This window comes from Vigna unguiculata, chromosome 10 (assembly GCF_037176805.1).
Source record: "Vigna unguiculata cultivar grain cowpea cultivar isolate G323 ecotype 2 chromosome 10, ASM3717680v1, whole genome shotgun sequence".
NCBI lineage: Eukaryota > Viridiplantae > Streptophyta > Magnoliopsida > Fabales > Fabaceae > Vigna > Vigna unguiculata.
The window spans coordinates 48,895,984-48,968,072 of NC_140801.1; the positions used below are offsets into that span (position 1 = coordinate 48,895,984).

At 31.6% G+C, this 72,089-nt stretch overlaps 4 protein-coding genes and 1 long non-coding RNA gene across 12 annotated transcripts in view; 1 reads left to right on the forward strand and 4 right to left on the reverse strand.

Moving 5' to 3' along the window:
* The window catches only part of LOC146883395 (uncharacterized), a 1,739-nt gene extending 269 nt beyond the window's left edge, over positions 1–1,470 (reverse strand). Inside the window, exons 1-3 of the mRNA XM_085667537.1 lie at positions 1,173–1,470; positions 786–1,103; positions 1–375 (exon numbers count right to left, since the gene is read on the reverse strand). The exon at positions 1–375 is cut by the window's left edge and continues 269 nt beyond it. Coding sequence (XP_085523663.1) covers positions 1–375; positions 786–1,103; positions 1,173–1,470 — 991 coding nt within the window. The remainder of the gene's footprint in view (positions 376–785; positions 1,104–1,172) is intronic.
* A 28,324-nt stretch (positions 1,471–29,794) lies between these two features.
* LOC114167155 (uncharacterized) lies at positions 29,795–37,796 on the forward strand. 4 transcript variants are annotated; one of them, XM_028052141.2, is made up of 10 exons: positions 29,795–30,872; positions 31,294–31,482; positions 32,160–32,252; positions 32,357–32,539; positions 32,618–32,720; positions 32,821–33,006; positions 33,753–36,017; positions 36,129–36,178; positions 36,322–36,902; positions 37,207–37,796. In XM_028052141.2, exons 1-10 carry the CDS (start codon positions 30,639–30,641, stop codon positions 37,214–37,216), a joined length of 3,894 nt encoding a protein of 1,297 aa, XP_027907942.2. In that variant the 5' UTR covers positions 29,795–30,638; the 3' UTR covers positions 37,217–37,796. The 4 variants fall into 4 exon arrangements, with proteins under 4 accessions (XP_027907942.2, XP_027907941.2, XP_027907940.2 ...); XM_028052140.2 differs by having other exon boundaries at positions 29,796–30,872; positions 36,319–36,902; XM_028052139.2 differs by having other exon boundaries at positions 29,796–30,872; positions 33,753–36,178.
* A 2,077-nt stretch (positions 37,797–39,873) lies between these two features.
* Positions 39,874–46,080, reverse strand: LOC114167243 (DEAD-box ATP-dependent RNA helicase 31-like). The gene is made up of 10 exons (XM_028052265.2): positions 45,307–46,080; positions 44,234–44,340; positions 43,837–43,892; positions 43,106–43,330; positions 42,352–42,558; positions 42,171–42,257; positions 41,953–42,048; positions 41,532–41,747; positions 41,014–41,199; positions 39,874–40,242 (listed from the first exon to the last, which is right to left on the reverse strand). The coding sequence occupies exons 1-10, from the start codon at positions 45,972–45,974 to the stop codon at positions 40,015–40,017; spliced, it is 2,076 nt and encodes a 691-aa protein (XP_027908066.1). The 5' UTR covers positions 45,975–46,080; the 3' UTR covers positions 39,874–40,014.
* A 2,537-nt stretch (positions 46,081–48,617) lies between these two features.
* On the reverse strand, positions 48,618–55,446 carry LOC114167285 (putative trehalose-phosphate phosphatase 3). Of its 5 annotated transcripts, none has more exons than XM_028052328.2 (10): positions 55,315–55,446; positions 51,217–51,364; positions 50,836–50,976; positions 50,627–50,698; positions 50,372–50,497; positions 50,162–50,218; positions 49,603–49,707; positions 49,431–49,508; positions 49,217–49,357; positions 48,618–48,964 (listed from the first exon to the last, which is right to left on the reverse strand). In XM_028052328.2, the coding sequence occupies exons 2-10, from the start codon at positions 51,316–51,318 to the stop codon at positions 48,809–48,811; spliced, it is 978 nt and encodes a 325-aa protein (XP_027908129.2). In that variant the 5' UTR covers positions 51,319–51,364; positions 55,315–55,446; the 3' UTR covers positions 48,618–48,808. The 5 variants fall into 5 exon arrangements, with proteins under 5 accessions (XP_027908129.2, XP_027908128.2, XP_027908130.2 ...); XM_028052327.2 differs by lacking the exon at positions 55,315–55,446 and adding an exon at positions 51,692–51,889; XM_028052329.2 differs by lacking the exon at positions 55,315–55,446 and adding an exon at positions 51,621–51,889.
* A 14,556-nt stretch (positions 55,447–70,002) lies between these two features.
* Positions 70,003–72,089, reverse strand: part of LOC146883396 (uncharacterized) — a 4,535-nt gene continuing 2,448 nt past the window's right edge. Inside the window, exon 3 of the long non-coding RNA XR_014985089.1 lies at positions 70,003–70,410. This is a non-coding gene — a long non-coding RNA (uncharacterized LOC146883396). The remainder of the gene's footprint in view (positions 70,411–72,089) is intronic.

The following is a 72,089-nucleotide window of genomic DNA, read 5'->3' on the forward strand; positions in this document are numbered from 1 at the left end:
ACGCGTCTCCATCAGTAAACGTAGTGCGAAGGTCAACATATCCCTTAACTTCTACGGGATCACTGGAGAATCCGACTAAGACTCCATCAAAAGGTCGTAGTTGATCAAAAGGTATGCCTAATCCTGTGAAAGTTGACCAGAACATGACGTCAGTTGAGCTTCCTTGGTCAACTAGGACGCGATGTACCCTTCTCCCCATTGCGATCATGGATATTAAAACTGGGTCATCTTCATGGGGGAAGACATCCAATCGATCATCGTCGGAGAACATTATCTCTGGAGTGGAGGGCCAGGATAAGACCAAACCCGCTATCATTACGCTTCTGCAGTATCGCTTTTGGCTGGATGATGTTGTCCCCCCTCCGGAAAAACCTCCTGCAATTGTTAACAGGTCACCCAGAACTGGGATCTTTTGTGGTTTTTGGGTTTCCAAAGTCACTCTGCCTTTTTATGTATCTCGAGTGTGTTTGGAGAGGTATCCCTTATCTTTCAATCGAAGCAATTGTTCCGTGAGTGTGAAACATCATTTTGTGTCATGGGGCCATGCTAAGTGGAATTCACACCATGCCTTTTGATCACGACCCAGCAATCTTGAGGTCGGCTAGGGGAAATGGAGGTGAGGATGAATGTCATCATCTTTCAAGATTTCCAATTTGGAAGATTTAAGCTGTAAAGGAGTAGGACGAGCTTTACCAACTCGTCCAATACGATCGACGATGGAGGTTTGAGCCACATAAGGCGTGTATCTTCTGTCAGATTGTCTGGTTACTCCGGTCTCATCATACCTTTGTCTAGGATTTCTCGCCTTCGTGTCTGGCTCCGATTTGCGCTCGATATGTTTCTCATTATGTCATCGACCTCGACATGAATGGAGGCCCTAGCTCTAATCTCGGCCAAGGAAACAGCGGGATTCCTAACTAGTGAATCATTGAAGGAGTTGGCGCGTAGCCCCTTGAGGAAGGCATCCACCAGGATCTCCTCATCCGGGTTTGAAATGTTGGTGCTTGCATCACAAAAGCGGTTGATGTATTCCCGGAGTGACTCGTTTGGTCCTTGTTTGACGTCAAAAAGGTCGGCGATTCGTGGAGGTTTCGCTCTATTGACTATGAATCGTTCCAGGAATAATCAGGCGAACACCGGGAAAGACGTGATGGTGGCTTTAGGGATCCCACCAAACCACTTGAAGGCTCTGCTGGCCAGTGTGCCCACAAAAACCTTGCATCTTATCGCATCGCTTCCACCAGAAATTAACATTTGAGCATTGAAGGCCTTCACGTGGGCCTCTGGGTCCGAGTTACCCGTGTAAGGAGGCAACTTGGGTATGATGAATTGATGTGGAACTTGTTCGGCCATGATGGTAGAGGAAAAAGGATGACTCTCATCATCAGTTAATTCTGCTAGATGGCGACCTCTTATCCTATCTTCTCGGACTTGAAGACGATGTAGGAGATCTCCATTGGATCGTTGCATAGTGTCCTGCTCTCGAAGAGTATCTTCTATTTGTCGTCTAACGTCCTTCGCGGCCTGGCAGGATGTGGCGTGCTCTTCTCGAACATCGCCAGCGCGATTATGGGCTTCCTTGGCTCATAAACGGATTCTCTCGTTCTCGCGTCTAAGTTCGTTTATATGTTGCAAAAGCTCCGCGATGGTTGGGGTTGGTGTGTCATTAGATGGACAACGATTTGAAAGATCAGTCTCGTTGGCATTTGAACTTCTATCCATGACTAAGATGGGAAAGATAAGGCCTGAGAGTTAGTTTTACCAGGGCCCCACGGTGGGCGCCAAACTGTTCTCGATCAAAGATGATGACCTCCCTCAGTGCCGAAAAGCTTAGTTATCTTATCTTCTCCCGAGAACAAATCCCTTTTTCCTTTCCCCCCTCTTTCCTTTTATTCCCCATTCCTCCAGTTGAGGTGCGGGTTTCAAGGGGGTGGTACTCTGATGTGTCGACCAATCCGGGATAACAACGACCTCTTTGCCAAAATATCTAGGCCTCAGTCACTTACTCGTCTCCATAACCGACTATGATGGGCCTACGATCAAATGGTCTATTATTCTAAACTAAGATCGGTGACAAGGGTCGGGCATAACCCGAATCCGCCAGGGGTACAATATATATATAATTTTTTTTCTGACCTCAACTCTTTAATCAAGGCCAAGAAAAAAAATCTTTTTCTTTCTTCGCTTAATCAGAAAACATGAGAAAGTGAAGTGTTTCTCATCACCCAGAAAAAAGAGATCCCCTCTCCATGTATATATAGCACAGTCTACGTGATTCTGGTTTTTCCAGATTTCAAGTAACTGCCCCTATTCTTTTGCACCCCATCCTCCTTATATCTCAGAGTATATCTAAGAGCCTCTCCTTTGACCTGTCCTTCCTTGGGCTTTATTCGATTTTGACTCCTTGATGGGCCGCCTCTCGCTATGGGCCGCATCCTAATGTATTTGAACTTCATTAACGCTAGTTACCAATTCTGATCTAGTGGAGTTATCCAAGGTCGATCCACAAATATTAGGTCGGATTCCAACCTCTATCGCTGGACGGTACACAACCCTCCAACCCTTTGTTATGCTAGCACAACTAAGGGTTGTCACCTCTGACTTACAAACTCAGCTATGTTGTCATGCCTTTTGCTTTTTTGATACATGTCACGTGTCTGTTGGATGATTTGACACACCTAACAACATTTATTAGGTCGCGCCTAACCCCTCTACGCGTCATCCATCAAGTATCTAAACTTTGATCATCAACGACTGTTATTTGAAATCTGGGTAAGCGTTCCTCTTCCTCTTGGAAGATACCAGGCTGGTTTATCAAAAAACTCCTCATTTTCTTACAAGAACATTGCGCTACTATTGGCTTGCTCTTTTCTCGCATTGCTTCGACTTCTCATTTTCTCCTCGATCATGAGTCTGTTGTGGTCCATTTTCCTTCGTTCTTTCGTTCTTTTACTTGTGCCTTTGCTCTTGTCTTTGTTTATCTTGCCCTTGATGCTTTTTTTCATTATACAACTTTATTTGCTTCCTCCCGTTTGTATCATGTTTCACTTGACTGCTGGTTTCTGGCATTGATTCACTTGTGGGTGTGGGGGTTTTTGAAGACCTTTTGAATGTGACGCAAGTTTGGTTATGATATTGCTTGATTGATTTCTCATTGAGGATTTTGGCAGAAATGTTTGAATAAGGTTTTAACGTTCTTTGGAGAATCAAAGAGTTTTATTGAGTGATTCTTGACCTTGTTTTCCTTGGATTGGATGTGAATGTGGTTTTGTGAACTAGTGTTTTTCAAAAGTTGAAGTGTTTCTTCCTTGGGTTTCCTTTTTCTTATTTCTGATGTACTAACATTCCTTTCCTGCGTTGAGTGCTAGAACTTCTTGGCTAGTAAACTGACTAGGAATCTGCTATTTTCTGATCTCTTCCTCTTTACTGACTGACCAGTCCGATTGAGATGACCTCTTACGACCCTTAGTATCCTTGGGCTCCCTTAAACCTGAAAAGGGAGACCACCAGTTTGTGTACCGAGAAAAGAATAAAAGTTTTTAGGGGTAGGCAAGCCTGGTGTAAAAATGATGAAAAGAATGTGGAAGTCGGGACGTGTGAGCTGGATGAGCTTGTGTGTAAGGATGATACTCTCTCTCCTTTGCAAACGTTCACCTTTATATATGCCACTTTATTGGAGCAACTTGGTTTTCGACTTCCGTTTAATGCGTTCGAGAAAGGATTACTGATTTTGTTAAACGGTCCCGACCTAACTTCACCCTAATAGTTTGACCTTTATTCGTGCCTTTCATATTTTGTGTTGTGGTCTGGGAATCTAACCTACTCGTGCTATGTTTCTCTATTTTTTTGAACTAAAAAGTAGCTTGTCTCGGCAACTTTGGGACTCCTTGAGTGGTGTTAGTGGTCGGGGTTTCTTTACCTTGTTCCAATCCTCTTAGAAAGGCTTAAAGGTGCTTTTGTGAAAATCCTAGCACTCGCCCATAATCCAACTTTGCTAGAGGGTTTTCCCTTGTATTGGACGAGACACACAACCCGCAGAGTGCTCGACTAATAGAAGATTTAAATATTCTCGAGCAGAAAAGCTATCATGTTCTGGAAGATTTAGAGGCCATTTTCGACATCCATAAGATCTTAGAGCTCGAGTATTGGGAAGTAGACTTAAAGTTGTTCATTGGTATACACATAACTAACCTTACTTGTTTTTTACATACTAATTTTATATGATGCATTGATCATTTAATTTCCTGATGGCAGAGAGTCAGATGGCCCTATCCTAGAAGGAGTTGCTTCGTGGGATCAAGCAATAGGGCGTGAAGGTCAGGATGAGTTCTCGAACTCGTAGCTCGTCCTCGAAGATGATCTTAGAGAGTGTCATGAGACCACACAAAGCGATCCGAAGTTGAAAAAGTGGAAAGTGGGACACAAAGGAGGTCATCAGGTTGCCTTAGAAGCCTCATATTCTAACGACCAACCTCCTTCTACTGAAGTCATTAGGGTGGAAGATTCTGCTACTTTGTAAAGGAGTTTTTGGGATGAGGGATTTGCATATCTGGTGCACGGGCGAGCTAACAATTACTCGGTTGCGGATGATCAGGCTCTTTCGAATCGTAGCCTGGTTTCAGTGCATGAAGGGCTTATGCGTTGTTTGCACCACGTAGAGGGCTCATCGCTTTTCCTTGTTAGTCGTTTAGAGTCGTTAGAGGAAAAAGAGTTAAAAGCCATGAGAGAATTAGAAAAGGCTAACAAAGAAATTACTCAGCTCTGATCCCAATTGACTGATTTTGCTAAGGCACAACAAGCTTTAAAAGACAAGGAGATAGAATTAATAGCTCTTAAAGTCAAAGTGGAGGAAATAGCCCCTAAGGTTCAAACTTACGAGGTCCAGGTGAGCGATCTGTCAACCCGATGTCACGCCTTGGAGGGCGAGAAGGAGGAGCTAACAGACCATGGGCTAGCCTTGACCCACTCTTCATAAAGCACCTTTTAGGGGGCCAAAAAAAAGCCCCAGCCCCCAAAGCCCCCTCTCTAGTGGGTTAGGGATAGGGCTAAGGTGGGTTAGCCCCCTAGATAATACTACATTAAGCCAGAGTCAAAGATCAAGTCGAGCGACCCGGACGGGCCCGACGACCCGGACAAGCCCGACAGGCCCGACGACCCGGACGGGCACAACGAATCAAACGGGCTCGACGACCCGGACGGGCCCGATGACCCGAACGAGTGTGACAACCTGAACGGGCCCAAAGGCTAGGATGAGCACGACGGGCCCGACAATCCCAACGACCGCGACGGGCTCGACGACCTGGACGGGTCCGATAACCAAGTCGTGCTCGATGATAAGGATGGGCCCGTCGACCAGAGCGTCCTTGACGACACGGATGGGTCTGATGAAACGCACTGGCTCGACGACCCGCATGGGCCTGAAGACACTAACGAGCCCGAAGACCTAGACGTGCACGACTACCCAGACTAACCCAACGACCCAGATGGGCCCGAAGACAAGGACAAACCTGACGACCTAGACGGGCCCGACGACCCGAATGGGCCCACAAAACAGACAAGCCCGACAACATGGACGGGCAAGACGACCGAGATGGACCCAACGACTAGGACGGGCTCGATGACCTGGATGGACCCGACTGTGTTGTAGGGCCCGTCCGGCTCGCCGAGCCCGTCCGAGTGGTCAAGACCGTCACAATCGTCAGGCACTTCCGGGTTGTCAAGCGTCTTCAAGTCGTTGGGCCTGTCCGGGTCATCGGCCCTGTCTGGGTTGTCAAGCCTGTCAGGGTAGTCGGGCCCGTCCGGGTCGTCGGGCCCGTTCGGGTTGTCAGGCCCGTTCGAGTCGTCAGGCCCGTCTGGGTCGTTGGGCTTGTCTGGATCATCGGGTTCGTCCGGGTCTTCGGCCGTTTGTGTCGTAGCGACAGTCCGGTTCATCGAGCCCGTTCGGGTCTTTGGGCCTGTCCAAGTTGTCGAGTTAGTTAGGGTCGTCGGGCCCGTCCGAGTTATAAAGCCCGTCCGAGTCTTTGGGCCTGTCCAAGATATCAAGCCCGTCCGGGTCGTCGGGCCTGCCCAGGTCGTCGAGCCCGTCTGAGTCGTTGGGCATGTCCATGTCGTCGGGTCGTCCGTGTTGTCGAGCTCATTTGGGTCGTCGTGCCCGTTTGAGCCGTCGAGGTTGTCAGGTAGGTCCGGGTCGTTCATCCTATTCAAGTTGTCGTGCTTGTCCAGTTCGTTAGGTCTGTCCCACAGATAGTAATATATTTTAAAAAATAATATATTTTTCATTGAAAGATGAAAGCCCATGGGTTGGCCCTGGCCCACAAGTCTTTTGTAGGGTTTTTGGCCCTGTGGGCTTCTTTGATTGGGGCTTTTTTTCAATGTGGGCTTTTTTGGCCCTAGCCACATGGGTCAGGGCCTAGCCCTGTGGGCTGGGCTAAATTGACACCTCTAATGATATTTAATAGTATCTTAAATATGAAAAATAGAAAATATGTCATTATATATGTGGATGTAAAGGTGTCAATTTGGCCCCTAGCCCATAGGCCAACCTTGGTCCACTCTTCATTAAGCCTCCTTTTAGGGGGTCCACAAATGAAGGGGCCAAACAAAGCCCTAGGCCCTAAAGCTCCCTCTCCAGTGGGTTAGGGCTAGGGCTAAGGTGAGTTAGACCCCCATAAAATTACTACCTTAAGCCAAAGTCAAAGATCAAGTTGAACGACCCGAAAGGACTTGAAGACCCAGACAGGCTCGATGAGCAAGACGGGCTAGATAACTTGGATAGGTTCGAAGCACTAGACGGTTTGGATGACACAAATAGGCCCGAAAACCTGCACGACGACCCATATAAGTTAAACTACACGGACGGGTCTAACAATCGACCGGCCTGACAGGCCCAAAGCCCCCGACAGGCCCAAAGCCCCCGACAGGCACGACAATGAAGACGAACCTGAAGACTCGGACATGCCCGATGGGACTAACGACACGGACCTCCAATACTATCCAAGGATCCAGAGGGGCCAAACCACTTGAACGGACCCGACGACCCGAACAATCTTGACGATCAGAACGAGCCCGACAACAAGAACTAGTTCGCAGTCGTTGGGCCCGTCCAAGTCATCAAGCTCGTTAGGATCGTTTGGCATGTTGGGCCCATCCAGGTCATCGGGTCTGTCCGGATCGTCGTGCCCGTTCGGATTGTCGGGACCGTTTGGGTCGTCAGGTCTGTCAAGTCGTGGGGTCCGACTTGGTCGTTGGGACTGTTCGAGTCGTCGGGATCGTCTGGCTCGTAAGACCTGTTCGGGTCGTCGGGCCTGTCTCTATCGTCAGGATCGTCCGAGTCATCAATCCTGTCCGGGTCGCCAAAATCGTCTGGGTCATCTGGGTCATCGGAATTGTTTGGGTCGTGAAGAACGTTTAGGTCGTCAGGCTCTTCTGAATCGTCGGGCCCATCTTGGTCGTCAAGCTCGTCCTGATCGTTGGGCCTGTCCTGGTTGTTGGGCTTGTCTTGGTCGTTGTGCCCGTTCGGATTATCGAGCCCGTCTGAGTTGTCTGGCTAGTCTGGGTTGTTAGGTCGTTCGGTTCGTCAAGCCCGTTTGGGTTGTCGTGCTCGTCTAGGACATCGGGCCCGCCCGACCCTTTCAGGTTGTTGGATTCGCTCGACCAATTCGGGTCATCGGGCATGTCTAGGTCATCAGAAAGTTTAATAATTTATTTTAAAAAATGATATATTTTTCAGTTTTAAGAAGAAAGCCCATGGGCTGGCCCTGACCCATAGGACTTTGTGACATTTTTTGTCTTGTTGGCTTCTTTGATGCGGCCTTTTTTTAAATGGGCACTTTTTTGGTCCTAGCCCACATGGGTCAAGGCCAACCTTTGTGGACTTGGCCAAATTAACACCTCCATGTGGATGACATGTTATGCAATGAGATAGTTTCTAGAATTAATAATCTAACTATCAAACATAAGTTGGTTATATGTGGAGCCAATGTGAATTTGGAAGATAGAATCATAAGGAAGGGTAATAGTATTACTATCCAAAAGCATTCTTGAGAAACTTCTTAGGATGTTTAAAAATTATAAACGAGTGAATATCCCTTATACTAATTCTGAATTAAAGAAAAATAGAGGAGAATTATTTTTCTCAAACTTATCTTAATATTCTAATTAGGAATATTGAGACTTATGAGATGCTTAAGAAATTCAATGGAATATGCCATTGAGTGTAGTGGATTTCCCACTATACTAGAAGTGTAAAATGATGCTAAAATCCATTAGTGGTAATAAATTCACACTTAGGGGTAGTGTGATTTCATGTAGATCTGTCAGGCAAACAATTATTGTTAGATCAACAATGAAATATAAGTATGTTGTTCTTGAAATGGCTGATAGTAAAGTTGAGTAGTTGACGAACTCCTTAGCTAACATTCCACTAGGAATGAAAAGACATTGTGATTGTCAATCCGTAATAACTATAGCTAAAGAGTGGAACACTTTCCATTGATTGGATGAAGTTAGAATGAAATTTTGCAAATCCTCTGACAAAACCCTAGGAAGAAATATGATTATAGAAAAATCGAGGGGAGAGAGACTTAAGCCACTTGAAACAAACAAGTGATGGTAACCCAACTTTGTGATTGGAGATCCCATGAATAAGGTTCATATGGGTAAGAACAAGTCACTTGTTAGTTCTGATAACACTAAATTGATATTAATCAATTATATTCATTCATATGATGTGTGTGAAAGTGCTAGAGACTGCATTATTGAGAGGTTAAAGTTTGTAAATTAAAATTCTACGCGGTGTAAGAATTTTAGTTCAAACAAAGCTTTTAATGATTTTTATATCCCTTACGGGTGGTGTATGATTTGCAGCATACACTTGATGAAATCACCTATATGAGTGTCAAGTGGAGCCACTTGTATGAGATTTTGGCATGATCTCTAGAACACTCATGAATATCGGGCACACGCATGGCTTATTAAGCGCAACATAACAATAACAACAAGGATTGTGGGGTGGGGATGTTTTGTGATTGATAAATCGCTAACACACATCAAGTGTTTTTGGTTCATATAGCTTGCTATACCAACTACATTATGTAAGTTTCTTAATCTAAGATTGGTTTATATAGCTTGCTATACCAGCTTTGATGCATTACATCTTATACGAGACCCATGATTTTCCTTTTCTTCTATTTCTCATATTTTGCAATATGTGGGGAATTGTTGTAAAATTGGTGGTTTAATATATTGCAAAATATATGACCATTGCATTGCTCATTACTTTTCTGTTTTTGACCATTATTGGTGCAACTGTTTTGATTTGGTATTTATATCAACATCAATATTTTTTACCTTTGTTGTCTTCTCAACCCTTCTCTCCACCTATAAATAAGTCTTTTATGCTTCTTCCTAAGACACACCTTCAGACTTTTATTTCTTCTCCTCTCTTCTTTCCTTCTCTCTTTTATTATTTTATGTTCTCTTCATTTGAGATCCTGGGGTTTATAGAGTTTATCTTGCTAGATCCTGAGATCTTCCAAAAATTTGAGATGTTCCTATTGTACCATGGAGGATTTGCACATATACAACAGATAAATCCTTAAGGATAGTGATTTTAAACGCCTCAGGAAACCCTTCTAATTTATGTTTCATGCTGATTATCCAACAGATAAGTCAAAATTGAGTTCCTTCATTAAAGAACCGAGCCAGGCTGCTTGACATGCAACTTTAGAGGTTCCTACATATTCTGCTTCACATGATGAAAACGCTAAAACTGGTTTTTTTGTTGAGCTCCACGAGATTGGTGCTCTTTCATAGAAAAATATGTACCCTGTAGTGTTTTTTTTGTCATCTTTGTCACCATACCAATCTGAATCAGAGTATCCAGTCATTCCAACCACATCTCTAGATTTTCTCATGGGAAACAAAGTACCAAACATTGTTGTGCTTTGTAGGTACCTTAATATCCTTTTTGCAACACTCATGTGAGATTGTCTTTTGCGTAAATTTGCTAATGAGACTAACACCAAAATTCAAGTTTGGTTTTGTGCTACATGAGTATCTCAAGCTTCCCACAATCTTACGATAGAGGGTAGGATCAACAGGCTCTTCATTTGTCTTTTTCAGCAATCTCAAACCCACTTTAACTGGTGTGGCAACATTATTGTTGTGATGCATTTCAAATCGGGACAATAGATCGTGTGCATATTTTGTTTGATGCATTATGGTGCCATGTTCTGTACGAGTGAATTCAATGCCTAAGAAGTAATTGAGTTCTTCAAGATCACTCATTTCAAACTCACTTAACATTTGATATTTGAATTGAGTTATCAACTCTGCATTGCTTCCTGTGACAAGCAGCAGATCATCTACGAATAAACGCACAATTAACTTCTCTAGCCTCATGTTGTAAACATACTTAACATATACACCATGTTCATTCACACACCTTTCAAAGCCTATTTGACTTAGAAAACCAATCCTTTGATTCTAAGCTCTTGGAGCTTGCTTAAGGCCATACAAAGCCTTTTTTAACTTGTACACCTTGTGTTCTTGACCTTTGTTCACAAAATTGTGGCTACTTCACATACACATCCTCCTTTAGAGGACCATTCAAGAAAGTCGATTTTACATCCAATTAGTGCATAAACAAATTTTTGCATGTTGCAAGTGACACCTAATGCGAACTGTTTGCTACTGGAGCATAAATTTCACTGTAATCAATTCCAGCTTTCTGTAGATATTCCTTTGCCACAAGTTTGGATTTGTGCCTCACAATTTCTCCTCTTGGATTCACTTTTACTTGGTAAATCCACTTCAATGTTATAGGTTTCTTGTTCAAGGGAAGATCTACCAATTCCCAAGTGTGATTCCTTTTTATTGAATCAATTTCTTCACACATTGCCTTCAACCATTTTTCATCTATGATTGCATCATTGAACTCTATGGGTTCAGCCTCGGCCATTATTGCAAAATGCACTAAGTTTCCCTTAGAAGTAACTGCAGAATCACCAAACATATCATAATCACACAAATGAGAAGATCACTGGAAGCTTTGCTCAATCTCCTAACAGTCTGATTTGTAAAATTACTTGGCACACTTTCTGAGTCTATATTTTCCGCTATAGGCTTCACTTCCAGCACCATGCTGGGCTGTGAGAACACTTTAGACTTTTTTCAGTTCCGACAGGTTGTCTAATCAACTACAACATCTATGTTGTTTAAGACTTTGCAGTTTACAGGATCAAACAACTTATAACCACCTGTTGAGTGATATCCAATGAGGATTAATGGAATCTCTATATCATCCAACTTCTTCCTCAGCTGATCTGGAACATGCTAGAAACAATGAGAGCCAACTATTCTCATGTGTGTGACATCTGGTTTGGTCTCGATTCAAGCTTCCTCAGAGGTTATCCTTTCAAGCCTCTTTGTTGGATGCCTATTAACAATATATGTTGTTGTTGAGACAACTTCTCCCTACAAGAAATTTGGAAGACTTTTACTTTTTCACATGTAGTGTAGCATGTTTAGGAGAGTTTTTATTTCTCCTTTCAGCAGTACCGTTATGTTATGGCATGTATAAGGGTGTTACCTCATGTATTAATATCCCTTTATCTGCACAGAGACTTTGGAAATCTATACTGATGTGTATTCTCCTTCTCCATCAGTTCTCAACACTTGAACATTGTGTCCACTTTGTTTCTTAGCAAGCCATTTAAACCTTTTAAGCACATCCAAAGAGTCACACTTTCTTTTTAGCATATAAGCCCTCATTTTCCTAGTCACATCATCAATGAATGTGATGAAATATCTATTTCCACCAGGGGTTTCAACCTATATTAGCCCATAAATATCTGAATGGATGACTTTCAACTTTTCAATTGCCTTTTAGGGTAAAAATTTACAAAATTTTCCCTTTGTCTGTTTGCACTGAATACACTCCTTACACAATTCATCTAGAAGCAGTACAATAGGCAATCAAAACACTATATTTCGTTGGTTGAGCTGATGTAAATCTCTGAAGTTCAAATTTCTAGATTTAAGATGCAAAAGCCATTCATTTCTATTCACTGCACTGGCAAAACACTGATATTTCAAAATGCTCATTCTGACCCGAAATGTCATGTTTTGAGACAAGTTAGCATGTATCACTAACTTTTTGTTCGTATCAAAGACACTCAAAAAGTTACCCTTCATAATCATCATTAACCCTTTTCTGCAATAGTTGACCCAGGCTATCATAATCTTCATAATGAGCTTCATAATCTTCATAATGCAATGTCATTAACCCTTCATAATCATCAAAGAGATTTGTGTTCAAACCCGGTACATGCAACACATCTTCAATAATGATATCTCTGTTATCATAATCTTTTAACACCATTTGTCCATTACCCTTAGCAATCAAGTTGTTATCATCTGCAAAGTGAATCCTTCCATGAGCTACCTCATTTATATGAACAAACTAGTCTTTTCTACTAGTCATATGTGTTGAACATCCTGAGTCCAAATACAAGGATGATTCATCCACAACATCAATGCCAGTTTGAGCCATCAACTTTATCGCTTCCAAATCAGAATTATCATCTTGTGCTAGATTTGCTTCGTTTTTCGGTTTATTCTTTGTTCGTATAAATGAGGCAGCTCATGGAAGAATTCACTTTGCAGATGATAACAACTTGATTGCTACGGGTAATGGACATATGGTGTTAAAAGATTATGATGGCAGAGATGTCATTTCGAAGATGTGTTGTATGTACCAGGTTTGAACACAAATCTCTTAAACTTGGGTCAACTATTGCAGAAAGGGTTAAGGATGACTATGAAAGGTAACTCTTTGAGTGTCTTTGAAAAAAAAATTCTTTACTCCCTATCCATCTTAGAAAAGTCGAGCAAAATGGCCAAAGTTTTAGCAATTATAACACAACCTTTTTATCAAACTTCCACTCCTTCCTTCCGCTGGAAGAAGCATTCACCTTCTAATCTTTAGCCTTTGTAGAGTCACCAGAATCATTAGACTTGTGATCAAGTTTTTTTTTATGCCTTTTCTTTCGCCCTTTATTCTTCCCTTTATAACCAGACCTTGCTTGGAGAGCTTGTCCTTTGATGTGTCTTCTTTCATTTATCCTGTAATCATGCGCTTCAAGCAAATGTTGCAACTCTTCGATCTCCATGGTCTATAGATCTTTTGTTTCTTCAATTGCAACAACTACATGATCAAATCTTGGAGGTAAAGTTCTCATAATCTTGTCCATAACATGCTGATCTGAGATGCTGATATGAGATGTTATCTCAACAAGATCCCAAGATCGCCAAAGAACACATTCTTGAATTTTATCAAAATAATCTGATGTGGTTTCACTGTCTTCCATAGTCAGAAATTCAAACAATCGTAGTAGAATTTGGAGTCTTACCTTCTTGATTTTATTACCATCATCATAGGTCTTGACCAAAATTCCCCATTCGTCTTTGGCGATGGTTGCTTTTAAGATTTTGTTAAAGATTTGGGACTCACATTGATATATGAGGAACTGTTCCTTGCTATCAAGCTTCTGCTGAACCTTGTAATTTTTCTTTTCTTCATCAGTGATCTTCGACCCCAGTTCTGACAGCTCATCGGCAACCACTTCTGCAGAATCTTGGAAGCCAAAGATGGCTAGCATCTTAATCCTCCAATCATCAAATATCTTTTTTCTATATCATTCCACCCATTCCAGCCATTTCTTTTTTATCATACTTAGAGGTTCTTGTATCTTCTTGTTTCACTCAAGAAATCACACCACAATATGAAAAATCATTCTCGGCTGACTCGCAATTTTGCAACACTCAATATAAGATTAGAAAGATTGGTATATATATATTTTATTCTCAGAGTCTTGAAATAACCCCTGATACCATATGATATAGGAACAGAAAATCAAGAGAGAAAAATATATAAACAACTTGTCATTAAACAACATGACTGTTATACTTGATTATATATATATATATATATATATATATATATATATATATATATATATATAAATAAAAGTAAAAAAGTATAATGGGAGATAATCCAAAATTCACCTTTATAAATGATAAAATAATCATTTTAAAACTCATAAAAAACAGTTAAAAGTTATGAGGTACACAAAAGAAAGTTTCTTTTTTCTAGAATTTGGGCCTTGATTCCTAATCTGTGAAGCGTACGGGGCAGCATGTTCTCTCGGCCTTTTGCAATTTTAATTGATTTATTGTATACAGATGCTACCCAACAAGATGATGTCATTTTCATTTCTTAACCAATTTTTTTCATTTTGTATAATATTCAAATAATAACTTATAAAACATCGTATATCTAAATTATAAAAATATTTATAATTTATTAAATAAATATCTAGTAATAGCTATGTCAGGTGCATTTCAATATGATGGTTGTTACAAGTATATACAAAATTAATTTAAATAACTTCAATCTTTGTTAGTCATACAAAAATTAATTAAAGCTGCTTTGAAATTTAATTATTTAAGTATTTTCGATAGATGTATTTTCAATTTAGCTATCGTAAAATTAATTAAATTAAAATATAAAATAAATATAAGTTTTAGGATGTGATAGACTTTTCGATATGAAATTTGGATCCGAAATAATTTTTTCTTTAATTTTTAAAATAAATATTAATAGTATCTTTATTATTTGGTACAAATATACATTTGGTACCCAAACTTTTTCAGAAAGTTCAATGTGGTACCCGAACTTTAGGAATGTTTAATTTAGTACCCAAATTTTCTAAAGAGGTTCAATTTGGTCCTCTCCGTTAAGTTGGAGTTAACACCGTGTCCGTACAGGACACGTGTCAAGCCATGAAATTTTTATTTTTTTTTAATTTTTTTTCAAAAAATTAATTTTTTTTTTCAAAAAATTTAAAAAACTGCCACGTGTCAGTTTATCATCGTGCCACATGGCAGCTTACAAGCATGACACGTGGCAGTGTAATAGTTATTTTCAATTTAGTACCCCAATTTAAATTTTTGGTTCAATTTAGTACCCCAATTTTTTAAAATCATTCAATTTCGTCATCTTCCATTTGAGACCAAATTAGTAAATAAGCTTAATTACAACCTATATATACATGTTACAATAACTTTTTATAATATATATACATCAAATCATTTCACCTAAATACTTAAATTATTTTATTTTTTTCATTTTAACCTTTGTAATTTTTTATACATGAAATTTTTTACACTTGTAAAAAATAAAATAATTTGAATATTTAGGTGTAGTGATTTGATGTATAAATTCAAAACAATTATTTTAACATGTTTATATAAATTATAATTAAGCTTATTTACTAATTTAGTCTCAAATAGGAAAGGACGAAATTAGATCATTTTAAAAAATTTGGGTACTAAATTGAACCAAAAATTTAAATTGGGTACTAAATTGAAAACAACTATTATACTGCCACGTGTCATGCTTGTAAGCTGCCACGTGGCTCGATGATAAACTCACGTGACAGTTTTTTAAATTTTTTGAAAAAAAAAATTAATTTTTTGAAAAAAAATTAAAAAAAAAAATTCATGGCTTGACACGTGTCCTGTACGGACACGGTGTTAACTCCAACTTAACGGAGAAGACCAAATTGAACCTCTTTAGAAAATTGGGGTACCAAATTGAACATTCCTAAAGTTCGGGTACCACATTGAACTTTCCGAAAAAATTTGGGTACCAAATGTGTATTTATACCTTATTATTTTTTTAATTAATTTCTTTGTCCTAATCCAACTCAATTAGACTAATATATTTGTTTTGGTTCAACCTCAAATTTGTATAAACACTCCATCTAAATAATCTGATAAACATTTTTTTTGATGAATAATAACACTTAAAATTCTATTTATACTAAGTTTATGATGATTATTTATGCTTTCGAGCATGTTTAGAGGGAGGGTTTTTCAAAAAATTTGATTAAAGAGTGATTCTTCTGTAGTCTGTCATAATTTTTTGGATCAACGAGTGATTTTTTAGAGTCTTAGAGGAAGATGACATTCGTCCTTGTCTTTTCTTAAGCATATGCACTTAAAAGTTTTTCGTATTTTTTGTAAAGAAAATCATTATATTGATAAATTAACTAATTTACTTTTAATTCATAGATAATAATATAAGTTATTTAATATTTTATCTCCATCTACTTTTTTATATATTTTTTATAATAGATATAGTTTGTCTTTGTTTCCTAAAGTGTAATTTTTATTATGAGTTTAGTGTGATTCCTTGTGCATATGTATTTTTTGTTTTATTTTTTAGTAAATTTTTATGTGATGACAAATAATTAAAGTACTTTAGAGTATAGATATGATGTCAAAGTTATATTGATAGTCTATCTTATTGGAATAATAACACTCGTATGATAATTCTTTCATTCATGTTAATATTGTAAAAATTAAATTTGTAATTCCAAATTGTACATCTAAGAAATAGGAGACAACTTATATATATATATATATATATATATATATATATATATATATATATATATATATATATATATATATATAATATTGGTTGATTTTTGTAACTTATAATCAAATTTAGGGTATATTAGAAGTATATCGATTTGGATGATAAATAAAAGATTGATTAGTAAATTTTAAAATTTGGTACAAAGGGTAATACACAACATTTGTTTCCCTTATTTTCCTATGTGGTTTGACCTATTTTTTTCGTCAAGCCAGCCACCTAGAGCAATCAATAAAAGTTGATTTCTTTAAGCTATCATAGTATTTTGGGGTATATAAGAAGTATACCCATTTGGATTATAAGAAAAAAATTGATTAGTAAATTTTAATATTTTGTACGAAAAGTAATACGCAACTTATGTCTTATTTGTTTATTATGTCCCACTTATTTGCCTATCTGATTTGACCCGTTTTTGTTTTTTTTTCTTCAAGACAGCCACCTAGAGAGATTAATAAGGGTTGATTTGTGTAACTTATAATCAAATTTAGGGTATATTAGAAGTGTATCGATTTGGATGATAAATAAAAGATTGATTAGTAAATTTTAAAATTTGGTACGAAGAGTAATATGCCGCTTCCCACCTATTTCTTAAATTTTTCACTTATTTTCCTATGTGGTTTGGCATATTTTTTTCTTCAAGCCAGAGCCACCTAGAGCAATCAATAATGGTTGATTTTTTTAAGCTATCATAATATGTTGGGGTTTATAAGACGTATACCCATTTGGATGATAAGAAAAAGATTTGATTAGTAAATTTTAATATTTTGTACCAAAAGTCTTACGCAGCTTCCCACTTCTTTTTTATTTGTTTATTATGCCCCACTTATTTGCCTATCTGGTTTGACGTATTTTGTTTTTCAAGGCAGTCACCTAGTGTAATTAATAAGGGTTGATTTTTGTAACTTATAATCAAGTTTAGGGTATATAAGAAGTATATCGATTTGGATGATAACAAAAAAATTGATTAGTCAATTTGAAAATTTGGTACGAAGAGTAAATCCAACTTCTCACTTATTTCTTATTTGTTCCACTTATTTTCCTAATTAGGCCTTTTTTTTTTCTTCACGCCAGCCACCTAGAGAACTTAATAAGGGTTGATAAGCTATCATAATATTTTGGTATTTAAGAACCCATTTGGATCATAAGAAAGAGATTGATTAGTAAATTTTAATATTTTGTACGAAAAGTAATACGCAGCTTCCTACTTATTTCTTATTTATTTATTATATTCCACTTATTTACCGATTTGGTTTGTCCAATTTTTGTTTATTTTTCTTCAAGGCAGCTACCTAGGGAGATTAATAGGGGTTGATTTTGGTAACTTATAATCAAATTTAGGGTATATTTAGGGATGGCAACGGAGCGAGGCGGGCACGGGTTTCGTTATCCATACCCATCCCCGTAACAAAAATTCATCCCCATCCCCATACTCAAACCCAACGGGTATTAAACTTTTGACCTATCCCCATCCCTACTGGGTAACGGGTATAATCTCGTACCCATACCCATACCCATTCTCTTACTACTTCAATATTAATTTTAATTAATTTTTATAAAATAATAAAAAATATGATAAAGGAAACATAATATTATCAAGTATTAAATATTAGAATGATGGTTGTTTCTTCGATATCAAATCTTTTAAAATAAATTATAATTGTTTAGATTTTATATTATAATACTAAATAAAACTTTATGAGAACTAAAACAATTATTAAATTTGCAAATATTAATAAAACATAATTGATAAAATTTAAAAATATTTTTTTAAAAATATAAAAGAAAAACAAATATTCAAATTAAAATATATTTTAAATATTTGTTTACTTCAATCTTTTAAATTCTAATAAATCTCTTTTTTATACACTAATAAAAGTTATAATATATCATTTGATCAAAATGATACAAAGAACATAATTGATATTTAAAATGTTTGTTTACTTCAATCTTTTAAGTTCTAATAAATCTCTTTTTTATACACTAATAAAAGTTATAATACATCATTTGGTCAAAATGATACAAAGAACATAATCAATTTTAGGGTATATAAGAAGTATATCGATTTGGATGATAAATAAAAGATTGATTAGTAAATTTTAAAATTTGGTACGAAGAGTAATGTAATACGCAGCTTCCCACTTATTTCTTATTTGTTCCATTTATTTTCTTATGTGGTTTGGCCTATTTTTTTCTTCAAGCCAGCCACCTAAAGCAATCAATAAAGGTTTATTTTTTTAAGGTATCATAATATTTTGGGTATATAAGAAGTATAACCATTTGGATGATAAGAAAAAGAATTGATTAGTAAATTTTAGGCTTAAATACCTTTTTCGTCCTTATTTTCGTATTGTTTTTTGCGAATGGTCCTCATTTTGATAAAATGTTTAAAATGGTCCTCATTTTTATCGAATGTTTAAAATGGTCATCATTTTCGCAATTCGTGTTTTATTTGGTCCTTTTATGTGACGCTGTTTAAATTAGTAACAGAGCACTATATAGGTGGCATTGTTTGTATTACATTGTATTTGGGTGTGTTACGTGTACTGTACAGATGGCTAATTAACGTTAACTTTTCAATTTTGGGGAAATTGTGCAATTAGGGCTTGAGTTGGATTGCAGTCACGCCCTTCATCGTTGGAGGTGATTTCTTCATTTTCGTCTTTCTTGAGCTCGAATTTATAGAGGAAGCAACTAATACTTGTCATTTCATTTCATCGTTGGATTGCAGTCGCTATCTTCATTTCAACTTTCCAGTTAATCATCATCAACGAAGTAAGTGAGTTTAGGGTTTTCTACGTTGTGTTTGTTTGTGGATTAGGGTTTTCTTAATTGTATTTTGGGGTTTGTTTGTGCTTGGATTATTGTGATGTTCTGCATTATTTCTAAATTATCACACCTGTACAGTACACGTAACACACCTCAATGCAATGTAATACAACCAGCGTCACCTTTACAATGCTCTGTTACTGACTTAAACGGTGTCACAGAAAAGGACCAAATAAAACACGAATTGCAAAATTGATTAGTAAACTTGAATATTTTGTATGAAAAGTAATACGCAGCTTCCCTCTTATTTCTTTTTTTTTATTATGCTCCACTTATTTGCGTATCTGGTTTGGCTTATTTTCTTCTTCAAGGCAGCCCCACTTAGTGCTATTAATAAGGGTTGTTTTTTGTAACTTATAATCAAATTTAGGGTATATAAGAAGTATATCGATTTGGATGATAAAAAAAAGATTGATTAGTAAATTTTAAAATTTGATACGAAGAGAAAATCGCAGCTTCCTACATATTTCTTATTTGTTCCACTTATTTTCCTATCTGGTTTGGCCTATTTTTTTCTTCAAGCTAGCCACCTAGAACAATCAATAAGGGTTGATTTTTGTAACCTATCATAATATTTTGGGGTATATAAGAAGTATATCGATTTGGATGATAATAAAAGATTGATTAGTAAATTTTAAAATTTGGTACGAAGAGTAATACGCAGCTTCCCACTTATTTCTTATTTGTTCCACTTATTTTCTTATGTGGTTTGGCCTATTTTTTTTTCTTCAAGCCAGCCACCTAGAACAATCAATACGGGTTGATTTTTTTAACCTATTATAATATTTTGGGGTATATAAGAAGTATACCCTTTTGGTACCAAGTTTGATTATGAGTTACAGAAATCAACCCTTATTGCTTGCACTAGGTGGCTGGCTTGAAGAAAAATAGGCCAAACCTGAAAGCCAAATAAGTGGGGCATAATAAAAATAAACGGAGAGCTGCATATTAATTTTTGTACAATTTATTAAAATTTACTAATCATCTTTTCTTTATCATCCAAAGGGATGAATTTCCTATGTACCACAAGTTTGATTATAAGTTACAAAAATCAACCCTTATTACTTGCACTAAGTGGCTGACTTGAAGAAAAAAATAGGTCAAACCAAATAGGAAAAATAGAGGGGCAGAATAAACAAATTAAGTGAAAAGTTGTGTATTATTTGACGTACAATTATTTAAAATTCACTAATTAATTTCTTTTTATCATCCAAAGGGATGCATTTCCTATGTACCACAAGTTTGATTGTGAGTTACAAAAAACAACATTTATTACTTGCACTAGGTGGCTGACATAGGCAAAACCAGAAAGTCAAATAAGTGGGGCATAATAACAATAAAAGGAGAGTTGCATATTACTTTTTGTACAAGTTTTTTAAAATTTACTAATCAATCTTTTTTTTTATCATATAAAGTGATGGATTTCCCATGTAGCACAAGTTTGTTTATAACATACAAAAATCAACCCTTATTATTTGCACTAAGTGGCTGGCTTGAAGAAAAAAAATAGGTCAAACCAAATTGGCAAATTAGAGGAGCATAATAAACAAATAAGTAGGACACTGTGTATTACGTTTCATACAATTATTTAAAATTCACTAATCAATCTTTTGTATTATTATTCAAAGGGATACATTTCCTATGGACTACAAGTTTGATTATAAGTTAGAAAAATCAACCCTTATTACTTGCATTAGGTGGCGGGCTTGAAGAAAAAAATAGGTCAAACCAGAAAGACAAATTAGTGGGGCAAAATAAACAAATAAGTAGGGAGTTGTGTATTACTTTTCGTACAATTTTTTAATATTTTATAGTCAATCTTTTCTTTTTATCATCCAATTGGATGTACTTCTTATGTACCCCCGAATTTGATCATAAGTTACAATAAACAAACATTATTACTTGCACTAGGTGGCTGGCTTGAATAAAAAAATAGGCCAAACAAGATAGGCAAATAAGTGGGGCATAATAAATAAATAAATATGTAGGGAGCTGCGTATTACTTTTCGTACAATATTTTAAAATTTACTAATCAATCTTTTTTTATCATCCAAAGGGATGGATTTCCTATGTACCACAAGTTTGATTATGAGTTACAAAAATTAACCCTTATTACTTGCACTAGGTGGCTGACTTGAAGAAAAAAATAGGCCAAACCAGATTGAAAAATTAGAGGGGCATAATAAACAAATAAGTGGAAAGCTGCGTATTATTTGACGTACAGTTATTTAAAATTCACTAATCAATTTCTTTTTATCATCCAAAGGGATGCATTTCCTATGTACCACAAGTTTGATTATGAGTTACAAAAATAAACCCTTATTACTTGTACTAGGTGGCTGGCTTGAAGAAAAATAGGTCAAACCAGAAAGCCAAATAAGTGGGGCATAATAAAATTAAAAGGAGACTTGTGTATTAATTTTTGTATAATTTATTGAAATTTACTAATCATCTTTTCTTTATCATCCAAAGGGATGAATTTCCTATGTACCACAAGTTTGATTATAAGTTACAAAAATCAACCCATATTACTTGCACTAGGTGACTGGCTTGAAGAAAAAATAGGTCAAACCAGATAGAAAAAATTAAAGGGGCATAATAAACAAATAAGTGGAAAGTTGTATATTATTTGACGTACAATTATTTAAAATTCACTAATCAATTTCTTTTTATCATCCAAAGGATGCATTTTTTATGTACCACAAGTTTGATTATGAGTTACAAAAATCAACCCTTATTACTTGCACTATGTGGCTGGCTTGAAGAAAAAATAGGTCAAAATAAATAGGAAGATTAGAGGGGCATAATAAACAAATAAGTGGAAAGCTGCCTATTATTTGACGTACAATTATTTAAAATTCACTAACCAATTTCTTTTTATCATCCAAAGGGATGCATTTCCTATGTACCACAAGTATGATTATGAGTTACAAAAATAAATCCTTATTACTTGCACGAGGTGGCTGACTTGAAGAAAAATAAGCCAAACCAGATAGGCAAATAAGTGGAGGCATAATAAGAATAAAAGGAGAGCTGCGTATTACTTTTTGCACAATTTATTAAAATTTACTAATCATCTTTTTTTTGTATCATCCAAAGGGATGAATTTCCTATTTTGATTATAAGTTACAAAAATCAACACTTATTACATGCACTAGGTGGCTAACTTGAAGAAAAAAATAAGCCAAACTGGATTAAAAAATAAGAGGGGCATAATAAACAAATAAGTAAAAAACTGCGTATTATTTGACGTACAATGATTTAAAATTCACTAATCAATTTTATTTTGTCATCCAAAGGGATGCATTTCCCATGTAACCCCAAATTTGATCATAAGTTTCAAAAAATAACCCTTATTACTTACACTAGGTGACTGGCTTGAAGAAAAAAATAGGTCAAACCAAATAAATAAATGGAGCATAATAAACAAATAAGTAGGGAGTTGCATATTACTTTTCGTATAATATTTTAAAATTTACTAATCAATCTTTTTTTATCATCAAAGGATGCATTTCCTATGTACTACAAGTTTGATTATGAGTTACAAAAATTAACCCTTATTACTTGGACTAGGTGGCTCTGGCTTGAAGAAAAAAATAGACCAAACCAAATAGAAAAATTAGAGGGGTATAATAAACAAATAAGTGGAAAGTTGCGTATTATTTGATGTACAATTATTTAAAATTCACTAATCAATTTCTTTTTATCATCCAAAGGGATACATTTCCTATGTACCACAAGTTTGATTATGAGTTACAAGAATTAACCCTTATTACTTGCATTAGGTGGCGGTCTTGAAGAAAAAATAGGTCAAATCAGATAGGCAAATTAGTGGAGCATAAGAAACAAATAAGTAGGGAGCTGCGTATTACTTTTCGTACAATTTTTTAAAATTTTCTAGTCAATCTTTTCTTTTTATCATCCGAATGGATGTACTTCTTATGTACCCCCGAATTTGATCATAAGTTTCAAAAACAAACCCTTATTACTTGCACTAGGTGGTTGGCTTGAAGAAAAAAATATGTCAAACCAGATAGGCAAATAAGTGGGGCATAATAAATAAATAATTAGGGAGATGCATATTACTTTTCATACAATATTTTAAAATTTACTAGTCAATCTTTTTTTTTATCATCCAAAGGGATGCATTTCCTATGTACCACAAGTTTGATTATGAGTTACAAAAATCAACCCTTATTGCTTGCACTAGGTGACTGGCTTGAAAAAAAATAGGCCAAACTAGATAGACAAATAAGTGGGGCATAATAACAATAAAAGGAGAGTTGCGTATTACTTTCGTACAATTTATTAAAATTTACTAATCATCTTTTTTTTATCATCCAAGGGATGCATTTCCTATGTACCACAAGTTTGATTATAAGTTACAAAAATCAACCCTTATTACTTGCACTAGGTGGCTGGCTTGAAGAAAAAAATAGGCCAAATTGGTTAAGAAAATTAGAGGGGCATCATAAACAAATAAATGGAAAGCTGCGTATTACTTTACGTACAATTATTTAAAATTCACTAATCAAATTTTTTTATCATCCAAAAGGATACATTTCCTATGTATCACAAGTTTGATTATTGTTACAAAAATCAACCTTATTACTTGCAGTAGTTGACTCGCTTAAAGAAAATATAAATAAGCCAAACCAGATAGGCAAATAAATGGGGCACAAAGAACTAATATGTGGGGAGTTGTGTATTGTTTTTCGTACAATTTTTAAAATTTACTAATCAATCCTTTTTTTTATTATCCAATGGGATGGGATGTACCTCTTATGTACCCCGAATTTGATTATAAGTTACAAAAATCAATCCATATTGCTTGCATTAGGTGGTTGAAAAAAAATAGGTCAAACTAGATAGACAAATAAGTCGAGCATAATAACAATAGAAGGAGAGTTGCGTATTACTTTTCGTACAATTTAATATTTATTAAAATTTACTAATCATCTATTTTTTTTATCATCCAAAGGTATGTCTTTCCTATGTAGCACAAGTTTGATTATAAGTCACAAAAATCAACCCTTATTATTTGCACTAGGTGACTGGCTTGAAAAAAAAAAATAGGTCAAATCAGATAGGCAAGTTAGTGGGACATAATAAACAAATAAGTGGGAAGCTGCGTATTACTTTTCGTCCAATTATTTAAAATTCACTAATCAATTTTTTTTATCATCCAAAAGGATGCATTTCCTATGTTCCACGAGTTTGATTATAAATTACAAAAATCAACCCTTATTACTTATATTAGGTGATTGACGCGTGGCATGTACTGTTCACAAAAGTTAACTATTTAAATAAAGTTAATAAAAAATAAAAAGGATTAGATTGACCAAAATTTGTCAAAAATGAGAATCTAATCAAACACAAAAATGATGACAAAATTAAATAAAAGAACCAAATATATACTTAAGCATTCAGTTTACTATTCTGAAAATGAAAGGAAATAAATGAAAATTTAAATTCCAAATGAGAATGGTTGTAAAGGTGTTCAGGGTTTATGTGTTTCCTCCTTATCAAACTTTACATACTTAAGACATTTGTATCATTTCACGTGTTAATGCTTATTAATGTTTTTCACATAATATATATATATATATATATATATATATATGGTGAAATGCAAACTAGTTTCACATTGACAAGCTTAATTTCAACTTACAATTTAAAAAATAGTTGAACTAATTTATTTTGGCATATCACAAAATATATTTTACCAGTGTGTGATGTTAGTGATATGCACAAAAGAAGACATAAATAAGAGAGGAAGTAGGAAGTGATCTTAGCTACTGATAGGCCAAAGAGACCGAAGAGACGCATCTGAATTAATTGAGAAATTAGAAGTGATATTATTATTGGTTTTTTTTTAATAACGTTACGTAATTCTAAAATTAACATTGGAACGATTAATGTCGCACGTGAAAGTACCTTTGGAAAAAGAAATTATATTTGTGCATCCAATATTACTTTGTAATATATGATGATATGTTAATATATATATATATATATATATATATATATATATATATATATATATATATATATATATATATACTAGAAATATATGATTCTTAGCATTATGACTATACAAATAAATAAAGTAACAAGTAATGTTTACAAATAATGCTTATAAAACGTTATGGATTTTAAGTTAGTTTCAAGTAAAAATTTTTTCTCTATTTTCATCATTATTTAAATTACTATTTTTAGTTCCTAATATTTATTTTAAGATGGATTAACAATATTTCTTTGGAGTTGGATGAATACTTTATTTATTTAATGAACTTTAATTTTTCATTAACACAAAAATGACATTCATTAGTGATTTCTTATTATTGTTATAATTGATTTATTATATTATACATCACCATAATATCAGCATAAGCATAGACATCAACTCGTACGTGTGTAAATTTTAAGAGTTTTAATTAAAAGGATAAAGATGAAAAGTATAATTAAAAATATAACTATAGATAAAATAAAATTTAGTATATATATATATATATATATATATATATATATATATAATGTAACAGAATATAAATAATAAAATACTTATAACATCTCAATCTTGATTTTCTAATTCTGAAAATGAAATATTGTTTTTAAAACATAAATATTTCCTAAAAACTAATTTAAATAAAAAAGATAAAGTAAATATTATCAACAATTAGTCATATAATAAACTCTACAAGATATCAAACAAATCATGAATGAGATCGCCTTAAGTTTAGTATCGAATCCGATGCTATAGAATTTGAAACTTGTCTGAACGAAGTTGAAGTTGACCAACGTGTGATGTTATCTTCAAATCATTATAAAGTGATATCTATCAATATGAGCTAGTTGAAAAATTCCTCTTATTTATTATATGATCAGTTAAATTGATCTCAAGGTGAGTTCTTCACCCTTTGTTGCATTTTACAAAATCGTCAATCGACTTATAGTGAACGAATCGAAAATAATCGTCAAATGACTTTTCATGATTTTGTCTAAAAATAAAGTTACAAAATCATTTATCTGAGAATTTTCCCTTTTGAAATGATTGTGAACTTTAGCGAATGTCTACTATAGGTGATAATACTATAATATCACTAAGTTAATTTACAAAGTAAATATATATTTATTAAAGATAAAGTAGAATAAATGAAGAAAATAAGATAAAATAACTATTAATGAATATAAGAAAAAAAAAATTGTTAGAGTAATTTTATAAAAGACATGTTAAAGTAAGTCTTTAAAAACATTATGTTGTAAAGGGTAAAGTAGGATTAAATAATTATGAACATGAATGAGAGAATCTCATTATAGATAGTTGCAAATATAATATAATAATATTATTATATACTAGTATATACACCAAAAGAAAAAATCTTCTTTATATAATAATGCACAAGGATAGATATAATACTTTAGATAACATATAAGTATATAAAATGGATGATAACAAAAAAAATATATATATATATATGTTTTTGACTTTTAACTCTCATTAAAGAAGAGATGTGTTGTGTAAATAATTTAAATATTATCATGTAATGCGAACTTGAGACGTCAAATAAACTTAAAACTTAACAAACTTTGATCAAAAGAATTAAATTCACATATATTTCTTAAGCTTAGACACTAAAATTTTTAAGCTAGATTCATTTTCATTTTTATTGTAAGTTAATAGGTTAAAAACATATTTAACCCTAACAAAAATTATTAAAATTAAATTTTATAAAATCAATTCAATAGTTATTAAGAATTCAGAATTTCTATCGTATCTTTTTCATTAAAACATTAAAATTATCTCAAAGCCTATTTTTTTAATAATAAAAAACCTTAATATAAAACTCTAATCCCCATGTGTTTTTAGTGCAAGATTCGCAATATAATAATGATGATTAAGACAACAAATACTATGTACAAGATGAAATTCTTCATTATTCAACATTAGGTCTATAGTTCTCAAAACTTCTTCCAATGACATGAAACTTTGAAGAAGCATAAATGACTAAATCATACAAACATGAAGTATAGAGGTGGGAGAAAAAGCATGAACATAAAGTCAACATTCATAACATGACATGATAATTAAAAGTATTTTAAAGTCTTATCTCATTGAAACTATCAACTTTCCAATAAAATTCAAAATTTTGAATTATCTTCTTCAAGTGTCATTCATTAATTAGAATTCTCAGGAGTGACTTGTCTCTTCTGAAGTCTCTCAATTTCAATTTCTCTAAAAACAATGAAAAATAAATAGATAATAACCTATTTTAGTATATGATTTGACTTCCAAAATATAATAAAATTTACAAAAGTTAGAAAAAACAATTTCTTGCATAACTATAGATAAAAAGAAATACAAAAATATGATAATCACTCTCAACTTACTTATACATCTAATATATGAAGAATAAAAAAAAAAGAGAATTTCCTTTTAAATACTTATAAAAGGTAATCTATCAAACTCTAGTGCTAAATTGAAGTTATTCTAATAGAGATATTTTTAGATAGAGTATCTTAAAATTCACTTTTGAACACATCTCAGATTCCATTATGCAGCAATAATAAAACAACACAAGTCTATATAAGCTAAATAAATGATGGGAACACATGTTAAATCCCAATCAAGTCACTTATCAAAGCAAATATACTGACAAAATATCAAAACAAATATTTTAAACTTATAAAAAGGGGGAACAAGTGGTCAAGTATGAAAAAAAGAGTGAAGATAAATGGTACTTGAAAAAGGCTTTTCCTAAATTGGAAAAACATTACTACCATTGGACAAATTTTCCATGTATGTAAAAATGTCTGTCTTAAATACAGTTAGATGTTGGTGCCCAAATGGTTTAATCTCCATATCATCATCACAAAGAAATTCTCCCAAAATCAATTTCAACTAAGGTGAAAGTTGGGTGGCCATTGCTAGAAAGTTCCATTCACCATTAATACACACATCATTCACAGTAAGATGAATGTCATAATAATAAACATAGAATACCATTGAATTGAAGTTCACAAACACATCGATTACAGATAAGACGATTTTATATATAATATATAAGTAAGTGTAAACATTATCTTATAAGTGAATTTTATAGTAAATTTTATAAAACTGTTATAAGTGAATTTTATAGTAAATTTTATAAAACTGAATTATACTTTAAATCCACTTGTTAACATAAGTTATAAATCGACTTGTTCAGAATCTATTATGCACAGATATGTACGGAGATTGGATACGATACATATCCGACACGCCGATATGTTTATTTTAAAAATAATAGGATATGATACGTGATATATGCATATTGAAAAATGTAGAATAAATTTTAAATACATGATAAAATATATTATTGTTATCATGTGCATCCAAATTAAAATCATAAATATTAAAGTTGTCTACATAAAAAGTTATAAATTAATGTCATTATAAAATTATTGTTCACTTATAAATCAAATACTTCATTAATAAATATCAGTAAAATATCTTAAAGTATCATATACAAAACGTGTTGAACACGAATAGATAACCTAAATCGAAGTATCAGTGCTATCTTCTCTCTTCAACAAATTCTTCTTTCAACAAACCAATTATGTTTAAACTTTATCACGAATAAATTCAAAATCTAATTTTCTCGCACACCCAGTAAAAATTAGACACCTAAGATACTTTTTAAACATTCTGGTAATCTTAAAACCTAAATATTTTGGATGTAGTAGTTTGAAGCTAAAAGAAACTAGACAATTTAGTTTCAAAGGTAAAAATATCCAGAAAACTACACATTTTCTACCAAATGTCTCTTGTGTTCTATTCTTATACTCTAAAAAAAGCTTTCCTTCCTTACTTTCCCAATTTGCTCCAGTTGTTTCTTATTTGCAGAAATCAGTAATTATTTTCCTTTTCAAATAATTCCATAATCAAATGAATAATTAGTAGTAATGATAAAATAAAAAGGCATTAGTTTCTGTAGATTAAACTTTTTTGCCAGTTTAAATTTAAATTTTTCAAAAACCAAATTGCCATAAACTATCTAATAATAGCAATGTGTTTATTCCTTGTTTTGGATGCGGTTTTCTGAAATTGATGTTTATAATTTACAACATTCACATCACAAACCTAATTCCTTTTCCTCAATGAGTTTGTTTACACTGTGTGAATTAAGAATGATGAACTTAGAGTAGTGAATGCTGATAACTTTGAAGTTAGAGTAGTGCAGCCCAAAGCACGAAACAGAAACCCACAACGGGCTAGGCTTTGGGTAACGGGTCTGGTGACCTTATAAAGAACATTGTTTTCAGGTGACAAAAACAATTCCCATTTAGATAAAAAGGAATAATATGGTGCAAATTATTGAAAATAGGGGAATGAATGAATAACTGAATATTTTTACTTATTTCTTTCCTTTTTTTTTTCCTTTTCTCTGTGCTGCTTTTTTCATTGTCTATCTCACAAGATTCTATTATCACCCTCACAGACTCAGTTTGCCAATAAATTTTTTGTAAACCAAAAAACGAAAACAAAAACCCCTTAAATGCACAACATTCACAACACCAACACTCTCCTCTCTCAACGCGGAACCCCTTTTGTAGCCTACTTCTTCAATCCCTAATATTCATCATTCATATTTCACAGACAACAACCACCCCTCGTTTTGCACCCTTTTCTCTATCTGCACCAAGGCCCGTTTTTGATCGCACTCCAACTTTTCTTCCACCTAATATTTTGATGCCCACCATCTCCTCTACGCATTTCTGGGTTTGAACACTACGCTATTGTTTCGCCCCTACACTTCCACTGTGTTGGGATTCAACCTTTTCCGTTAGGGTTTTAACCATCTAAACTCTTCTCTTGTTGCAGCCAAGCAACTCTCTTATTGTTTGATTCATTTGGGTGTTTTGCAAAATCTGATTTTGGTAACTTTTGGGGATTCGTTTGGTGCTTGGTGGGGTTCTCTGAGATTGTGCCATTCCATCTGTCTGTGTTATTTTTGGGTAATACCCAGAATTGGTTTGTTGAATTTCACAGTTTTTTTTTTCCTTATTTTTACTGTTTAATGCGTTTTGACTACTGAGGGAATTAAGTTCCGTCTTGGTCTGTTTGTTGTGCAAGGGGAAAATATTTATTTCCCCTTCCGAAGTCTGCGGGAGAACCCTGAGATAATAACTATCGCTGCAAGCTTTATTGGGTTTTTGTGACTTTGAATATTGGTTGTTTTGGGGTTATCTAGAAGGAACTGTGGTGGTGGTGGCGTGTTGGTTTGGGTTGGTAGGTTTTGTTGGGAGTGTTGAAACATAGGCTTGCATGGGAGAACATGAAGGGTGGGCACAGCCACCAAGTGGGCTATTGCCAAATGGTTTGTTGCCCAATGAAGCTGCCTCCGTGATACAGGTGCTTGACTCGGAGCGGTGGTTGAAAGCCGAGCAAAGGACTGCAGAGCTTATTGCCTGCATTCAGCCTAATCCACCCTCTGAGGAGCGCCGAAATGCGGTTGCTGACTATGTCCAACGGCTGATCATGAAGTGCTTCCCTTGCCAGGTTGGTTTATTGTGGTTTATCTGTTGCATCTTATGATTAGTAGTAAGTCATCCACTGTTTTGGCTATGACTATCCTATGATATTTAAATTGTGAAAGGATGCTGTGATCAATCTTGATATCATTATTGCATGATGAAAGTACTTAATAGCAGTATCCTGCTGTTGCAAGTCTTAAATGGAGCGGTGCTAGGTCAGAAATTCCAATTTGTGGTTAGAAATCTTTGTTCTGGTAGTGCAAGTGTATTCTCCCACTTAGGGAATAACTCTGCATCGTGCCTTTTCAAAATTTAATTTGGTGATTGAGGAGTATTTTGTATCATGGTTTTCTTTGTTTCATCCAGTGGAAGACCAGTAGTATTATTGATGCTAACTTGAAGTTGTACTTACACATTATTATCTAAATGATTGTTTACAATTACAGGTGTTCACTTTTGGGTCGGTTCCCCTCAAAACTTATTTGCCTGATGGAGATATTGACTTAACAGCATTCAGTAAGAATCAAAATCTGAAGGAGACATGGGCACATCAAGTTCGTGACATGCTGGAGAATGAGGAGAAGAATGAGAATGCAGAGTTTCATGTCAAGGAAGTTCAGTACATCCAGGCCGAAGTAGGTTCTCTAATACAGAAAATCTTCAGAATTGTTGAACTTTCATGTCACTCTGTGCTTTGATTAATCATATGGTTTGTTAATATAGTTGCTTTCTCAATCTGGTTGAGAAATTTGTGACGTGTATAAGTTTGGATTTTTGTTGGATTTATTTTCAATTTAAAGTCTTGTTCTACTCTGCATTCACATTCACCAAGGATAAAACCTTTGTGGTCATTTGCATATATTTGAAGTGGTGTGGGATGTTGCAGAAGCTTAAGGTCCTTGGACACTAGGCCTGGTTATGGTACTATAATAACGATAAATACAAGGTTTAAGACATATTGTAAAATGAGTCATCTCATATTATCAGAGTAAGGGGAGTCCATGTTATCCATTACCAAGTCGGAGACTTTCTTTATGTGAGATTTTATCAAAAGCTCATGATCATAGATGATTGAGTATGTATAATAAGGGATAGATTGCTAGCTTGAGAAACACTTATTTTATACTATTAATTCCTGAATTAATTTTTCACACTTTACATTTACTGTTAAGTATGATTAGGCATTTTTAAATACTTTTAATTGAAAATGACAAGTTACTAGTTATTTGTGTCTAACTGTTATTAATTTTGCTAATTGTCTGGCTTGCTTTAGATTTTGAAGATTTTTTTTTGTTGTGCCCTTTATTTGCAGGTAAAAATTATAAAGTGTCTTGTTGAGAATATTGTAGTAGACATTTCATTTAACCAGCTTGGAGGTTTGTGTACCCTGTGTTTTCTTGAGGAGGTAATTTGGTGCATCTCATAGGCTTAACAATGTATCATTTGAAAATGTGACATCAGCAGTATTATATTTTTCTTGGATTTACAAGAATGAGTTTGTTGTTGTAGGTTGATAATCTGATTAATCAAAATCATTTATTCAAGCGTAGTATTATCCTGATAAAGGCTTGGTGTTACTACGAGAGTCGAATACTTGGTGCCCACCATGGACTTATCTCAACTTATGCTTTAGAGACCTTGGTTCTTTACATTTTTCATGTTTACAACAATTCTTTTGCTGGACCACTTGAGGTAACAGAAATTACATGGCTTTATTTTATTTGTGTTTTTGATGATTAATTTGACATGGTATCGTTTTTTCTTACATAGGTGTTGTATCGATTTTTGGAATTCTTTAGTAAGTTTGACTGGGATAATTTCTGTGTAAGTCTATGGGGCCCAGTACCTATTGGTTCACTCCCAGATGTGACAGGTAGTTGCATTCCCATTAAAGACCCTTTTGTCCATATATTGATTTAGGTTTGTTTCACGTATTGATTGTTTTCTTATTCCTTCACTAACATCATCCATAGCTGAACCTCCTCGAAAAGATGGTGGAGATTTACTACTCAGCAAGTTATTTCTCGATGCCTGTAGCTCAGTTTATGCTGTTTTCCCTGGTGGCCAAGAAAATCAGGGGCAACCATTTGTCTCCAAGCATTTCAATGTTATTGATCCTTTGCGTGTCAACAATAACCTTGGTCGTAGTGTCAGCAAAGGTGTGTTGGTTTCTAGAAATTTGGGTTTGGCTCATTTCATACATTTATATCTGTTTATCTGATTATAGTTTTGGCCAAGTTCATTTCTTATTGATATGTCCCTGCTGCTAGTTATTAATGCAACAATATATTCAATATGAACTTTGTGAATTTGGAAGAGTTAAGACATATGGAAGGATGGAGTGTGGTTACTGTCTATGGATGAACATGAATGTCTCTTCTGATGTAGTGTAGTATCCTTACCTTTTTGTTGTTGTCTTTCCTGATATCTTGGAGATCCTTACCTTTTTCTTGTTTTTCTATGTATATTTTATGCAATATATGTGTAATGCAAAGTGCATAAAACTCAAGCAGATATATGTATACATGTCTTATCATTTTCTCAATGACTAGCATTTTTCCCTACATGTCCATGGCGATTTAATTCTATATTCATTGGGAGTCATTCTTATGGCTTCTTTCCCATATATGGTAAATAGAAATCTGGGCATACTATAGACAATTGGTGCTGTATTTGCTTGTAGCTTCCAATACTTTTGGCACACATTTGGATTTTAGAATTGGAAAAAATAAACCTTTGTTGTGTTTATCTAATTGTAACCAACAATGAGAGTATGGCAACTTTATGCATCCTGGTCCTGCTGTAGTTAAATGTGCATTTCATTTGTTTGCTCTTAGTTCCCCTTAACTATTTCTTATCTGTTTGTCTTCTTGCTAATTTTGCATGCATGGTACAAATGAACCAGGTAATTTCTTTAGGATACGCAGTGCCTTTGCATTTGGGGCAAAAAGGCTAGCTAGATTACTTGATTGCCCCGAGGAGGAATTATTTTCTGAGGTGAATCAGTTCTTTTTGAACACTTGGGACAGACATGGAAGTGGGGAAAGGCCTGATGTTCCAACCGTTGACTTACAGCGTTTGAGTTTATCCAGTCATGACCAATTACAGAGGTCTGACAATCTCCGGAACAATAACCATAAAATTGATAATGCCTCTAATCATGAATCTACTGAAGGCGAACATGTTTCACAAAGTGTTCTATCTCAGTATAGTAATTTATTATCTGGAAAGACATCTGGAAGTGTTGTTTCTGCAGTGTCACATACTCAGAATGAAAAGAGTTATGGAAGCCAAAATAATTCAAGGACCTTTGATCAGGTTAGGCGGGAAACTAATTCTAATCAAGGTACTCATTTTGATAAAGGTCAGAGAAATGTTAAAGCTGATAACCTAGTGGGTGATGTTCAGGGAAGGTTCCTGTTTGCCAGGACACGTTCTAGCCCTGAGCTAACAGACTCATATGGTGATGTTCCTATCCAAGGAAGACATACAAAAGCAACAGAAAGTAATAAAGGCCAGAGTTCCTTTGTGAAGTTGGAAAATAGTCGAAGGAAGAATGTTGAACCTGATGCAGCTGTTAGAATGGATGAGTCATCTGTAAGGCACATCTCATCTCATCGAGTTCTTGAAAATGCCGCTGATTCAAACAGTAATCATGATGAGTCAAGCTCAGGTGTAATGGGAGAAGAGTTTGCACCTATTTCTGGTGCAGGTGGAATGCAGATGATGCAACAAGAGGAGCAGGACTTTTTGAATATGATGGCATCTCCCACAGCTCAGGGTTTCAGCGGTCAGAATCATGTGCCTATGAATATTGCACCTGGTCACCTACCATTTCACTTTCCACCTTCCATTCTTGCGTCGATGGGATATACTCAGAGAAACACGGGTAACATTCCCTTTATCGAGGCTCCTTGGGGTGCAAATATGCAATTTCCTCAAGGTTTCATCCCCCCTTTGACTCCTTATTTTCCCGGCATAGGAATGGCCTCAAATCCTCAAGATTTACTTGAAACTAACCATGAAAATTTCAATTCAGTTGAGGCGAATGTAACAGAAGCTGATGATTATTGGCATGAACAGGAAAGGAGTTCTGCAAGTGAGGTTGAAGTTGATAATGGAAATCTTGAAATGCCCCAAGAAGATAGGCAACAGTCTACTTCAGGTAGTTACAACTCTGCCCTGCCATCTCGGGTAGGCAGCTCCAACAGTAACAGTTCTGCTGGAGTTCAGCAGAAGTTTACTAAAGAAAACCGAGGGTCAACCAGAGAAGAGCATATTGACAATTTTCATTTCCAAGATGGCCGAAGAAATGAGGTTTATTTTGATGATAGAACAGCAATTTCGGAGTTATCCAGTGCACCTCCTTCGAGCTCCTTCAGGAGTAGGACCCCTTCTGAAAGCTCCTGGGATGGATCATCAGTCAAATCCTCAAAATCAACGAGGGAGAGAAGGGGGAGGAAAAACGCTCCCTCAGTGCCATCTCAAAATCCTGTTTATGGGAAGGGTAAGAATGTTTCGGAAAATTCATCTAACCGAGTGGATGATGAAAGCAGAGAGTGGACTCCTTTGTCAACGGTGGCATCTGACATGCCAGAAAGAGGCACTTGGCCCACATCTGGTACTTCCATACAAGTTCCAAGGAATCAAATATCTAGTTTTGAAACTGCTCAGACTAGTGGACCAGATTCTCCATTACCTATAGCTCCAGTGGTTATAGGTCCTGGTTCTCGCCAAAGAGCAGTTGATAATTCTGGGGTTCTTCCGTTTACATTCTATCCTACTGGGCCACCTGTTCCCTTTGTCACCATGCTTCCTTTATATAATTTTCCAACCGAGTCTTCTGACACTTCAACAAGCAACTTCAATGTTGAAGAAGGGGCAGATAACAGTGATTCAAGTCAGAATTTTGATTCATCTGAAGGATATGAACACCCTGAGGTGTCAAGCCCTTCCAATTCTATGGCAAGGGTGGCTATGGAGTCATCAGAGCACAAACCTGACATTCTTAATAGTGACTTTGTTAGTCACTGGCAAAATTTGCAATATGGCCGATTTTGTCAAAACACGCGTCATCCGCCTTCAATGATCTATCCTTCACCTGTTATGGTGCCTCCTGTTTATTTGCAGGGTCGATATCCTTGGGATGGTCCTGGAAGACCTATTTCTGGTAACATGAATATTTTTAGTCAGCTTATGAGCTATGGGCCACGTTTGGTTCCTGTTGCTCCTCTCCAGTCAGTTTCTAATAGACCTACCAATATTTACCAACGTTATGTAGATGATATGCCACGTTATAGAAGTGGTACTGGAACCTACCTACCAAATCCGGTATGATAAATTCTAAGAAGCTTGGTACTTTTCCTGCAGTTGTGTTTCTTCCCTACATGCATGCATATACCAAATGAAAGTTTTCATTTCAAAATCTATTTTCTTTATACTATTATACCTTCCCTTTCAATTTATTTCAGAAGGTGTCTCCTCGGGATCGACATTCAACAACTAACAGAAGGGGAAATTACAATTATGATAGAAGTGACCATCATGGTGATAGAGAAGGGAATTGGAATACTAACTCAAAATTGCGAGGAACTGGACGTGGCCATAATCGCAACCAAATGGAAAAGTCCAACTCAAAGCCAGAGCGGTTGTCTACAAATGAGAGCCGCGCGGAGAGACCATGGAGTTCACATAGGCATGACACCTTCATTCCTCACCAGAATGGTCCAGTCCGCTCAAATTCCTCACAGAGTAATTCTTCCAATGCAACTTATGGAATGTATCCTATACCGGCCATGAACCCAAGTGGTGTCTCATCAAATGGTCCAATGCAATCTGTTGTAATGTTTTATCCTTTTGATCATAATGCTGGCTTCGTACCAGCAGAGCAGCTTGAGTTTGGGACTTTGGGACCAATGGGGTTCTCAGGTGTCAATGAACTGTCACAGGTAAATGAGGGAAGTCAATCTAGTGGTGCACATGAAGAACAAAGGTTTCGTGGTGGTCACACCCAACGATCTTCACCAGATCAACCCTCCTCACCTCATGTCTCGAGGTAGTTGTTCGTAATCTACCTCTTCTAATTTTCCCTTGATTCATGAAGCAAGCATCTTATTCAGTCAACTTTAACAATAATTACCTTAAAAGTAGTCCCTGACATGATCTTTTATTAGAGTTGACAGTGTAAAGACCAATTACATTGTCATAATTATTGTTAAAGTAGCAAAATTACCATATGTGACAATTTCTAATTGGTTGACATTGTAAAAATCCTTTACACAGTTGGTTCATAGATTTTAAACTCGTAAATTATTCACTTGGATTGTTTCATTATGTCTTATTTTTATGGTTGTCAACAGGGGCCCCTGATTCTACTGTCAGATCTGTGGCCAGGAGGAGTTAACAGTTGAAAGAGGAGGACTTACTGTTCTTAAAATCTGTGTTGCTGGATACAGTGTCCATTTCCTCCTTTTTCGTAGCAGGATCCGGCAGGGCATGTAACTGGGGAATACAGTGACCATTTCATGGCATTACTGTTCTTAAAATGAAAAGATGTCCCTTGTTTTTGGCCAGACTCTTGCATGTACACTTATAGGTGATTAACCAACTTTGGTTAAGTTTGTCCATCCAAGACCATGTTTTGAGGATGAACATGGTGACAGAGAGGATGCAGGACTCTCCTCCCAGTCTACCAAAAGGAAAAAAAAGAAGAAGGATGGATTAGAATTCTATTGAAAGTTTAGACACATTTTGTAACCCAACAAAATTTAGAAAACTGGCTTAGGTTCAGAGTTTTAGAAATTTTACCGTGTTATAGAATTGGCAGATTCTCTTTTATACAATGAATGTAATTGGGTACTTGTTTTAGAATATGCAGAAGATCTGTGTTGAGCTTTTGAACATTGTTATAGCTTAGTATGAATAAAATTGTGCTGAGATATTATGTGTTTATCTTCCTCAAATCGTCAACAAAGGGATAAAAGATTATAGTCTTCTAAGAAGTGATGGGAATCCATTATAACTAATTGGAAGGTTATATCAAAATTTTGTTTGTTAAATAACTATTACGTTGAAGTTTGGGTATCTTTTGTCAATTTACATATGTTAAATTGAAAATAAGTAATTTTCATGTATTTGAGACATTTTTTAAGTTATTGTAGATATTGTTTTTTATGTGTCGTGAAAAAAGTATTTTGTCGTAAAAAATTATGATAAATAAAATTTGAAGATAATTATGTAAAACTGAATGATAATGAATTTCCCGAATTTTTATATTAACTTGAAATGATAAGCTAATCAGGCAAGACTTCTTGTTTTTCAATTAATTGTAATAGTCCGCTTCTTTTAAGAGTTTACAATTGATGTTTAATTTTGTTATTCAACATTAGTCATGGTTGATATTTGCGAATTTAGAAAAAAAATCTTACATGTATTTGTGAATGGTATTAATACTATAAGTCTTGAAATCAACCATACTTATATATAGATTACTGAAGAAATATTGAGAAATGAAAAAGTATTTAAAGAGCTATTAGATAGAAAAATTTTATAACGTTTGGAAGTGAATTTTTCGTTTATATCAATCACTTGTTATTGCTAATAATGTATTTTAAAGTAACTAATTTTTCTTGAATACAATACAGAAATCGTGTAGCCAATTACCAAAAAAAAGATAAGATGTCAGGGTAATAAACGGAAGAAAAGAACATGGAATTTTTGAGAGAAATTTGAGGAAAGATTATTTTAAGAAAAACTGTTAGAAAATAATTATAAGTTTCATATTTTCAGACTCAAATTAATTTTAAAACAAAACTTATATATAAAAATTAGATACTATATCAAAGATTTTTTTTTAAAGAAAATACTTGTAAATTCAACTTCCTAACAAAGTGCATTACTCTAACTTTGAACTCAAATGCAAAGTATATTTTTTTTTTTAATTTTCATGGGCATTTTCCACGTTATATCAAAACTTTACCTTAAAACTAATCTAGCTCCTTCACGAGGCAAGCAAAACTTAGTAAAAGATTAGACTCATAATACTGTGAACAACTTAAATTTGAACTTCAGTACATTTACTGCTTCTTTTTTTGTATACAAATACTATAAATATAGCCTTCTATAAATGAATTTAAGGATATAATAGCCTTCTATAATTTAAATATAAATAAGCTTAGCCTAAATTTTAGAACTAAATAGATTTTTTTAGGTAGTCAAACTAGAACTCCAAATATTTGATTGTAGTTTCTGTATTTTTGTTTTTTTGGATGTAAGAAGTAACAAAAAATAAATAAAAGAGAAAAAGTAAAACATAACAAAATAGCTTCTATTTTAAGTTGTTTGCACTGAAATAAAAAGAAAAGAAAAATAAAAATAAAGGTTTTAATCCTTATATAAAATAAAACACTATTTGTCTTGTTACTGTAAAAAAGGGAAGTGTCAAGAGAATTCTATTACTTTGTTATAAAATAAAATCATAATATACAAACACTTTATTAGTTCTAATTTTTGTCTATTTATTTATTCTTATTATATCATATATCACTCTATCAATATTATAGTAACATATTGTCTAAAGAAGTGTGAAATAAGTGGAGAAGGTTCACCAATCACTTTCATATTCTGTAAATCTCAGCTTATTCTCTTCTCATCTTTCCACTTTTGCCTCAGACAATGGGATTCTCCATTTTTCTTCCCACTTTGCTGTCTCCTACTTCCATTCAAACAAACAAAACAAAGCTTTAGCATATCAAAGTAGTAAAAACAGCCTTCAAACAAGGAATTCAAAGTTAGATGGCTGAAGTTGGGTTCAACCAAGATAACCCTGCAAAACAAAAAAAAATAAAACGCTTTAAGCATTTTACTTGGGAAATTGATTTCTCCCTTCTCCCTAATGCAACATCAAGGGGTTTGATTCATTTAAAATGGGAATAATGTATTTAGAGATTAATTGAAAAGTTAAGGATTATCATATCAAAGTAGAAAAAGAAGCAAATCCGAGTCATTAAGAAGTACAATAGCCAAGATAAACACATAATGGACGATGTATATGTGATTGAAATTTTGATGTCTCCAGACTTACAATTAATTATGATATGAAAGAGCATTTTAACTAAAAAAAATACATATTTCACATGAGTTATCAGAAATTGAATGGAAAGAATAAGTTATTTGGCACGTAAACCAGGGATATTCCTGAGGCCCATCTTGCCAAGAACCAGCTTAGCAATGGCTGGAGGGTTATCAAGCCCCATGCTTCGACTAAACTCGTTTGCAAGCTCCACTAGCCTAAACTTGTCACGCCCCACTTTCTTGTTCGAATTGTAGTAACCAAGCCATGCCTGATATGCTGCTTCTTTGTTCTTCATATCCACATGGGATAGAGCTTTTTCTACCTGTAAACACCAAAATTGATTCGTTGATAAACATGCCAAAACACGAGATGGAATGGAAATAAAATTAATACGAACTTTATAGAACTTGAGAAAAGGAACAGAAGTCCAAGCTAATGTTGGATAATGAGTCTCACATTGGCGGGTGAAAACAAGGTCAAGCGTGTAAGCAAGAGTCGTGAATCGTAAGTGGTAGTTTTGCACGAACAGACCATTAAAAGCATGCCCTCTAACACTGCTACACTCTTGAACTAATGGCTTGCACACTAATTCTAACAGTTCTTTTTCAACAAGACATTTATTGTAGTCTTGTCATTTATTGCATAAGACTTTGAAAAATTGAAGAGTAAAGAGAAGATTTTATAAGTTAGGAACTAAAATGACATTCGCCAACCATCAAAGGAACAAAAGTGGAAAAATAGTAGAAAAGGACTACAATGAACAACACTTAAAATTGGAGACTGACACGAAGGATTTATCAAAAGTTAGGAACTGATATGACAAGCGCTTACTATCAAATGGATTAAAATTCTAAAATGAGGTTTTGATTTATAAGTTAGGACCTAAAATGACAAGCGCCAACCACCAAAGGAACAAAAGTGGAAAAATAGTAGAAAAGGGCCACGGTGAACACCACCTAAAATTGGAGACTGAAGCGAAGATTTTATCAACTTAGGAACAGATATGCAAGCGCAAGGGCTTACCATCAAAGGGACTACAATTCTAAAATAAGGTTTTGATTTGAAAATATGTCTCCACTGAATAGTAATATACCTTTCTCTTAGTATCAGGATCAACTGAAGGTACCACGGGAACTTTCTCGATAGGCAAATCTTTTACAGTAGATAAAAAGAACTCTTCCCAAGGAGCCAGCAGCAGTATGCCCTGCCCTTCTTTCCCTCTTCGGCCCGTTCTACCCAGGCGATGTATATATTGTTCTCTATCTGTTGGCAAACCAACCTGCCCATTTGACAAATGTAAGAACCAGGAAACAAAATAATTACTTTTATCATATTAAGCCTGTGTTTTAACTTCTCAACAATGCCAACAGGTGTCGTCTTTCAGCAAACGTATAATGTAGTGAGCATTCTTTCAAATATTCATTGGTTTTCATGATAAAAAGTTAAAACATAGAAAATATAATCCATAAAGCATTCTAGGATGCCTGTTATTATGGTTTGTAAGGGGTGATAGCTACAATTATCAGAATAATATTTGGAATGTGTATTGCAAGCAGAGCAGCACAAGACGCCATACAAATGTGTAATGACCCAATGTTCTGTATGTATTACCTGTATAACAAGAGTGACATCTGGATAATCAACTCCACGAGCAGATACATCTGAAGTAACCAGGATGAGACCCTTTGACTTCCGAAATTCCTCAGAGACTCTGGTTCTATAACTCTGAGGCTTTCTTGAATGGATTTCTCTCACATTCAAGTTCAACTCACCAAGAAGTTCAGCAACAAGTCTAGTGACCATAGCAGTTGTGCAGAAAACAAGAACCTGATAAACCAATAGCTACATTACATATCTTCGTAAAATATATGAAATGTGATTGAAAATGTAAAATCTTTTGTTGTCTAATCACATAGAATTTAACTAGAAATAGAGCAATAAAAAATTATTATCTTGCTTGTTAACCATGTTATATGCGCTGAAGCAAAAGTACCAAAAAAAAGGTAATACAGGTGTATATTGGAAAACATACCTTGTAATCAACATCATCTGCAATGTGGTCCTTCAGAAGAACATATAGTAAAGGGAAATGCTTGTCCAATGGGGCAACTAAATGCTTCTGGAGGACCTGAAATGATTAAAAACTCTATAAATAAATATCATAAAAAGATATTATATGCTGGTTCATGCAAATGCACATTCATTATGCAAGTACCTCGGTAGTTATTTAGGTGAATTGTAAACAATTACCTGTGAATGTGTCTCCTCAGAACCCTCTTGAACTGTATTGATAAATTCATGATCCCTTCTCAAAGCAATGTGACAAACTTGACGCACCTTTGCAAAAATATTAATACCAGAATAAGCTGAATACTTCTATATTTTCTAAACAAGAAACAACCATAAAATAAAAAGGTAAAAAAAGACATACCTCTTCTGGAACTGTGGCAGAAAACATAAGAGTTTGTCGTTGTTTAGGGACAGCAGAAATTATCCTCTCAATGTCTTTGCGAAATCCCATGTCAAGTAAATGATCAGCTTCATCAAGCACCAAAACCTTCACACCCATAAGCCTAGTTGCAAAACCAGCAGTATTTTCAATATGATCTCTAAGCCTTCCAGGAGTAGCAACAAGGATCTGTACAGCATGCAAATGGAACTTAACAATGTACGCGAACAGAACATGTGGCCTTATTATCACAACTAAATACTCCATCAACAAAGTCTAGAAAACTAGTTAGTAGTTAGCTACATAAGGTTGAGGAAGCAAATAAATAATAGATCAAAAGCCTTCAATCATATTAAAATATCAAGATGACTAGTTTTAGGCTACCCTCAGGTGATACTCATAAAATCTTTTGCTAAAACACTTATCACCAACATAAATTTGTTTCTCTTTGTCTCTTAATGTTTAACAGAAATTAGTAAAGAAACTTATGATGATGATAAAAATAAGTTATAATCTAATATGTTCAGTTGAAAAAAGAACAAAAGATCCTATAATTTGTGACGGCTGGAACATAAATGTGCCAACAAGAATATGCTCAGCGTATTTATATCAAAACTGTTTAGTAGCGTAGGGATATTTCAGACTATTTTCATTTATTTGACCATGGGTCATATGGAGGCGTACAGTAACTAATAACAGCATAAAATAAACTTTGGTAGCAATGAGAAGAGTTTACCTGGCAAGGGTTTGCTTGCATTCGTTTCTGTTCTAAAGCAAGTCTTGTGCCTCCAATCACAACTTGAACACCAATGGTAGGATGATACTTCAGCAGTTTATTGGCCTCTGCAGCAGCCTGACTTGCAAGTTCTCGAGTTGGGCATATGACAAGAACAGAAATTGGTGGCCGCCTGTGATCACGATCACTTGGAGGTGACTTCGCCACAACTTCAATTGATGGAAGCTGAATAAAAACACTTCAAAAATTAAGCATAGTAAAAAATTACTATTTATCAAGTAAAAAATTATCCATAACTCTAGCTCAACGATTGTGCTATTTTGTTGAAGCTCAAGTAGACCATTTTGTGTTTTCTTTTATTAGACACTAAAATCAGTATTTTAAAATCTTTAAAGGCATCTGTTGATCAACATAGAATATTCTTTAATATTCCCACCGCAGACCACTTAAAAAAAGTTAGAGCAGCCACCATGCTTAAAAAAACAATTGAAAAGAAAATAGAAGCAAGAATTGCCCAATTGTCATGATAAAATATCCAGCTCTGATTCAAAAGCCCACGAAATTAAGCAGAGTGATCCAATGAAGTACTTTACAAATTTCAAAATGTATCCCTTGTGTCAAATATTTCTTACATTAATTGTCACCCATAAAGGAATATGAAGAAACATTCCAATAACAAAGAGGCAATTAACCACCAATTCACTCTGGCAAACACAAATCAAGAGACTTACCAAAAATGCTACTGTTTTTCCGGTGCCTGTCCTGGCCTTGGCAAGGACATCCTTACCTAAAAATGTTAATTGGAATAAGTGCCCCAATAATAAATAAACTCAAGAAATATGAGAACAATGTGGACCAAAGCTGGAATAAATTCCTTTCTTGTTTAATATTATATATTAGGAATAGTCTAATAATTTAAATATAGATTCTTAACATAGAATGATATTTGCAACAAAAATCATAACCCCCACACAAAAAGGAAGAGAAGAAAAGGTCAGAGGGTTTGACAGAATCATATGACATGACATCTCTTACAAACAGGCAAAACATACCCATAAAAAAAAACATTATATGTTAAAATTGTTTTCTTATTGTTCCATTCTCCATGGCCAAGCAAAAAAGACCAACCTTTTAGAATTACTGGAAGAGTAGCCTCTTGCACGACTGTCATTTTCTCATATCCAGCATCCTTTACTCCTTTAAGTGACAGCTGGGAGACTGAACATTGGTCAAATCTGTGGCATCATACCACAAAAATCAAACATTCATAACTCAAAGGCAGCGTAACATAATAAGATTAAAGTATATGCCAGTGTACATTCGATAAACATCACAAATATACAAAAGCAAAAGGCTCACCTTTCTCTTTGTATCAATTTCATTCCTATCCCTCTATAAATACAAGATAACTGACATTTAACATGTGCCCAACATGAGAGTATCCATAACCAATTTCCAAATTCATGCATGGAAGGTATGGAACAACAACTACCCAGTAAGTACAATTGCATAATCCCACCAATTACACAAAGAAGACAATATCCATTCAATCTAGAAAAAAACTGTATTGAAAAATAGACACCCTCTCCTCCCTTTCTTTTTAACTTTGTTCCAGTTCTCAAAGCTCACAATTTGAAAGATAGCAAGACAGGCAACTCAGTCCAATACGCGTTGAGAGCAGTCAGTGGTCAAGTCAAAAAATCCAAATTCAATTTGGATAATCAAACTGAAGCCCAACCCCAATGAAAGCCCAGCTTTCCTAGGGCTTTGCAGGTTTGGAAGAGGGGGAGAGTTAATCCTGGACCAGAGCATCATCAGAACACGCTAAAGAGGCCACACTTAATTCAGCTTAACTCAAGGCCTACATTAATAAATTCCAGCAAACTGGGTTCATTTTGTCAACTCAAGTCTACATACACTTTTCAAACATGTACTACCAACTAAAGTAACCCCGTATCAGCTAGCCAAACAAGTATACTGTGCAACAATAACCAACAGACTCGATACATTCATATAAGCAAAGAAATAAACACCTAGAGCATGTTCAGACAAGCTTCACATAAACATATCTTAACTTGTAATTATACTTTTTATTATCATTCTTTCTCTTCTAAAAATGTTTAACGGAGGAATTTGTTCAAACATACTCCAAAACTACTCCAAGTAGCATAACAGAAACATTAATGGTATAATGAACACACCTTGATTCACTCAGATAAGAATCAGAACCTCCAGGAGAAGATGGTCTAGGAGTCGGTTCAACCGTCCTCCGGTTCAGACCGTTTTGTTGACCAAACAAAGCGGTTCTACTCTTGTTCAATATCTCCTCCTCCTCACTCCCATCACTCTCTTCATCTTCACTTTCATCTTCGCTGAGAAACGCTCCAACGCCACCTCCCTTGAGCTTCCTTCCACTCTCCACCACTTCCTCATCGTCGTCACTCCTCGGTTGAAACTTTCTCCTCGCGCCCACATTCTGCCTTCCCCTCCGCAAATCCTCGCCCCTCCTCTTCCCCAAATTGGTGGAAGCCCTATTGTTGTTCCTCCGCGGCGGCGGGAATTTTCGGTCCTCATCGTCGTCGCTGCTGAACCGCTTGGAGAAGCGGTCGACCCGGCCGGTCCGCAAATCATCGACCCAATCGCTGAGGTCAGCCTCGTCGTCGACGAGGCTCTTGGAGGGGCGAACCGGAAGCTTGTCGCGGGCGTGAGCGTGGACCCGGGAGGAAAAGGCGCGAGCTTTAAACGGTGCGCTTCGGAGAAACTTGGAGGGAGGGAAGAAAAAGGCGCGTGAGAGAAGAGGAAGAGTGCGAGGCTTCATGGGAATAAGGGGATGAAGAAGACGAATTTGGGTTAACAGCTTTGTATGCATGGCAGCAGAAAAAGATATAGATAGAGTGTGTGTTTGTGTGGGTGCGTTTCGAAGTTAGAACCAACGAGGGTTTTGTGCAGGGAATTAGGGTTTAAGGATTTAGATTTTCTTTTTGAACACCCTTGTTTTTCTTCAAAATTTGAAGAATGTCTTAATATATGAAAGTTCGTAATGTTTCGTACTAAATTTTAAAAATTATGATAAGGAAATGTGAAAATCGACTATTTTCCTTTTAATTGGAGGTGTTTATGAGATATGAAAATGTAGACTTATAATTTATAGAGCTAGAAATGTAAAGATTGAAACAAATTTAAATGAAAAATTATATTCCAATATTTTAAAAAAATAATACAAATAGTAATTGAAAATATAATTTGTTTTCTTAAAAAAGAATCGCATTTTGAAGTACGTTCAACCAAAAAAAACATTCATGGAAAAAAATAAATTACTGTGCAAAAGTGGAATTAATACAATTAATTTAAATACGAAAACATGTATTCAATCATAGAGTCTTTTGACATTCGTAGAAATAAATAACAGAATATGAAAATAGGACTCAAATGTGTTTTTCTTTCTCTGTTGTCTTTGTTTGAAAAAAAATATATTCATTAAGACCTACAATAAATATTCAATAGGTTTTGAATTGGTAATAATTGTTTATGCTAATTTTGTATGATTTACATTATTACATAAATTTAGACATTCAACCGAAAATTCACTCAAATGTTAAAATTATCAAAGTGAATATTTATTTAACTTTATAAATTATATAATTTATTCCGCATTTTAATACTTAAAATAATATTTCCAATAATGTTTTTAACATATAAATTTATTTTGAATAATGAATAATGATATTTCTGACCAATGGTGATTGAATACACAAAGTTACATTGTTTATTCAAATACTAAATTTCCTTTACCAACCCTCCTTAATTTTAAACGATTACTATACGTAATTATTAAAAATTTAAAATCTTAAAGGGAAAATTTTAAACGTACTTTGTATCATCCAACTTGGTTTTTCATTCAAGTCCAATTATTAATAATTAAAAACTCAATTCAAATAATTATTGATAAGATTTATTATTTAATATTTTTAAGACAATTAATAAAAAATAATGGCATTTATGTAAGACAATTAATAATTTTATCTATCATGTTACTTTTTTAAATATCTTATATATTTAAATAGTTGCATAGTTATTTATTTGTCACAAGAAATTAAGTCTAATAACATAACATATTATTTCTGATATACTATTTCTAATGTATATTATAAATTGTATAATCATTAAGGATTAGAGCTCAATATATTAACTCTTATACGTAGTACTTTTTTATATGACTAATATAGTAATATGATAAAAGATATCGTATAAAATTACCAAAACTTTTATAGAAAAAGTTAACTTCAACTTATTCTTGTTATTTATATTTTTTTTCTTTTATTATATTTTTTAATTACTTATTTGATTGCTAATTGTAGTCACACATTCGTTCATTGTTCTAAATTTTTATTTCAATGCACTTTTTAACTCATAGACCAAAACAAGGGCGATTTAAAGAAGTCTTTTAATTAAAATTTATTCATTAAAATTTTTTATATAAAGTCATCTATTAAATTTTTGTAATTAAGTTTATTTAATTTTCATTTTTTTTTCATTTAAATTCATGTTCATAACATATTTCATAATCTCTTGTTTATCGGAGGATGAAATGGTATCTCTAATCTTAATACAAATTCATTAAATCAAATAAAAACAATAACAACACAAATATAGAGAAAAACACGTTAAAAATAAAGAAGGATAAAAAAATTAATATACAAATATAACATATAAAATTTAAAGGATCAAATTTGTCAAAATTTCAAAAGAAATTAATATATATATATAAAAAATTGTAGAAAGATAAAAAAAATAGAAATTAGAATTGATGATAAGATAATATAATGACTATAATAACCAATCATTCTATCTTTTCTATACAAATTATAATTTATTGAAAAAATATTTTAACTTCTTAAATATCATGTTTAATACGAATAAAAATTAAAAAACACAGGTGATAATTTTATTAAATTTAATTTTTAAATATAAAAATATAATTAATTTAATAAAGATATACTAATACGAAAAATTGATACATATTTTTAAACATAATTTTATAATTAATTTAATAAAAATATATTAATACTAAAAAAATTGAAATATCTTTTTCTTAAACATAATTTATAACTAATTTAATAAATAAATATTAGTACTAAATTTGTTTTTATTATTTTGGAGTCTAGAACAAGTATTTTACTTATTTTACCTTTTAAATCGACTTTAACGCACATTATTTTAATTTTACTACGAACCCAAAAATATTCAAGTAAGTAAAACAACATTGGTTAAATGATACAGATAAAAGAGGTTAATCACGTCTAGAGTATGAATTATTGAAAATAAGAAACTTAACACCACTTGCGACATATATAATGTTCATAATTTTTGTTTTTCTTATATACCATATAATTTTATATTTTTATTTGAAGTAAGACTTTCAACTTATGCTTCAAAAGTTTTAACACAATTACTGTAAAAGGTTTCCTTTAATGAGCACTTGAGTTGAAGAAAGCAAAAGTGAAAACAGAAATATGAATCAGTTGCACTTTATAGAAATCTAAACAGATGAAACTAAATTTTGTATCTTCTAAATGATTTTGTTAGTATCATCTTTATATGCTTCTATCCTTTACAAAATAAAAAATGAAAAAAATAGGCCAATTTGTCAAATTTAAAACCACCAAATTAGCCTACACTATTTTTTTTCCCTTCTGAGGTTGTTTACTTAGTTTTGTGTAACATGTTCTTCTTCCATCTTGCTAAACGAATCAAGAAAGCGAGCACATCAGAAGGATCACGCAGAGAATATGAAGCCTGAGTCTCCTTTGCAATTGAAGAAACAACAATGGGAAAACCTTGTCCAATGTGTCTTATAACCTACATGCATTTCATCCACAAAAAACCTCCATTATCATTTTATCTATCTTATATATTCGGAGAATGATACTATGACTTCATTTATTGACTTTCACCCTTTACTCTTTAACGTGGTTTAATGTGAGTCATTGATTAATATATTATTATTTTTTTCTTTCAAAAGAATCAATGATCACACTAAATCACGTCAAAGAATAAAAGATAAGAGTCGAGACGGGAGTCGGAATATAATTTTTCTTTATCAAACCGTACCTTAAAAGCATCTTCATCAGTTCTGTCATCTCCGAGATAGATCGGAAGAACATTGTTAAAGTTGTCAAAGCCAAGAGTGTCAAGCAAATACATAAGAGCACACCCTTTGTCCCAGTTTACATTTGGACGTATCTCCATAACCTGATCAAAGGTGAAGGTAAAGTTTAAGAATCCAACATTTTTGTATTCATCAATGGCAATCTTTTTTTGGTACCTTTCTTCCACTTGATATGTGGAAACTGGGGTAAGATTTCATTGTGGACTCCACCATTTCTCTCAGAACACTAATATCCTACAATTTTGTGAAGCAACACAACTGCATAAGCTTAGATTATGAGCCTCATGGTTTTATATTGTATATGCCTATCTTGTGTTTGTCATAATACCTCTTCATTTTTCACACACCGGTAGTGTACAGTGACACAAAACATGTTATCCTCAATCATAGAGCCTTTTATCCTTCTTATATTTTCTTTCAAAACCTTAATTATCTGCATCGCATAACATGAGCAAAAGAAAATTTAATGGACATATTCAATTCTCTTCACATGTGCAAGAGAGAAATTTAAGGCACAATATAATAAAATTTATAAGAGTCTTTCAACTGTGAAACTTCATTAATGTTTATTCATGGAAAAAAATTGAAGTTAATAAGTTGAACAATTTTTTATGCAAAAATGTTTGACTTATTTCCTTCTTTAATTAATAATTTAATAGTCTATATATTTTTTTACACTGATATTGCAATAACTGTTTTCAAATTGATATTAATAATGATTTATGATTAATAGACCCTCTAAAATGGCTGTATATTGGAATTAAACTCTCATTTAATTTTTTCTTCTGCAATATTTATTGACAAGTTATTCATATGTAACTCTAAATGCAAGTTAGAAGAAACTGCTATAGAAATGACTGTTTCATTTTGAGCAGAAAAGGAGTTACCTCTTGAATGGTTGGCAAAAATTCTTTTGCAGGATGAAAGTGAACAACATGATTACCCTACAAAGGTAACACAGTATGAGACATGAATGACGAAATCAAATTGTCACAAGCATCATTAACTCTCATTATTATCCTTTTTAACTATGATGTGGTCTTGTCCAAACAGTAGGCACAACACAATACAGAGAGAAGAGAAACATATATAAAAACCTTTTCATCAACACCCTTTATCTGATGCTTCTGATCTTCACATTTTGAAGACCCTGATGGAGTTGATATATCCATACCATGACTTCCAGCATAGTAAACATTCCTTAACTTCACAAATTCATACACCTGCATGTCAAGAAGAAAATAAATGCACTGAAAATGCAAGGCACTGAAAAACAATGCATCCTCAAAATAAGGATGTTGTCTCATGTCTGCATAGTTCACTTTTTGTTCTGTTGAGTGTGAGTGGATTACCTTATCCTTACACCTTCCACTAACAATGGCAGTGGGAAAACAATAACCAATTTCACGCACAGCTGCACGCATCTGCAAAATGCAAACCATACAACATTGACAACTAAGTTCTGAGAAAACGAAAGCAAAAACTACAGAACTTTGTTAGGACTCAAAAAGCCACCACAAGTTTTTCTTGTGGTGTTGATTTTCCTATAGAAAGCACTTACAACATCACTCATGTAAGCTTTATCAGGGTCATCTACAATCGGTGAGAGTGTTCCATCATAGTCCAAAAACACAACAATCTCTTTCCCTTCAGCAACGCTCATCACTTTCTCAAAATTGTCCAACACAGAAGGATGTTTTTCCTTTCAGCCACAACAATAATAATTGAGAACAACAACCACAGAAAGAGAGGTCAATATATATACATCAATGCCAGCACTATTGAGCCATTCATATAGATCATGATACACCAAAGCATAATTGGTTGAAATCTTGCAGATACACCATGTATGTATAAGTTACAGAGTATGAGAATAAGTTTAACCATCACTAAGTATATTGAGTAAATTTTACTGGTATGAAAATGAAAGTTTGAAGCTTACTAGCCAGGAAGCATAAGAACATAATTCTTCATTTTCATCCATCTTTGCAAGTGAGATTGGTTTCATGTTTGAATGTTCTGATGGTTGTGATAAGTATCCCATCTGAGATACTGTAAAATATAGTCAAGCAGAAACTGATCTTTGCTACCTGCATTCAAGTGTTTGTGAGAGAATTAATGGTGGAAATAATGTCTTGCTTTTAATATACATCCAAGCAATAAATTTTACATTCAATTTGTTTAATAAAAGTTTAAAAAGGTGTTAATTACAGTAAAGGGTAATTAATCTGAGTCTTAAAAACCAAAGAAAATGAGACAAAAACAGGTATATGCAGTTTGTGTTAGTTGACCGTTAAAAAGAAGAATATAGAAAGTTATCACAAGGCTTTTGTTTTTAAAGGCTACCTTTGGCTTTGAACTTTCTTATTGTTCACGAAGTGCAATTGTGCAAAGAAAGTGAAAACCATGTGACATACCCTTATCTTTTCAGAAGAAAAAGAGCTCCTTATTTTTGCAGAAGTTTCCACATCATGAACTCGGAGAATTCAATGAATAGAAAAAACCCATGTTCTTTTTGTGGCTACAAATTCGTTGTGACAAAGTTGAGGGATAAAGTTAACCAATTATGGAATCACAAGAGGTATATGGAAAATAGATGAAGAAGGAATGCCATGGATTGCAGAGATGAATATATAGAGCATAAAGAGAAGCAAAAGGTATAGTATTTAATTTACAATAATAAGTGATGTTATGCATGATTCACATGCATTGTTGTTCGAAATCCCGCAATCAGAAATAAAAATAAAGTCAAATTTACATATATATATATATATATATATATATATATATATATATATATATATATATATATATAAGTGAATGCAACAACCGAAGATTTAAATATTTGTCCATTTTTTTAGCATAAACTTTACAACTGCATTATTGATACTACTTTCGTATGTGTTCTGCAACAAAAAGTGTTCTGAAACTATGTTTTCTTTTGTATGTTGTAAATTTGTTTTGATACAGAGAAAAAAAAAATGAAAACACTTAGTATTATCTACTAGACTATTATAATTAATCGAAATAATAAAAATGGTATAAGAATCTTGCTAACTAGTTAGTACCTTAAAAAGATTTTTTGAGGAATCAATAAATAATTTTCTATTGGAAATCACTCTGAGACGAATATTCTTTTTTTTTTTTTTGTAATTTCATTTTTATTCTCCGTGTCAACATTGCTTAACGTTTTGTGAATAGTAAATACAGAATTCTTACCCTAAATAAAAAAGTATAAGGAAAAAAAGTAAAAGGGAAGGATATTCATATGTCCTTTTTCAAAATAAAAAATAACGTAACTATACTTTTTTGTTTTCTAGGTAATACATAAAATAAAATAAAATTTGTCAATTAATGTAAAAGTTGTCAATAAGATCTTATGAACAAACAATGAGTCATGTTTTCCACTATGGAGAGAGAAAAAATAAAAGAAAATTACAGCCACAAATGCATCTTTTCTGTATAAAGGTTGTGATGATGCCCTTAATATTAAATATAATATATTTCTTACGAAGATCATGTGATCTTTGTATACAAATAAAATTTGGTTCTGTTTTGGCTGTACCTATATTATCTATAATTATTCATCCACTTCAGAAAATAAAAAAGATATAAAAAGTGGTGATGGTATATACAATGATGAAGCATTTAATTAAATAATTTTTTTATATATTAAGTTTACAATTAACCATTGTTAAATAATATTTTTTGTTTTGAGGTTTGAGAGAACTTATTAACTAAATACTACTAACAATAATAGAACACACCAAGGAACACTTCAATGTTTTTAGATGACAAACGATTTGAATAAAATGGCACATTTTTAAAAGTAATGAAAAATAAATAAATTCTTTATATATATATATATATATATATATATATATATATATATATATATATATATATATATATATATTATTTTAACATGATTAATACGATAGTCTACCGTTGGAAAAACGATAGTAATTGCCTCTATAAAATAAAAATAGTTTTTCCTAAAAAATCAATTATTCTTAATAAACAATTGAGTAATAAGTGTGAAAGGGATCATTCTTAATAAAATTGTGGGATTCTGGAAATAGTGTAAACACATTAATTAATTTGGGAAATAATTAAGGAAGTGGACCATATATGGCATTTCATCAATCACCTTGACTTTTTAAAATAAAAAATTAAGAAGTAAAAGTGTTGTGAAAGACAAATATGTTTACTTCTTAATATATTTATATGTAAGAAAAATAAATACTCTTTTATAAGTCAAACAAAGAACATGTATTGGGTCATTTTTTTAATTTTCATGAACCGAAACAATAAAAAAATAATATTCTCGATCAATTAAAAACTATAGTCTATACGGTTTTAATAATAGTTTAAAAAATCAAACAAAAATGTTATATATGATAAATTTAAATTGATAGTGTGAAGAGATGCATTATTATTTAGTATATTCTTAAAATGGTAATCACATAAATAATTAGAATTTAGCATCATTAACATTGCTTACACATCTTTTAAATCCATGGTATATTTGCAAATGACAACTCAATTATCAACATAAATAAATTACTTAAAATATTTATCAAATGAATATTATTCTTAATTATCATGCATGTGCTTTGAAATAAATAGTTTTAATCACCATACGAAACATTAACTAATACATGAGTGGCTTTAATTTATAATAACCCTGTAGCATAGAAAAAGTATATATTAAAGCATCTGAATCAATGAACAGCTAAATCAAACACTAAAATATTGCATTAATGTCTTGAAAAAACATTATTTCACATTAATAGATGCATTAAAGTAATAGAAAGAGGTTTTCATTTCACATTAACTGACCAATTTAAAGAGAATATTAATAGTTATGAATGCATATTTTTCATTCACACGTGTCCCTGAAAAAGATGCTTTGATTTCACATCTCTAAAGGAAAATTATTAACATAGGAATGTAAAGTTGGTAGTGTGTATTCTGTGAAACATGATTGTTCAATGAATTGATTCATTCATTTCATAGTTTCTGCACTATTCATATACAGGGGGACAGTTTAAACATAAAAATTGATATTTTAGCACATATTTTCAATTTCCTTAGTTTATTCTTTGTTTTTATTTAAAAAATGGTTAAATAATTTTGTAGTTTAAACTTGAACACAAAATTAAAATTTATTTTTTTCCAAATTTTGATATATTTTGACTTCAAATTTTAAAATTAAATGAATATAATTTTTTTAATCTGTTCTTTTTTTTTTTATATTAAATGATGTTTCATGATAACATTTGAGTTGAATGTATCAAATAATATAAACAATTTAATGTCAGTCTGAATTATTAAAATATTGTTTGACAAATTATAATTTGAGATAAAAACATATTCTAATTCTGTGTCAAAATTTAAGGACTAAAAACATATTCATACTTTTAAAAAAATTGGATAATTTATATGTTTATTAACTATTTTTCATGTAAATCAGATAATTGATATTTGTTATCTTATTATTATAAAATGTCTGATAGGTAAATTAGACAATATCATAAACATGAATTTAATATATAATTTATACACAAACTTTTTCTCTTTCTGTGTCAATGTATAACCATAAATTTTATCAGTTGAGTAAAGATTTTCAGGTACTTCTCTTTAAAACACCACATATAAACTCATCTCAATTCTTTTTCCTTTCAAATTACATCATATCACTAATTAATGATGAAACCTATACTTTATTCTCTCTCACTAACATCTAAAATGTATAAAATCTGTTTTATTTATAATTTCCATTCCTTTTTCTTCACCTTCTTCCTTCTTCTTTTTTCTCTCTTACAAAGCTTTTACAAATTCAAAGGATGCATGATCATTTTCCCGGTGATGAACTTTTATGGACAGAAAATAAACAAGAAGTGAAGAAAAGAAAGAGACATAAGCATGAAGAAAGGGTGGTGGAAAACACACATTATGCATACCTACACATGTATTATCTATGGAATTGAAAAATATAACAACACCATAAGTAAACTTAAAGAGAACAAATACTTACAGAGAGAAGAATTGTTGCAGAAAACTCAGAAAAAAAAATGAAAGGTTTGGTGCTTGAAGAAGAAGAAGAACATGCAACACCGAGCCTCAGACAAATGAAGTTGTAACACATAACATATGAAAAGTGAAAAAGAGAAGTAATATATATATATATATATATATATATATATATATATATATATATATATATATGTTACATTATATGTAACAGAAGGTCATGAGTCATGAGTCACAAATTGTTGTGTTTTGTTTTGTGAGGTAGTTCCCTTTATACTTTTGCAGTCCATAATACTAACTTTTTTCTCCATTCATTCTTCATTTGAAATCATGCCTAGATAGTACTTTTAGCATTTAAGAAGGAAAAGTACTTGGTGTTACAAAAATTATTGCAAAATATAAAAATATTTACCTTTTTTGTAAAATATGAAAATTGTGTGTCTTGCACTTGAAGCTTTTTATACATTGGGCTATGTTATAATTTTATTTTTTATTATAACTATTTGATGTCATGTATGCTTTTTATTATAAAAATATAATTAAAAAATGGATTATTATGATAATTATTAAAATAAGCTGTTACTAAAATTTATATTAAAGTAATAAAAAAATGTATACATTAAAAATAGTTATAAAAAATATTTTTATTAATTTTTATAGTGTTATAATTATATGATAAAAATAATTCCATCTTTTCACCAAAATAGCTATTACTCATACTGAATATATTATTAGTAGTAATAGACTATTATGAAAATGAAAGGTAATTTTACTTTATTGTTTTGTGTGTGCACATTTATATATATATATATATATATATATATATATATATATATATATATATATATGTATCTTTTTGTTTGTGTTTGAAATGTAATATAATTATGAATAAATACTGATATTTCTTGTGTGTTGTCTTCTAATCAAAAAGATATTTTATTTATTATAAAAATCAGTTTTATATAAGTTCATATAATTAATTAATAATTATTTCTTCTTCTGATTTTAATATAAGACGCAATTTCAAATAATTTAGTTATTACTTTTATAAGATTTTTTCTTTATATAATATCATTTATTTTACTTTTTTTAAATATTATGAATATTAATATTTTTATAAGAGAACTTTAAAAGTCATCAATAATAAGTTTCATGTACTGGTAACAGTTTTCAAAAATTCACAAAGTCAACTAAATTAATTATTTTTGTTGTGTAATTGCATCTTAACTTCATTGAATTCATTGCCATCTAATAAGAAAAATACAATAAATAAAAGTTGGTAAGTTTTATAATAACTACAGAAGTTATGTTTAAAAGAACATCTTAATTGACATTAAATTATTATCACATGCAAGGAAGTTACTTTTTTTTTTATAAAGAGTGTAGTTATTAAAGTTATAATTAAAGTGACATTTCATATGGACAATGTGTTATCAATAATGATTATGGGATTTATATTTCAGAACATCCCACATTATAATATTTTATTGCAGCTCAATTGAAATTGAGATATTTTGAAATGAAAAAAATAATAAATAAAAATATTAAAAAAGATAAAAATAATTAAATGCGTATTTTAAAATTATTTGATTTAATAAAATCAAGAAAAAATATATAATTAAGTTTGTGATAAAAAAAATATCTATTTGAATGACCTTTGTAAATATTGAAGTAGTGAAACAATAGTTGAGAAAAAAAAAATACAAAATGTGCTGTTAAAGAAAAGATTACGAATGAACAATGAGGATAAACTTGTGAAGTTCCTGATAAATTATAAATGCTTTAACGATTAAAAACATATATAAATATAAGGATAAGATAGAGACGAAAAGAATATTTACATAATTATTTTATTTTTATAATTTATTTAAAAAAATTAGATATTACCTATAATCATTCGTATTTATACTTGATAATGTAAGAATTCTTCATAAAAATTAAGATATATAATAAACAGATTATTCATTTAATATTTATCAAAATAAGTATATTTTTAAATTATTTACTCGAGGAGTGTAACTAACTATTCTTTTTGGAGTATTAGAAAATAGAACTCAATTAATAAAGGATAATTGAGTTTTAATTTTAAAAGGTTATATATAAAAACTAAAATAATTTAATTCTTCATTTCTTCAAATTTTCTATTTTTCTAAAACCAAAGTTTTCTAATTTCTATTTAAAACTTTGAATGATCATTTTCATTTTTTCTTTGTCACTAGAAGGTTGAGATTAGACCTATTTCAAATGAACATAATCTTCATTAGAGTGAATTTTTAAATTCTCTTTATTTTTCATGTCTCTTTCTCTTTTGTTCAATGCATGTGATCCTTTAATCCCCACATGTATGATATATTGAGAAAAAAATAAATCTTTGATAACATGGTTGTTTGTTGTTTGGTCTTTTAATATTAATTTAGAGTATCCTTAAAAAGTCTTAGTTTACAAGTGACCATGTGAGCTAAGAGGAATTAAGAATTTTGAACTTTATATTAATTTTGTTTACATTATTGAATTTTGGGTTGAATTGTAGATTTAAATTTTAAAATTTATTATTTGAATGTTAGTTGATGATGATAAACCGCAAAGATGTTAAACTAATACAAGTAAAATTATATTTTATATTTGAGTTAAAATGTATATTGAGATTATATATAGATGTTTGGGAATTGTGATTATCATTTAAATGTAATTTTCAACTATAAAAACTAGCTTGAAATACAATATCTATATTTGATGATTAATATGAGAATTGAAAATCAATTTAGACTAAAACCAATTTGGATTTTAATAAGAAATGTTTTGACCATAAAATGTTGAGTTTTAGTCCAAATTGAGCATATTTTTGGTTATATGTGACACTTATGATGACAATTATAATATAATCGATGATACTTATGTTCCATGTGACCAAAGTTTGAGTATTGAATTTTCGTTGTATATAATTATTCAATCATATGCAATAACATGATGATAATTACCACCATAACTATAGTCGAAGGTGTACACATGACAATAATTCTCTAAATAATCATTGTCATTTTTTACTTTTTTTCTTTAATTGAAGTTCTATTTTGTGTTGATTAACTTAGTTTAATCAAACCTCCATTGGACCAAAATTCATCACAACCCACAATTTACCAAATATGACTTCAATATAATTTATAATCAAACCAATAAACTTTGTCATAATGGAAAGACATTCATAACTCAAAATTTTCTAATACTATATAAGATATAAGAAAATAATAACTCTATAAGTCTAGTATGAACATATGGCATGAGAATTAGCAGGGACGGGTCTTAGAAGCATGGGAGGGGCATGGCCCCCAAAATTTTTAAATTTTTTTAAGAATATATGTTAATTTTTTTTAAATAAATTTTTAAATTTTGTAGACAGAATTTTATGTTTTTAATAAAATATAATATTTAATATAATAAATAAAAATATAAAATTAAATATATAAGAATAATAAATTATATTGAGATATTTTTCTTCTCTCTTATTATTTATAAGTTTCTCACATATTGTATTCATCTTCTACTTTTGCATATCTTTTGTTTTTGAAAAAAAAAAATAGAAAGTTACACACAAATTCATTCTTTGTGCTCTCATTTCAGTTCTCTTCCATTTTTTAAGATAGAAAAGATAATTCTCTATTGTCTATTGATAATAAAATATTAGTGTGATATTTAATATTTTATTCATCTCATGAGTTCTTTGTATATTTATTTTTGTATGGATATAGAAGAAAAAGTTATGTCCTATATGTTTTTGCATAACCATTTCTTAGTATGTATTTTTCTTTTAGTAATTACGTCTCTCAATTCTTGATTTTGATAAAATATTTTTAAGTCATATTATTTTTTAAATAGGTATAAAGAAAATGTTCTGAAATATAAGAATATACAATGAGGGGGAAGAGATTAAATTAGAAAAGGCTTATTTGAAATGGATTTCATATCAAATACAACTTCAAAATTATCATTTTTTTAAATAGAAACATATAAAGAGATTTCAATACTAAATTATATATACTCTTGATATATCAGTGACAATGATTAAATATATAAACTTATGTTAAGTATGTTTTTAGTCCTTGAATTTTGACCAAAAATTGGAATTTGTCCATGTCCGAAACTTCGATACATTTCGGTTCCTAAACTTTAAAAATATATGAATATAGTGATTTTAACCTAATTACGACATGCGTACTAGATTTTACAAAATAGTAAAACGGAAAGTTCAAATATCATTTTTTAAAGGGATTTGTGTTTGTTTGGTTGACTGTGTATATTTATTTATTCAAGCTATGAATGTAAACATGAATTTATACAAATTTTACAAAAGATGAAATTAAATCATAAGCATAACCACTTTATGGGTGAGAGGTTGTATTTGTGTGAGAGCTAACTATCTTCTCTTGTTGGGCAAATATCTTACTCTTTGAGCGAGTATATGATCTTCTTATTAAGTGAGGATATGAGTCGTTGGACGAATGAGTATTCTTTTAGTTGGACGAGTCATCTTTCAACTAAGCGATCAGATCCTAGATTGGTCATTCTTCATTCTTCTCTATTTTTCACTTTTCTATAAAATAGTTCAAAACAAAGTAATTACATATATCTTAAAAAAATATTTATATCATAAATTTTTCCATGAAAATAACACAGAATGTATGATATAAAAACATATAATGGATTCTAACAAACATGAAAAATAAGTAACTATCACGTCTATCATAGGTGTCGACGTGGTTAATTATTTTTGTAGTATAGATTAAGATAATGAAAAATTAATGAAAATTCTTATATTCTTTGATGACTAGGTACAATAACCCTATCACTGAAGTTGATATTGAATTATTAATATTGTTTTGATAAATCATATGTTAGTCTCCGATGATAAACAACCGAAGTTTCTTGCATTAAGTTTTATGGAGTAAGTGCAACAACCACCTTAGCATGGAAAAGTTGAGATTGTATTACAATATAAGGCATTGTTACTATATTATGATAATATTTAATGTAAAAGCAAACGATGTGGTAAGTTAAAGGAATGGTCGGTCATAAACAAAACTAGAAATACAACTTCTATATTATGAAATTTTCTTAAAGTTTAAATATTGAACATTATGTTTCCTAATATCAATTGGTAATATATATATATATATATATATATATATATATATATATATATATATATATATATATATATATAATAGTAAATGTATATATTTGGCGAGTTGCACTTTGTGATTTAATGATTTTTATAAAATAACTAAAATTTATACTAAATGCATGCTTTGATAAAAGGGTTACATATGTTTTTGGTCCGTTAACTTACAGTGAAAATTAAAAATAGTCCTTCCTCGAAACTTTGAACTAATTTACTCCCTCAACTTTTAAATGTGTATATTTAGTCTTTTTAACCAATTTTTGTTAAGTTTATTTGACGTTTCAAACTCATTTCATGATAATATTTGATTTGTTTATATTGTTTAATTCATTTTTGCTTCAATGATGACTGAGAAACGCGTATAAAACATCAAATAAACTTAATAAAATTTTGTTAAAAAAACTAAATTTACCCAATTTTTAAATATGAGGAACTAATTGGTCTAAAGTTTCGAAGAGGAACTAATTCCAATTTTAACTAAAAGTTAAGGAACTAAAAACATATTTAACCTTTGATAAAATAAGATGTAGGACTCTTCTTGACATCTTCTTGACATGCTCTTCTTTTCCAAATCATTCTCACTAACAACTCCACTTGTAAAGATAAACAAATAAATAGAAAAAAGAAACACATTAAAGAGCTATTTTTTATATAAAGGTCGTTTAAGTTAGTTTAATATAAACATTTGTCCAACTTTTACGCAAAAGATTCATTAGTTAAGTTTTGTACCAGAATCTGTCAAATAAAAGCATATAAGTCTTAAATGTTTATATAAGTCAAGTTCAGTAGAGTGTTTGTTCTTTACATAAAAAATGGAACAGTGATGGAAAAAAAGAAAGGCATAATAACAACAAAATAAAAAGGAAAACCTCACTAAGTTAAACAAAAGCAAGGGCTTTTTTTCTCATAATATTCCGACCATAGATGTTCGTGAAAAGGTTGAATAATGTCTTCATCATTCAATCAAATTCCATTATATCTGGGTCCAATTATCATGCTTGTGAGTGGACATGGTGTTTTTCATTTCTAATTCTGAAACTTCATTTTTTTAATCTTCAACCTTCATGGTGTCCACTGTGTAGCATGAATTGACAGCAAATTTATATGTGCTACAACCCTTTTGCTTGCAACAATGATCTTATATTATCTGTGCGAGCGTTTATCATGAATTGAATATGGTTGTGTTGCCCCCAAATTTTGTTTCAACAACAAATTATTTAATCGACAAGTTTGGTTGTTTTTGGTGAATCATCCAATTAATTTATGGAGATTACTTCCAGTTAGGTACTAAACTAAAACTAGGGTTAATTCTTCTAGTGATTTGTCATTTGCAATATTAGTTTAGAGCAACTCAATTATAACCCAATTGTGTAAAAACAATTTGACGTGTTAACCGATATTTTAAGTTAAGGTTTGACTCGTTTATATTATTTGATCCGTTTAAATTTGTTAGGAATCTAAGTGTAAGTCTAAATCTCACGTTAGCTACAAATGAGAAAGTCGAGCACCATATAAAGATAAAGACCCATAAATTTATTGTTTTAAGGTTTTGGATTGAAAATGGTGCCAATACCTTGTGTGGTTGCGCTCAGATCTCATTGGTGTTGTATCTCCTCAATAAAGCCTCCTATAGACCCATCAAGTGGTATCAGAACCGATGGTTAAAACCGACTTAGACCCATAAACTCATTATCTTCAGGTTTTGAGTTGAAAGTGATAATACCTAACATAAACCCATAAAAAAAAGTTATCATTGTTGGGTTGAAGGAACTATAAGTTTAAAGATCAATTTATATCAAAATTTGAGTCAAAGACAAATTCCAAATTTAGAAAATTGAAAAAAAAAAAAACAATGTAACATGGGCATGTTTATTTGAATTTTTTTAATAAAATAGTATGTGTTTGCTTAATTTGTTTATTTTAAAAATAAGCAAAATCATATTTTATATGTTGAAGGGGTTAATTTAGGTTAGTAATAGCCATAAACTTAAATGAATAATTGTTAAAAGTAATTGTACTTTGGCACAAATATGAAAAATAATTTAAAGTTTCTAACTTTATTTAGGATCAATTATTAAAGTTGGTCATGGTGTCTTCTAATGTGGTACATGGTGTAATAGGACACAAATGATGTGATAGTATAGTATTTAGATGCTTTTGAAAATACTTTTATTAAATAGAAACAAAATTAGAGGTAAAAATAAAATTAACTCTTATATATATATAAACTGATTTAGAAACTATATTTTAAGAATTGTCAGTTTTTAAAATCTACTCTATTATCGTTAAAGAAGTTTCTGAACTAGTATATAAACTCAGTCTTCAAAATTATACACTACAATTCTAATTATATATATATATATATATATATATATATATATATATATATATATATATATATATATATATATATATATATATATATATAATCACAATTACTCTTCAAATGGCTTAGTGTAGGAATGGGCTGGGCTATTGCAAAATGTAGGCCTTTTGCAAGAAATTCACTTACCAAAACATTCTAAGAGACTCAACATAGGGTGCATACCCTAAGGCCCACTTCATTTAACTTTGAAAAAAAAAAATATTAATAACTTTTACTATATATTACTTTCGTCGTGTTTATTGATATTTAGTTAGGGTTAATATATACAAATTGAAAAAATAATGGACATAGAATATTATTATATTAGAACTAATAATAAAGTTTCTATCTTTAAATATGAATTTAATAGGGTTCAATTGGGGAACCATTTTTTTAACATCTCACTAAATATAGTACAAAATAAAATTAGTTATGGGTAGGTTTAGCATCCAAATACCCTAATCACTTACCTCAAAAATAATACTTAAAAACCCTAAAAGTTAAAACCCCATTTTTTTTTAATTTTTTGGTACCTAACTTGATCATGCAATAAGAAAGTTTAGCTATGATATCATATGTTGATTACACCAAAGTACATGTCCCTTTCTATATACCATGAATTGAACACACACTACACTACTAATATATTGAAAACTATATATGAAAGTGGACATTAGGATATTTTCTAAAGTGCACCTCTTTACAAAGGAATATCATAATTTAACTCATCGTATCTACAACATAATAATATATAAATCACCCTTTTTGCCTCAATACCATGAATCATAGAGAGTACTTAATATTAAAGAATAAACACTTTTTTAAGTAATATTTAATTAACAATATGACCCACAATTTAGTTTCTATTTATATGATGGTGCAACTCTTTTTGCATGGACATTAATATTCACACAAAGTTTCTTCTTTTGTTAATTAATTGATTGTGTTGCATGTGGCTGTGAACAGTGGAAAGACCCCACAATCCTTCATATTCTCTCCATTCAAATTCTTGTCTTTTATTGTGTTAATAATTATTTGTTACTTTTCGAAGCTTTATAATAACTAAGTATTTTAATGAGCAATTGAAAGATACTTCAAGATTTTGGTTATATATTTTGGATTTATTTATATATGTTGGATTTTACTTTTTCTAATTTTATGGAGAGTAGGTTAAATATTAATGGAAAACAGGTTAAATAAATAATGAAATAAAAATAAAAATAATTTTAAGTGTCGTATTTGACATTAGAATTTTTTTAAAATAAATAAATTAGGACAGTTTTAACTGTCATTATTTGCGCAAAAAATATGATGGTTTGAACTACCATTATTTACACAGTGCACTAAACTCGTCATACGTACAAAATATAGTAGTTATAACCGTCATTTTATACTTCAAATAACTGCTGTATTTAACAACATTTTTTGTAGTAAATTAATTACATGCATGGCATGAGAGTTGGCCTATATATATTTATTTCAAATTTATATAATATATCGTGAAAAAATGATATTTTTTACTATTAAAATCATCATTATTAATGATTTTTTTTTTCTGTAGTGATTTTAGTTGAACTGATATATAATAAATTTATCTTAGGAATTTGGGTATAAATGTGTGCAATGTTTGTATAGTTTCAAAGGTTGGAAAATGTCATACGCAAGTGCTTGATGGGTTCAAATGAAGATCCAAAGTTCCATCTCAAACATTCACATGCTTTCAGAACTCATTGTTTTCCTTTATCATGTAAAAATATATAATTAATCCTTATTATCTAAATATCATTAAAGTTTCTACTTTTATTCTAATGAATTACTACTAATTATATAACCATTGATTTTAATTTTGCATTCTTATTACCAAACATGATACTATATCTTTTTGTTTTCTCTTGAATTTTAGACAATAATTATCACTATCCTGTGGTAACTATGTAATGGTCTCTAAAGGTGAATTTAGAAAAAAAATATATAATAAGGCCTTAATTAATTACCTAATTTTTATTCTTCTCAAAATTTGACCCGTAAATTTTAGTGAACTTTTTCAAACCTATTTTCTGTATCTCTATCCAGTAGTTTGAATTTATCGATAAATTTGAATTCAATTTAAGGAAACGTGAGTGACCTCATGATTATCAACTCACATTAAAAATAGCACCATTTAAAGATCAATACATTACGACGACTTCCCTACTTAAAAAAAAACGTTGAAGTACATATTCAAAATTCGATCTAATTATAATCTTACTTTCTATATTTACCAAATTTGTAACTTTATTTCTCACTTTGTATACAAGTTTAGTTTCTTGCTTTTTTTTTTAACTACCCATAATTTTGATCTATGAATTTCTTTTCATTCCTACAATTTTTTTATCATAAGAAGTATTATTTACTCCATAATGTTTTATCATTTTGGACATGATATTAAGAAATTGAAAAGAAACTTGCATATATTCAATTTTTTTTATAGTATAGAATTGTAAAAGTTAATTATTACATAAATATGTTACTGAATGTTTACTCAGTGTAAACTTTATCTTATAAATCGATTTTGTAGAGTTAAATTAATTTTAAAGTTCATTTATTAGGACTAAATATAATTTAACATTTTTTATAACAAAAAAATGGAATAAAATTACACATTTAAGGAATTAAGAGTGTGTATGAAAAATAGAATTAAAGGTAAAATCGAAGGGAAGAGAAATTTAGCATTAATTAATTTGTTGGGTTTGGAGACGAGGGCCCAATAGAGGAAGCAAAAGAGCCAAAGTGTGTCCAGCAGTTGTCTTCTGGGATCCAAGTGGTTACAAAAGCACAAAGGATGAAGACACAATGAAGAAAGGTGATAGAAATTGATACATTGTGGTCCTTCCAATAATTTCCCTAATAAGTTTAAACTAAAGTTAGGTTCCTCTTGCTCTTCCAAAACTAAAATATATACCTTCTTCTATTGCCACCACAACCCATACTCTCACCCATGTGCACCAAAACACAACTTTAATTTCATGTCTCAAATCTCTTCTCCCTCTAACACCTATGTTCCACATCACCACCAACACAACCATGTTGCTTCTCTCTCTCTCCCAATCTTTCCTCAATAAGATTAACTCATTCTTCTTTCTCATTTGCCCTTTTCTTCTTCTTTATTACCCTTTTTTCTCTTCAAACCATTACTCTGCTTAGGGTTTTCATCCCTCAATTATGATAATCATCTTTAGAATATGTTAATTAACATATTTTATTACGAATTTAAGTGTGAGTTTAAGTATTACCTTAAATAGAAAAAGAAAAGGTTGATATGAAAGAAAAAAGAAGAAAAGGTCGTGAGTTCGATATTTCTACTAACGATTTGAAAAAATAAGATTAATTTAGAGGGTTTTGATAAAGATATGATGTATCTTTTAGTTTTAATTTGATTGATAGAGATATTATATAATTTATTCTCTTTTATCATTATCATATATTCTAGATATTCTATTTTATGATAATTCATATTAGGTTTTATTTTTCTTCTTATATCATGGGACATTATACTTTATATATTAGATGGACAAGTTTCTAATGAATTAGTATGCAAACTCTAATTCTCATACTTTCAATAAAGTATTTCTCTTCTAACTTTCTCTTACTTGTGTTTTATTAGATACTGACATATTTAGAAGATTTAAAAGGGAGGGTGGAATGGAAGAGGTTGTTGATTCAACTTTTCTCATTAACAAAACTAACAACTAAAATTTATCGATGAAAAAAAAGTTTAAATATGTTTTTGGTCTCTTAATTTTCAGTGAATTTTGGAATTAGTCCATTTTGAAATTTTAGACCAATTTAGTCATTCATCTTTCAAAATACGTGAATTTAGTCCTTTTAATCCAATTTTGTTAAGTTTATTTGATATTTCAAGCACATTTCATACTAGTATTTAACTTAATATTAAAGTAAAAATGTGTCAAACAATATAAGCAACTCAAATATAATTTTACAATGCGTACGAAACATTGAATAAACCTAACAAAATTTGATTAAAAGGACTAAATTCACGTATTTCGAAAGATGAAGAACTAAATTAGTTCAAAGTTTTGAAATAGACTAATTTCAAAATTTAATGAAAGTTAAGGAAAAAAAACATATTTAATAAAAAAAAATCAAAAATCTATATAATTCACCTAAAGAGAGGTATGGAATATTCCAGTGATGCGGTGAAGTAGGTTTTGACATTGAGTCACGGAACCTGATTGAATCAGAAAAGTACGAAAGGTTTTATATAGTACCATGTCGTGAAGAAATTTACTTTTACGTTTATTGAGCAAAGAATAATAATAAAAAGAAGGTTATCTCAAAGTGATTAATGAGGTTTTGGAAGCTGAGGTAGCACACCCTGTGCTTATCCATTAGCAGCAAAATTCCAACGATTTTGTTTTCTGGGTCGGTCCATTTTTTCTACTTGAGTTTACGTGATATTTAAGATAACATTAGCTGCTACTGTTACATGTCCTTCTTCTCCAGAATTACCAGAAACTATTTTTCTATAATTGTTTAAACTGTTTTCATTTTAAGTGGCTGAAAATTGGTTGGTGTTGGTTTTTTGCTCATGCCCATGGTTTTGTGAATCTAATATGTCTACTTTTAAACATATGTGATGCTGATGTTAGGAGAAAGTAGTGAACACAATTTACTCAAGCCTTAATGTCTTTAAACAACATCTGTTCATACTTTCAACCAAAAAACATTGATAAAGTAGATTTTTGTTGGGTTAAACCTTTTCTTTTTTTGTTTATAATTATTGTTTTTCAATTTCGTCTAAATTTCTGAAATAATATTATGATGTTTTCAAGTATATTTTATTCACTAATATAAGTGATATACAAGTCCAAATTTTTTTTATTGAATTTTAGTATTGTTTTTTTTCTCTGAACATTAGAAATACAATGATATTAATATATTACAATTTTTGTAATATATTTTAAAACACTTAATTAATATAATATAAAAAATAAAATAAAAAAATTACCAGAAAATTCAAATGCGGATTTTCAAATAGTTTGTCATATTTCGTGTAGTATTAAAATAATAAAGCTTAAGCGCAATATCATATATAAATTTATTAATTGTTCTAAAATTATAGTTTTATTTTAATAATTCATGTGCTCCTTTGACATTTAATGGATACATTATTAAGATAAATTTAATAACATTAAAGCCTGAAATTATCTTTGATAATATACTTTTTCTTTCAACGTTTTTTTTTTTTTAAATAGCTGATGCAATTTGAAGATACAACATTTATGATATGTGATATCCACATCAGATATACGCTACGAACAGGCAATCAAATATTATTATTTGTATTTGATAAAACACACTTTTTTTTTTTTTATTTATACTATTTGTTTTGTTGTCTCGCTTATTAATATGGGTGTATGTAACATGAATAATCTAAAAGAGTGACAAGAGTATAAAGAATTTTTATTGATTCTGAATTACATTCATTTTGTCTTTAATTTTTTTTTAAAAATTAACTAACTAAAAATTAATTATAAATAAAATATATACGTTGTTATTAACTATATTAATACATTAGTTATTTTTTAATATTAAGAATTTGAATTATTTTTATTTTTCATTTTTGGTTATAATTAAAATAAAATAAAGTTGAACACAAAAAGGGTAATTCTCGTAGAGAGAATATATAACAAGAAATTTCCTTTCGAAGTTGTTTACTTCAGAAGATGGATAATATAAACAAATTTTCACACTTCTTACTTATATAAACACCGAGACACTGAAAAATAAACTAATTAGACTTGAACGTGTATGAAAATTGTAGTAATTATATATTCTCCTACACGAGTCTGCATCTTATATTTATTTATTATTAACACTTGACTAGTTATTTATTAGTGATAGAAGCACAACAATATAGGTCCATTAAGACAGTGGTAAATAATTAGTTCGGTTAAATATGTTTTTAGTATTTTAAGTTGAAGAGAAATTTGAAATTAATCTTTTTTCGAAACTTTTAACCAATTTAGTCTTTTATCTTTATAAATGAGTGAATATAGTTCTTGTAACCAGATTTTGTTAAGTTTATCTCACGTTTCAAGCGCATTTCATGATAGTATTTGAATTGTTTACCCTGTTTGACACATTTTTTCTTCAATGTTAACTCAAATATTATCACAAAACACGTTTGAAACGTCAAATAAATTTAACAAAATTTGGTTAAAAGGACTAAATTCATGCATTTTTAAAAATAAAGGACTAAATTGGACAAAAGTTTCGAAGAGAGACTAATTTCAAATTTCACTCAAACTTGAGAGACAAAAAACATATTTAACCCCAATTAGTTTAATGATTTGTTATATTTTTTTTACTATCATTAAAACTATTAACATACGGTCGTTTAATACTTTTAGACTATTTATGTATTAAATTGTTTGAATTTTAACAATTTCCTTCTTTTTTTTCAAATACTATAAGTTTTGAATTGATTATTTTATCTTAACGAGATATAAGAAATCAAAGTTTGGTTAGTCATAAACAAGATATTGTATGAAAGCACACATTATATATAAGAATATATAAGAATAAAGAGAATGTGGAGTATTATGGATGCCTTAAGAGGTGGATATGTATAAGACAATGTGTATTGATGCCTTAAGTATTATGGAGTATTGTAATGTCTAAAGGATAATATATTATTAAAGGAAAAGGAAATGAAAGAAAATTCAAATGCTTGAAAAATTTCTCCCTTTTGTAATTAATAACAACAATTTCAAACATATCTAACATCATGGTATCATGGTGGTGACGAAGGTGAAATAGTAATTGTTTGGTCGAGTTCAGTGTTTGATGAAAATGTAAAAGGTTCGTTTTAGGTAACAAGTTGGGTTGGTGTTAACTTTTTGCAAACTTACTATTTCCATGAATAATTTTAGAATTAATTTAGAGTATTGAATCCAATTTTAGATGATACTATAAGAACTATAGTAATTTTGGATAAAATGAGACACTACTAAGTAAAACGTTTTTAACAACAATTAAACAAGATTTTTAAAGTATGTTTTTAACCATTGTTATATTAGACGTCATTAAAAAGTTAGGAATCTACGACGATTTTGTACCATCGTTAAAAAATTTAAAAATGAAGACAATTATAGATTCTAACTATTGTTAAAATTTAGGGTTTAGGATGTGGAGGTTACATCATTTTCTCGTGAACTATTCACAAAGAATGCATTAGGTTTCATGTGCGTCGCTTGCAAAGATTTGATGTGGAGATACAATGGTGTGATGTGGTGAGGAGGAGTTACAAGAAGTGCGTGACATGGTGCAAATGAGCTTCACAAGATGCAGAGGTTGCGCGACATAATGCGATGGAGCCTCGCGGGTTGCAAAGTGCACTATGTGGTGTGGCAAAGCTTCGTAGGGTGCAGAGATCTAACAATGGGGCACACGAATCCAAACAACGACACAGTCGGAGCCACGAGCGACAACGACACGAGCAACAACATTCGACTAAGCGATAATGGTAATGTGAACACCGAGGAGGGCAAATAATGCTACAAACGAGAGAGAAGAAGTTTAAAACGAGACAGAAAAATAATGCATGTAGCTACAAAATATGAAAGTTGTGTAGGCTTTTTAAGGACAATTTAAGTAGGGAACTGTCATTGTTTCTTCGATGTGCTACTTTTAACAACGGTTGTAAACGAACCGATGTTAAAAAAGTTTGGCAAAATCACAAAATTCCACCACATTTCATTTGATGACATTTGTTTTTTAGTTGTCATTATTTGGCATTGTGAAAGTTCCTTTTTGCACTAGTAAGATTAAAAAAAAAGAATTTAACATAAACATCACAACTAAGTATTGTAATATTTTTTACATTTTTAAAATAAGAAAGCTATTGAAAAAAAAAATACAATATTCGAGATAAGCTTCTCCATCTAACTCTCATTCTATTAAGCTCATTAATTAAAGTCTTATTTTTTGTTGTCATGAATCCTTATCATAGAAAAATTGTACTCGAATCCCTTAGACCAAACTCTACTGTATATGCTATTGAATCACAAACCCTTATCAACTCAATAAGATAAACTTGTATTAAGTTTAATGATTTAAAAGATGATCAAAAGGTTATTCTCTATTTCTAGAATAATGATTAATTAATTGTGTACTTTTACCACTTTAACTAGTTATGGTTTATCAAATCACAATTATAGATGAGTGTCCTAACTTTTTTTCTTTGTGATTTGTTCTCTCCTCTAAACATTAAAACATTCTCTGATTTAGAATTTGGGGAGATAAGAGAACATTGAGTGTGTTCTTGAACTAGAATTATTCTTGAGTGAGACACTTTACTTTAACGATAAAGTGCTTCACAATCATACTTTTAAAAGAAGATATATTTGTTGCAACTCTTATCTTGTGCACTTCTAAATTTATTACAAAAAAAAAAAGAGAATTTATTTGATTCTTTTATCGCTTGAGCGTCCAATCAAACAAGTAAGCATCTAAAATATAAGATAAGAGCAAATTAATACAATCTTTTCCTTATTAAAACTATAAACTATAAACCATGGCTTCAATGAAAAACTCTATAGTCCAAATGAACATTTAAGTGATAAACTCCAATTAAAACATTAAAGATCTTTACTTCAATATTATATGAATGACCAACATATTGCTTAAACAATATACAAGGCCCAACAAACATAAAATCCAATTAAACTAAGAATTTACATAAATTTTAAATGTCATATGATTTTCTAATAAAATTAAAACAAGTGTACATTAAAAAATAGTGAACAAAAGTTAAATAAAATTTAACATTTTTTATACAATAAATAAAATTTTTTCAATCAAATAATACACCCGATCAATGTCAATTCAAATATCCACATTCACCATAATTCAAATACTCACTTTTTAACTAACCTCATCAATATATTTAAATAGTATAACATTTTAATTTTCTTCGTATACACTCATAATCAATGACGTACCTATATATAGCTGAGCATAAACAAGCGTCCTTCCTCATTTTGTTAAAATTATTATTAAATATCTAGAAGAAAAAAGTATTTTGCTCTCCTTGTTTCTTTAGAAAAGTGATTAATTGATACCTATTATTAAATTGCATGATAACAATTGTTATAAATTTATATTATTTCAAACTAAATTGCTTCCACTTAGGATTTTAGATCCGTCACTACTACTCAGAACGTATAATCTTAGG

What these genes read in the sequence shown, in the direction of transcription:
- LOC114167155 (XM_028052138.2), top strand. Translation starts at nt 30,639, where the DNA reads ATGGGAGAACATGAAGGGTGGGCACAGCCACCAAGTGGGCTATTGCCA. An exon ending in CCCTGTGTTTTCTTGAGGAG is followed by an intron (nt 32,253 to 32,356) that starts GTAATTTGGTGC and finishes TTGTTGTTGTAG; the next exon opens with GTTGATAATCTGATTAATCA. An exon ending in CTTTTGCTGGACCACTTGAG is followed by an intron (nt 32,540 to 32,617) that starts GTAACAGAAATT and finishes TTTCTTACATAG; the next exon opens with GTGTTGTATCGATTTTTGGA.
- LOC114167243 (XM_028052265.2), bottom strand. Translation starts at nt 45,974, where the DNA reads ATGCATACAAAGCTGTTAACCCAAATTCGTCTTCTTCATCCCCTTATT. An exon ending in TCTTATCTGAGTGAATCAAG is followed by an intron (nt 44,341 to 45,306) that starts GTGTGTTCATTA and finishes ATGATGCCACAG; the next exon opens with ATTTGACCAATGTTCAGTCT. An exon ending in TGCAAGCAAACCCTTGCCAG is followed by an intron (nt 42,559 to 43,105) that starts GTAAACTCTTCT and finishes CATGCTGTACAG; the next exon opens with ATCCTTGTTGCTACTCCTGG.
- LOC114167285 (XM_028052328.2), bottom strand. Translation starts at nt 51,318, where the DNA reads ATGGGATACTTATCACAACCATCAGAACATTCAAACATGAAACCAATC. An exon ending in GTTCTTATGCTTCCTGGCTA is followed by an intron (nt 50,977 to 51,216) that starts GTAAGCTTCAAA and finishes TGTGGCTGAAAG; the next exon opens with GAAAAACATCCTTCTGTGTT. An exon ending in GTGGAAGGTGTAAGGATAAG is followed by an intron (nt 50,498 to 50,626) that starts GTAATCCACTCA and finishes CTTGACATGCAG; the next exon opens with GTGTATGAATTTGTGAAGTT.